Raw genomic sequence first — 62,183 nt, forward strand, 5'->3', positions numbered from 1 at the left:
GTGTGTGTGTGTGTGTGTGGAGGGGAACTTTGTATGCAAGTGTAGCAGTCTTGAAATCAATTCTCTTAGAGATGGAAAGCCGATGCAGATCATTCATAAGGATGTAAACTTGGGCTTATTGTGCACTAATTTAGCAACATGATTTTGGAGAAGCTGTAAAGATAGGAGATTTTGTGATGTACACACCTGTAGTGCCATAAAAGAAACAATTAGAGTGATCTATAGTCTGGAGAGTACAAATGCTTTCACTGTGTCGAGTGCAGAAGACTCATCGAGACATTTTCTAATACAACCGAGGTTCCTCAAATGACATCTGATATTGCACGACATATTAGTGACGTGGTCATCGGTACAACACCCAGTATGCGAACTGATGGCGAGGTCTTTAGTACTACATTGTCCAGTGAAATCGTACATTTTGCAGATGTTTTTGGTGTGATCTAGAAGATAGGACACAGAACTGCGTCTTGTCTTGGTTTAATTTCAACTAATTCGCCAGCATCTACTTCCTAATTTCAGACATAACAGTTGACATCTTCCTTGATGTCTGGTTTACATTGTCCCTCTCTCAGATGGGTCACAGGTCAGGTAGATTTGTATGTCATCTGCATACATAATGAACGTACGTTTTGCCTACGATCAAAGATATCAGGTACAGGTTTGAGATACAACGTAAACAGAAGAGGACCCATCACCGAGCCCTGAGGGACTCCACATTCAAATAGACATCTACTGATGATTCCCCATCATCAAACAAACATTTTGCTTGTTCTCGCAAGCCATTGCCTACGTTGTTTTTTTTTTTTCCAGGCTCTGTAACACTACGAGTTTGGGCTTTTGCTTAACTGGGGCATTTGTAAAAGTCCAAAGTTGTGCAGGAGTGGCATAGGCCCAAATCAACAAGACAGTTTTCCTAGGATGTATCGGAATTAAACTTATTTGTTTCAACAAGGGGAATGTCCAGAGGCTATCACACAAAATGAGATGAGAAACGGGTAAGAAAATCATCTGGGAGAACATGGCAACATCCACCGATGCCAGATCCAGACGATTAAACATCGGTCGTGGAAGTGATGTGAATCAGGCAGTATATGTGCTTGTGTGTGTGCTTGTGTGTGTGTGTGTGTGTGTGTGTGTGTGTGTGTGTGTGTGTGTTTGTGTGTGTGTGTATTTGTCATTGTTCTACTGCTATGTCAGGAAATGTTTTCGCATACTAAACTGAGTAGTACACATGCCCTTTCAAATATTTCGTACCACATCCACCAGTGTTCATGTGTACGCACAGGCGTGACATCCCTCTTGTCGAAATCGTAAGCACGTCAAGCTCGCCAAGCAAAAGATCATGTTCAAGTAATTGCTTGCCCTGCACAAGCAATTACTTGCGATTTCGACAAGAGGGATGTCACGCCTGTGCGTACACATGAACACTGGTGGATGTGGTACGAAATATTTGAAAGGGCATGTGTACTACTCAGTTTAGTATGCGAAAACATTTCCTGACATAGCAGTAGAACAATGACAAATACACACACACACAAACACACACACACACACACACACACACACACACACAAGCACACACACAAGCACATATACTGCCTGATTCACATCACTTCCACGACCGATGTTTAATCGTCTGGATCTGGCATCGGTGGATGTTGCCATGTTCTCCCAGATGATTTTCTTACCCGTTTCTCATCTCATTTTGTGTGATAGCCTCTGGACATTCCCCTTGTTGAAACAAATAAGTTTAATTCCGATACATCCTAGGAAAACTGTCTTGTTGATTTGGGCCTATGCCACTCCTGCACAACTTTGGACTTTTACAAATGCCCCAGTTAAGCAAAAGCCCAAACTCGTAGTGTTACAGAGCCTGGAAAAAAAAAAACAACGTAGGCAATGGCTTGCGAGAACAAGCAAAATGTTTGTTTGATGATGGGGAATCATCAGTAGATGTCTATTTGAATGTGGAGTCCCTCAGGGCTCGGTGATGGGTCCTCTTCTGTTTACGTTGTATCTCAAACCTGTACCTGATATCTTTGATCGTAGGCAAAACGTACGTTCATTATGTATGCAGATGACATACAAATCTACCTGACCTGTGACCCATCTGAGAGAGGGACAATGTAAACCAGACATCAAGGAAGATGTCAACTGTTATGTCTGAAATTAGGAAGTAGATGCTGGCGAATTAGTTGAAATTAAACCAAGACAAGACGCAGTTCTGTGTCCTATCTTCTAGATCACACCAAAAACATCTGCAAAATGTACGATTTCACTGGACAATGTAGTACTAAAGACCTCGCCATCAGTTCGCATACTGGGTGTTGTACCGATGACCACGTCACTAATATGTCGTGCAATATCAGATGTCATTTGAGGAACCTCGGTTGTATTAGAAAATGTCTCGATGAGTCTTCTGCACTCGACACAGTGAAAGCATTTGTACTCTCCAGACTATAGATCACTCTAATTGTTTCTTTTATGGCACTACAGGTGTGTACATCACAAAATCTCCTATCTTTACAGCTTCTCCAAAATCATGTTGCTAAATTAGTGCACAATAAGCCCAAGTTTACATCCTTATGAATGATCTGCATCGGCTTTCCATCTCTAAGAGAATTGATTTCAAGACTGCTACACTTGCATACAAAGTTCCCCTCCACACACACACACACACACACACACACACACACACACACACACACAATGAAGTACCAGTGTATCTTTCTGAGCTCCTCCACATCCGCCAGTCAACATAATTAACCTCAGGTCCACCACTCGTACTGTGCTTACCATCCCAAGAACCCGAACAACAGGCGAACATCGCGCATTCAGTATTGCAGCACCTCAATCCTGGAACAGTCTCCCCACAAATCAAATATCCAATCAGCAGTTAACACAGAAAAAAAAAAAACAACTATTGAAACCTATTTGTTCCAAAAGTAAAACCTCTTTATAGCTCTTACCTCATTCCATTGCTAAAGTGACCTGACAAGTTTCAAGTCATTATTCGTCTGCTTTGCTTTGTACTTTTTCTGTTTTGTTTTGTTCAGTAAATATTGTTGATTTTTTGTATTTTGTTTAAATTTTTGAAGCGCTTTGCGTCTGTTTAGAAAAAAAGCGCTATATAAATATTGGTTATTATTACGTACTAATTTTCAGTAAATCCTTGGTCTAGAGCACTTGCTCGAGTAAATCCTTGGTCTAGAGCACTTGCTCGAGGGCAGCAAGCCCTTGCTTGCATGTTCGTGGTAACAAAAGCTTTTGCTCGCAAGCAACTGCATATTTTTTATGCTTCTGCAAATTAAAGCAAAAGGCTAGCACTATATCAATTGCATTTACTTTTTATGCATAGGACCGTATGTTTGTATTTTCAGTTAGAGGCAACAGCGCACCGACTAAAGTTCCATATAGTTCACATCAAATCGCACACAAAACATGCAAAATGAGCGCATTATAGTGTACACTTACACTCACTCTCAGCGCAAACTTGGTGTACCTACGGAATGCTGTGATAACACTGCGAGAAGTTAATACCGTATCGTTTGTGCAAAACAATGTCAGATGTAAACAATATTGTTTCTTCAAACTGCCCACCAATGCTATCTCCTCTCTCTCTCTCTCTCTCTCCCTCTTTCTCTCATTAGCCTTTTTATTAAATCCTATCATGATTGTGATGTTAGTCTGCTCTGTTCTCTCTCCCTGTTCTCTCTTTTGTCTGTTTCTCTTCTCTTTAGTGCTCACAATCTTAGATTCAAGTAGACATGTAAGCAAAGACTGCATGAAATTTTCTCTCTCATTTGTGATTCTGTTTTTTTTTTTTTAATCACGAACCATTGCAAACAAATTGTGAACAACAACAACAACAAAAATCAACTGTGATACTTAATGCAGTTTCCAGTATCATTCTTTACTGGAGTGTGTTTTCATCTTGAACTCGTTCTCATCATTTCATTTCATCGTCAACTATGAACTGGTTCAACGCAATGCATCGTGTGTACAATTAGCTAAAAATAAATGGACTACAACCGCTGAATGGCACAAAGTACAGTGTTTTCTGACATGAAAATATCAAAGAATCGGTGAACAAGTAACTGTCTAACATCCAATGCATCGAAACACAAGCTTTGTGTGTTGTACAAATTTATCCATGGTGTCAAACTCCACCTACGTGATTGACATAACAGTCCACACAGCGATCTTAATGAAAATTCGAAGCTGTCACTATTAACATTGTATACAAATCTTGAGAGCTATATCATTATGACCTGAACACTGGGAGGAGATTATTCCTCATACCAAAACGCTCCAGAAATGAATTCAATATGAAAGTTTCTTGAGACATCAATCCTTTTGTTTAAACAATTTTCTCGTGTTCCAGTTCAATTCCCTTATTGTTGTGATATTCCCTGCCGTAACATGCTTTCATCATCCGTCTTAACCGTTGTCATCTATGCTACGGTACAAAGATGTAAAGTCACTGTACCGGATCTTCTCAACTTCGTAAGCTTACACTCGCGATATAAACAAGTAGATTTTGCGTTTGTACATCCTATAAGTACGCTTCGCAGGGGTTCCGAGGTACGGGACATGGTTTGACAAACTTCTAGTACAGTTCTCGTACAAATATTGTTGTATGCAAACTCCATCACACCCTTGAAGTTGTGCGCGAAGACTGTGTACACCTCGGTTTTCTTCGTTTGCCGAACAACCACTGACAAAATTCATTGCCAGTGTCTTCTAACTTGAATGCTTTTTTTGTTCTCTTTGGTTTGTTGCACAGTGTTTCAAGGAGCAACGAGCAACAATTTGGAACACGCTTTCTGAGCAACGCAGTAATTTAGGATATGCATTCCTCTCTCTTGCGTGCATACAAAGTCAAACTCAAATAGTACAAACTTCGAAGCGCCTTTCTTTTTGGCACAGCTTTTTCTATTTTCTTTGTGATTTTCGTTTTCTTTTCCTTCCTGTGCTGTATATGAGGCTGGTCCGTTTTATCACTCACAACTTCAACATCATCGACCTCATCTATGTATGCTCGGTTTTCTCCCCACCCCAAATACATCCTCGACGGACTGGATATTAGGAAACTTCTGTGTAGTATCAATGGGTTGCATATAACACATATGTCCCGGACATACAAACTTTTTACAAACCATACACAAAATCTACCCACACTCGTGAACCGTTTTGTATTTCCTCAGCAAACTGATACTACGTAATAATTCTGTTACAAAGTGGACATTCGTAATATTTCCAACAGACTCTCGTTTCTTCACAGGTGCGAAACAATGATCATTCTCTAAATTTCAGCTGCTCCTATCGCAATATCGCAATGTTGCGTCTTGCGATGGTGCGGAACGGTGTTTACCGAGGCAAAAGTTGCAGACATTCTCACATTAAATTGTGCTCCAACTTTACATCGTACCCCTTCAGACACTAATGCTCACAGTTCTGCTATAAAATGCGCTGAGGGAGGTATCCAAGTCGAATAATTGTTTGTTATGCCAATGAAGATTCATTTGGCATGGTTCCTGTCTACAACTCCAACATCATCGACCTCATATGTGTAATAACTATGTGCCGATTTCTCACCACCCAAACTCCTCGAACTTGATATTATGTAACTTCTGTGTAGTATCAACGGGTTGCATATTATAACACATATGCCCCGGATATACAAAATTTTTACAAACAATACACAAAATCTGCCGACACTCGTGAACCGTTTTGTATTTCCTCAGCAAACTGATATTACGTAATAATTCCATTACAAAGTGGACATTCGTAATATTTCCAACAGACTATCGTTTCTTCACAGGTGAGAAACAATGATCATTCTCTATTCAGCTGCTCCTATCGCAATGTCGCAATGTTGCGTCTTGTGATGGTGCGGAACGGTGTTTACCAAGGCAAAAGTTGCAGACATTCTCGCATTTGTGTTAAAACTTTACATCGTACCCCTTCAGACACTAATTCTCACAGATCTGCTATAAAATGCGCTGAGGGGAGGTATCCAAGTCGAATTGTTTGTTATGCCAATAAAGATCCATTTGGCACGATCTCGGTCTACAACGCCAACATCATTGACCTCATCTGTGTAATAACTATGTGCGGTTTTCTCCCCACCCAAACTCCTTGGACTTGACATTATCTTACTTACGTGTATTGTCAACGGGCTGCATTTATAACACCTATGCCTCGGATATATTACAAACTATACACAAAATCTGCCCACTTTCGTGAACCGTATTCGTCCTCAGCAATTGACATTGCGTCATTCTGTTACAAAGTGGACATTTTTGTAATATTTCCAACAGACGCGTTTCTTTGTTGGTGCGAAAACAATGATCGTTCATGAAATTTTAACTGCTCGTAGCCCAGTGTCGCTATGTTGCGTCTTGCGATGGTGCGGAACGGTGTTTACCGTGGCAAAGGTTGCAAGCATTATTTTTGTGCTCAAACTTTATACATCCTACTCATCAGGCACTTCTCACAGATCGGCGATAAAATACGCTGAGGAACGTAACCAAGTCGAAGTGTTTGTTATGCTAATAAAAGTATACCGGATATGGCAAGCTCTCGATCTTCAGGAATTGAACACCCTATTGCGTTCCAAAGTTTCTTTTGAAATGGCAATTTCTTGGCAGTTCCGCGTTTTTGGAGTATTATCATAAGACTGGATCTCTTCTGGACTGCATTTCCCATGTGGGACATTTACTTCACTCTGACAAATCTGTCGCGTAGTACACTTTTTGTTCATAACTTTCCCTTATGGAGTACCAGTCTGGGTCTTTTTTTTTTAAATAATTTTAATGCAAACGATTCCCTTCACTGATCGCTCTCGCGCAACACATCTCATCCACTACCCGATATTTGATTTGGATGATGCTACATATTTTCAGCAGGTTTTCGTTGAGGTTTAGAACCCTTTGATTTTATTCTTCCCCTCAGGCAGGGCAAAACGTGTGACATTAAACGTCCAAATTTCATCGAGTGACAGTTCCTTGTGTGATTAGAGCATTGACTGCAATTTGATGCTGAATGAATCGAGCTTCAACTGGTCCTTCAAAACGTAAGGCATACTGATCGGCTTCTCCAGTTTAGAAGTATTAAAGAAAACTGTTACGAATTTTTTGTCCCGAGCACCCTCAAACACGTCATCTATTGTTGAACCCAATCACAAGAGGCAGCATGCCAATCATGGGTCTCTTTCTCTAGACCAGATTAAAAAAACAAACAAACAAACAAAACACATGATGTATCAGTCATGGCGACATTATGTTTGCTACAATGTCTTTGACTGACCTTACCCAATTTTCTTACATTGTACATGAACGGTTGACTCTGTAGTTAGAGGAAAGTGTGTTCCTCTGCTTGCCGCTTCCTATCTGCGGTGGTTGACGTACTCCCTCTCTCTCTCTGGATGTTTGAGGCCCCTCAGCTCTACGTGTCGTTGCTGCTGGCATTGTAGTTGGATGTTCCTCCTCGCTTGGATGAGTTGAACCGGCACCCATTGATCACGCTCCTGCGATATGACTCGTACTCGGACCAGGTTGGGGACTCTTCCTCCAGCTGTAGTCATCTATGAAATGAAATATATCGAAGAGCGTATTAGCATCAACGCTAAGAAATACTTATAAAGAGAAAAGTCGCATCTAGCATACACACCATTTGCGTATTGCAACCTTGTACTCTCGCTGTGAACCTCTTTAACGTATAGTCCTACATGCGAAATCACGTTCAACGGCGTATTTTACATGTACCAGATACAAATTGAAACAAACGACAGAACATATTAAAAAAAAAAAAGAAGAAAGAAATGATGTAACATACCTGTACTCGGGTGAATGCGGAAATTCTGCGGGGGTATCTCCTTGACATTGTCCTCGTGTAGATCAATCAGTGGAGTTCCGGTTCACACTTGCATTCTGCCCATGTGTGGAACATACAGTGCAAGCGTGTGCTTGGATATATACTAGCACACTAATAAGATTGCTGATCGCATACCCGCTGTGCATTTCCATTTATCATGGCTGAAAACATCGTGTAAGTGACCGCTGACCGCTATGCTGCATTCCCTGTCAAACAAAACTGTATCAATCAGTGGAGTTCTGGGTCCAACTCTTCGAAGAGTTCATCTCTCAGAGCCAACGCGTCATGCAGCGAGGCATTTACAATTGATCATGTGATCATGGTAACTCAGCGAATCATGGTAACTCGGCGACACCCTTTTCATGCCTTTCCATCGATGTAACATTGACGCAATGAAGAATGGAGTTCATTGATTACTGAGAACGCCTAGAAGTTTCAGTCTGTTTGTAGCTTCCTCTTGTCACGTGTATTACGCACTCTTCTCCACAAGTTTGTGTTGCCCGCCTTACATTTTACTCACATTCACTAATCAGAACTAACCGAGATCCCAGAGGCCTGACCACTAGGTCATCTTCCTTGACCAATCACATCGTGGCATTTTGTAACGACTACAATGTTGGAGTAGACCTTTCTTCACTCCCATTGGTCAGCTCTTGGTGATACTTCCTACCAATCAGGTAACATCCTCATTTTCACACACCCCTCTCCCCACTGGTCATTGGAATTGACCATAACCCTTTGTCCCCTTTACCCACTTCTTCATTGTCTCCCTCTCTTTAACCAGTCTTCCTGCCAACCTGCCCATCTATGCACCCTGCTTTTGTCTCCCATTCATCCAGTAAACTTGGCCACGTCCTCTTTGTACAGCATATAGTTCTACCATACTCCCATTGTTTTCCCATCTCCCCCCTGCATCCTCAGTCTCTACAGTTGCTTAAATCATGCGTCCCTTGGCCCTGTATACCTACATTGTATTCCCCTGGTCTTGATTATACCTACCTTCCTGTCTTGGACTCTTTGTTTTAAACTCTCACAAAGAACTTCTCCCACCGTGGCTACTGGAGTATTGTTTCTTGGTTTTCTGTCTTGAACCGGGCTTGTTCTCCCTATACATTGTGCACAGCGAGGTAAAGTGAAACTCTGATCGCCTCACCATTCTCATGTAGGCTATCGCTGTGTGAACTTGTTCTCTCCTTTATGCCATGATCTACTGTATGTACATGATGTACACTCACATTCTGCATACCCTTGTATGGAATATACACCGAGAATGAGAGCTTTGTGCCTGTGGATACACTCTTGATCGCTGTTTGGATACTCACCCTGTGCATTACCATTTATCGTGACAGCTGGACACAATGTGTAAGTGACCATGGACCGTTATAGTACTCATGCAATCCTCATCCAGCAAAACTGCACTGCACAACTACAGTGCAGCAATATTCACCAACACACTACCGATGCATATATTCATAAGTTCATTTCATAAACATTCATATACGCATCCCTTCATAAAGATGGAGGGAAGTTCGCTAATTAGGGGAGTGACGAAAGAGGATGACTAATTAATTAGTTCATCCTTAAAACACTAGACTTCCGGAAGCAACGGAAGGAGGACGTTAATTAGTTAATTAGCGCTAATTAGGAGGTGTGACCAATTAACACCTCTTTCTATATAGACTAGCATATCTTCTTATATATATATATATATATGTGTGTACGTGTGTGTGTGTGTGTATGTGTATATTGTGTAACATATGCATGGTCTAATCTTGAGCCCCCTCCAATGTTTGCCCCCCCCCCCCCAATCCAAAACTGCTTCCGGCGCGCCTGGAGGGGTGCGTACGCCCCCTCCCCCTTTAATTTTGTAAACGCGCCCCCTCTTTACGGAATTCCTGGATCCGCCCCTGCAATAACGTCAGTCTTACACTACATACGGACAAAATGCAGTATCACCAACATTGTGCAAACTAATATCAAACTTACATTGTAATTCTCTAAACCAAGGAAACGAAATCCGCCGGGTTTTTTTTTAACACATATTCTCGCAAAAGCCCGCTAAACGGGAACATAATAGTTAATTTGCTTGTTAAAAACACAAAACGGGGCATATTTCACTGTTTCTCTAAGAAAAACCAAACAAAACAAACGAGGCCATTTGCGAGACAACATACACACATGCACACACACACATCCCCACACAACGCCAAACATGCACCCCTCCCCCTCCCCCCCCCCCCCCGTGCCTTCAGCCCTCAGGTTTCAGGTTTTATTCACACTTGAATAACTCTGCAATGTGAATTGCCATTTTGTTTCTCATACAATCAAATACTTCCTAGTCATAATGTGAAAGTGATGTGGAAATGGTAGAAGCAATAGAGACGAAGAAAAAAAAAAACCCCGACAACGATATGACAATAACTCGCAGATACATGTACGGCAAATTCAAAACAGAAAAAGATAATCACATTGGATTATCATCCTCGGTGTACCTCATAATATTCCTTCTTTGACAAATGCATTCCAACTGTTCCTCTTTCACTAGCTATCTTATTTTCTTAAAATACTTCATAACTTCATTAAAATTTGGTACCTCCCTTTCTGATCTCGCTAAACATAAAATATGTTTAATCATCAATATAATTATATTCCATCCTTTCATTTTTAACGAGTTTCCGGAGATACCTTTTTTAACACACACACACACACACACACACACACACACACACACACACACACACACACACACACACACACACACAGGCACTAAAAATCTCTCCTAAGGAAATTGTCGAAAGTGTCCGAGGGGTGTCTGTCTTTCAGATAGGGGGTTGGAATGAAAACTCACCTAAGATAGGGGTGCATTGAGCAGTGTTCCATATTGAGGGGGTCCCCAAGACAGGAGAAGCCTGAAGAAAGCTCGCAAGATGGGGGTTCAGAAATTTTGGCAATCCCGAGGAAGAGGGGAGGGGACTAGCATACGCGTAATACGGGGAGGGTTTGAGGAATCAGTCCTGATATTGTTTTGTATTAAAAGCAAAGAAAAAATCAGAGAAGTAGATCAGACAAATTTTGGGATAAAATCAGACGCGCGCGCGCACACACACACACACACACACACACACACACATATAACTTATGACCTGTTAAAGTAAGAAAAAATGGTAACTGTGTGATGTATAGGTGTTAAGAAGCTCTCAATTCGGTTTTGTACGAAAACGTAAAAAAAAAAATCATTATTCTTCCGAGGAAAAAAGTTTATTCAAATCTGTTTGCTGGTTTTCGTATAGTTATAAGACTAATAAATTTTCGGATGTCCTCCTCGAAGGAAATGTTCTGTTTGTCTGTCTGTAACCAAATACAAATTGAGAAAAATGAAAATACGTCATGTTTTGTATGAAAAAAACAGACGTATCTGAATCATATCAGGTTCCAAATTTTCCAAATTTCGTCGGTGTGTGGTTGACCTTTTAAGAGATTAATACCTAATTTGAAATTCCAGTCTGCATTGTGGCAATGTTTTAATCATTAGTTACTTGGTTTGTGGGTTTTTTTTTCATGGTGATTCCAAGTAGTAATATTAAATCCTTTCACTGGTTCTTGGTGTTAAGGTGTGGAAGTGCAAGTCCGACTCTTCGGTGGTAACTCCGACTATGAGGGTGGATTGATGATGTTTTACATGGGTTTTTGGGGGCTTGTGTGTGACGACCAATGGGGCATCAATGACGCCAAGGTGGCCTGCAGAATGCTGGGCTTCCTCGGGGCAGAGTCGGCCATCGCCAGGTCGGCTTTCGGCGACGAACCATCCGGCGTTATATTGCACAGAAGTCGGTACCTCCTCGACGATGTATCGTGCAGTGGAAATGAGGACAGCCTGCTGGTCTGCACTCACAGGCAATTCTGGACCCATAACTGCCTTCGGACTTCCAAGACGGCAGGTGTTGTCTGTACAAATAACACAGGTATTTTCCTTTTTTGTTTGTGTGCGCTAATATATTGTTGCATGAACTGTTTCAAGAAAGTATCAGCCCATATACTTTTGATTCTTTATTCCATCAAATAACAATCCACAGTAGCTCCCTCGGTGATACCCCTGGTCAATCAAGAGTCTTTTAAAAAGTAGATTTCGCAAAAACACACCTTGATCGAGAGAAGTCGGATATAGTCACGTGACAGTGGGTTGAAACATCCGGTCAAAAGGACGTTATCACAAAGACAGATATACAGTTTTTGATTTTAATTCAACTTAATCTTGTTCATTTTTATGTCCATAAAAAGCGCTATGTTTTACTGAATATACATTTGTTCACTCATATTTTTGAGCAATAAAAAAAATATACCAGAAGATACAACGCATGAAATATAATGCGAAATGCATATAATGATAGTAATGATAATAATAATGATAACAGGCCCGTAGCCAGGATTTTTCAAGGGGGGGTGCGGTCACTAAAAAAACGGACCTTCGGTACCAATACCAATGATGACACACACACACACACACACACACACACACACACACACAATTATATATATATATATATATATATATATATATGTATATATTCTTTGGACGACCGAACTACAAAAGTTGTATAAGAATTTGCGCGCGAAGCGCGCCGCAAATTGTGAATTTTGACTGTTTTAATGACGTTTTAAAGTCTCGAGGAAATTTGTATTTTTGTCTGTTGCATGCAATCGCGTTACGGTATTTCATCTAGGAAATAGTAAAAACTCATTTTGCCAGGAAGTTGCAAAGTTTAATTGTGTTCGAGACTCTGCGCGCGTAGCGCGCCGCAAAATTGAGAATAGTGATTTTCCTGGTGTTGTTTTAACTTTTATTTTTTCTATTGTATACCCGCGTTAGCAGGCCTGAAGCCAGGATTTTTAAAGGAAGGGGGGATTGCGTTAATTAACAAAACGGTCCTTTGATACTGTCCCGGGAGGGGTAGTGACAATTAAAAGGTGGACACCATGCTCATACATGGACTTTCAAAATGGCCCCTAAACGAGTAATGATCATATGATTTTTTCGGGCCTTAAAAACAAAAGTATTCCTTAAATGTTTCCTGCACCCTAAAGAAGTACTTCATCATGATTGAACGATATACCATTTTCCCAAATTTCGGCCTTTTTGATACCCTTTGATTATATACGCTCGTACATCACACTTTCCATCTAATCCGTGAGAAAAAACGACCCCTATTACGCGTTTTCTTTAGCGAGTATGGTCACGGTGTCCACCTTTCAGTTGGAGTTTTCCATCCCATTGGATGCTGTTTGGAAGATGAAACATTCACTTTACTATACAGTATATCAGCCGTTGGTATGCGAGTTTGTCTAAAACGAAAATAAATAAGAAAATGTTTAAAACAAAATAAATTGTAAATGTGAACCATTTATATTTTGCCTCCTTGTGGTAGGATATTTCCAGCATTTCCGAACTTTCAAATAATCATTTTAGATTTAATAATATTAAAGGTAGTAGATCCGATTCGCAAACATCTCCAATATCAGTCAAATGTCATATTAACCATCATGCTAAGAAGGTTTTCTTTGTGAAATTTGGAGGTCAGTGAAATTCAAAAATTAAACATCCGTTAGCCATTGGAAGAAGTTGAGTGCAAATTCAGACCTCAGGCTTAGTGCTCAGATGTTTTCCTATTTGATTTGATCTGTCTTATACTGTGCACACTAAGATACATACTGGAATGGTTATTTCTTATTTATCAAATTATAGTAGCATATTTGGTTACTAGCTGTCTCTAGGCATTTTCGAATTTGGGCTGCAAAGAGATCCACTACCTTTAAGTTAGAAGAGAGATAAGTAAATAATGATAAAATAAACAAACAAAAAAGAATGAGTTTCTTTTGTAATACTATCTGACAAACTTTTTACTTTACCATTTTACTTCATAGCTCAGCACTTTCCATTCTCTCTCATACCCTCTTACCCATTACATTTAAATGAAATACAACTAAAATGAGTTTGCGTGCCTGCATAATACTCTTTGGAAATTATAAGTGAAAATGTTCTTAGGTTTTGGCTCACTTTAAAATGAGAACCAATAGAACTGTCACAACATGAGAAAATGTATAAGTAATAATCAACACTACATTTCCGAATTTGGCCTGCAAAGAAATCCGCTACCTGTAAGTTAGAAAAGAGATTAGTAAATAATGATAAAATAAACAACAAAAAAGAATGAGTTTCTACCGCCGTATCCAGAACAGAGCCTGAAACGGTGCAGGCTCAAGAAATCGTTTGTACTATAATACGTCTTGAAGTACTGTGTGATACTGTTGACTCAGACTTCTACAAAGCTGTAAGTGAGAATTGTAATGCAATCCGACTCATTACCTGAGATATTTATGAAAATATATCAATAAAGAATGTAAATTAAATAACGATGCGTCACAATGCAGTCTAACGCTCTCACAATGCTATCATACATAGGGTTTTTCACTGACTGTTTTTACTCCGGAGCTCTTGCAATATTCAGGCTTTTGTAATACTATCTGACAAACTTTTTACTTTACCATTTTACTTCATAGCTCAGCACTTTCCATTCTCTCTCATACCCTCTTACCCATTACATTTAAATGAAATACAACTAAAATGAGTTTGCGTGCCTGCATAATACTCTTTGGAAATTATAAGTGAGAATGTTCTTAGGTTTTGGCTCACTTTAAAATGAGAACCAATAGAACTGTCACAACATGAGAAAATGTATAAGTAATAATCAACAGTACATTTCCGAATTTGGCCTGCAAAGAAATCCGCTACATGTAAGTTAGAAAAGAGATTAGTAAATAATGATAAAATAAACAACAAAAAAGAATGAGTTTCTACCGCCGTATCCAGAACAGAGCCTGAAACGGTGCAGGCTCAAGAAATCGTTTGTACTAATACGTCTTGAAGTACTGTGTGATACTGTTGACTCAGACTTCTACAAAGATGTAAGTGAGAATTTTAACCCAATCCGGCTCATTACCTGTGTTTTTTATGAAAAATATGAATAAAGAATGTAAATTAGATAACGACGCGTCACAATGCAGTCTAACGCTCTCACAATGTTATCATACATAGGGTTTTTCACTGACTGTTTTTACTCCGGAGCTCTTGCAATATTCAGGCTTTTGTAATACTATCTGACAAACTTTTTACTTCACCATTTTACTTCATAGCTCAGCATTCTCTCTCATACCCTCTTACCCATTACATTTAAATGAAATACAACTAAATTGAGTTTGCGTGCCTGCATAATACTCTTTGGAAATTATAAGTGAAAATGTTCTTAGGTTTTGGCTCACTTCAAAATGAGAACCAATCGAACTGTCACAACATGAGAAAATGTATAACTAATAGAGAACTGGAGTAAGACAGGCCTTTCATTTTGTTTTGTCTCTCCTGATCGTTCGTAAGAAATGCTAATTCATGACCACCTTTTCACAATTTGATTGGAGCATGCATTCATAATGGAAAATAGTTGACATAATAATCTATCCCCAGGCATTATCATGCCAACATGTACTTATATATACATGTACTATATCTTTGTGAGACGTAGATATAGAATGTCTCAGGTTTTCGATTATAGTAATTTCGAGGAAATTTCTTTAATTTTTATCATATATGTAAACTTGACGCTATTAGATTTTCATCGACTTACCTCTGTTCCTGTGAAAAAAATGCAAGTGTCAACCTCAATGTCATCCACGAATCGCACGTACTCGGGCGGCCAGTGGAAAAAAAAAAAAAAAACACCGGTCACACGCGCCACAGTAAGGGCCATGGCAATGATGGCATGCAGTGCCAATATGATAATAGCTCGCACAAATTGATACATAACATTTGTGTTTGTGTGCATGGGGACGATCCGATGGTTCATACAACAAAAGGGTTTCGTACAATTATTTTTAACATTGTTAAACGTACTCTTCCACATTTACGTAGCATATAATGTGTCTTTATATTTATTTGGATCGTTATTTTGAGAATTGCTAAAAACCGTTATTATGAAAAAGTGGACCTTTCAGAATTTTGGGGGGTGCGTACGCACCCGACGCACCCCCCCCCCCCCCCCCCTGGCTACGGGCCTGTGATAATAATAATAATGATAATAATAATAAGGTATTATTTACCCAGGGTAGTCTCTTCAGTTTTGCCACTGCTTTACCAGAGGGCCCTGTCATTATTATTAATCTAGCGTTGCCAGGTACCCATTTATACACCTGGGTCGACAGGGACTTGGTGAGTAAAATATCCAGTTGTCCAAGGACGAAAGCACTGGGCGGGATTCGAACTCGGGTCCTCCGATCGGGAGTTGGGAGTCTTATCCACTTCGCCACAGCGCCCTCATTTTTTATCATATAACTTTGTGTACTTTGCAATAGAAATAAAGAATCAATAAAGCGATGAAAAAAGAGTGATCTACTGAGAAGCGAAGCTTGTAAAACCTAAATCACGCAGAAGCACAACGTATACCAATGACATAACATATACTGAACTTGAACTTGAACTGAATGGAATAAAATCATTTTGAATTTGAATTTTATATCCAAAATTGATGTAAACATGTACCTTTAAAGCATTTGAGATTGACATGATTATGATGCTAGTGATGAAAAGCATATTTATAGTACAACAGACATATTATTTTCCCCCCCCCCCCCCCCCCATGGCAGGCTAGTTAACGACACACCGCGCTAATTCTTGAAAATTCAATACTTGAAAGCAAGAGATTATTAAACACAAGGGTACATAACGCATTTTCTTCACTTTGTCTCTGACCAAATTAAATTTGTAAGATCGCAACTGCTAACGTTCATGTTAACAAGCATGTCGGAAAAGAGGAACTACCTTGAATCGAACTTGTTATCTACCGCTTTCTGGGCAGCGACACTACCACTAGGATATCCCTTGTTTCCGGCAGTAACAAGATGAATTTGGAACAATCACATAAGCTCCGAAATTCCGACATTGTTGTCCAAGGCAGACAAGGTGTATTAACTGAAAGCACAAAGAGGTAATGCAAGAGGAAATCCAAACAAAAACAAATCCCCCCTCCCCCTCCCCCCCCCCAAAAAAAAAGCGAGAAAAAAAAAATCCCTTTTATACAGAAGGTTCGAAATGGCAAAGGTGGGATAAGAAATAAAAAAGACAATGTTATGACATTTTGATTTTTTTGGAGGAACACATTTCTTGATCAGTCCTTATGAATATTCAAATGAGCTAGCTGATGATGTCATGTCCTCACAATTTCTCATAAATGTTATATATGACATATTATATATTACTTCAGCTAATGCAGGTAGAAATATTCCTTTACCAACCTATATCAGTATAACACGTTCTTTTTCATTTCTGATGGCTTTAAAGCAAGATTGTACTCATAGAGATGAAATAAGAGATTTTTTTGTTATTTCTTTATATGAAATGAATAAGAAATTGTGAGAGCATGGCACCATCAACTTACTGACTTGAATATTCATAAAGACTGGTCAAGAAGTGTTTTCCTGAAATTGTTACAATTTCAGAATGTCATAATTTTATTATGACTTTATCATTATTTCTTAAAGGCTTTTGATCATTTTTGCACTTCTCTACAGGAATATTTTCCTCTTTCTTATGAAATTGATAAAATTCCGCAGTGGATTTCTTCTTTAAGGAGAGGGGTGAAAATATAAGGTTTGAGTTTTCTTCAATTTGTCTGGCCCCAGTACAAATGTTCACATGACCCGAATCTCCCCTTTCTCAAAATAACCCTGTTCTGTGTCACCCCTTCTTTTCCTGCTTCAATGTTATATCTTTCCTGTTAACAAGCAGACGCGTGATAATCGGATTTGATGCCACAGTGGCAGCGTTTATGTGTTATAAAGAAAATGTCATCTCCACCTGTCTATGGAATCGCATTATTAGCATTATCATCATCACTTCGCCAATATTAATGGCACTCTTATTTCTTTCATCAATATAATTTGTCATGAAGGTGCATTTATGAGATACGGTGGCTTAGATGTGTGCATGTTCACGTATGTGGATTGATCAGAATAGTGAGGGTATAATGGAGAAGTTTCCGTTAGTTGGGATCCCTTGGACATAGATATGGTTCTGCATAATAGAGTGAGTATAAACCTCCCGAACATGAAATTATTTCTTTTTGTGCAATCAACTTTTTTTTTAATGAATGTGGTTAATGGTAATATGTCATTTATGGTGAGATCATCGATTAATAAAAATTATTATTGTCTTGCTTTTCATAGTAAGTCTCTTCAGCACCCAGTCCCAGTGGGCCCGTCAACGAGGCATGGTCCACGTCTATGCGTCAGACGCCTGGCGCAGCGTCTGTAGTGACACTTGGAACATGGACTATGGGCAGGCACTTTGCCGGGAACTGTTGTATCCAGGTCTGCTTCAAAATTTGTATAGGGACAGTTCTGGCAGCGAAGAACCAGCGAGCATCGGAAACTTGACATGCAAGAATAATGCTGAACCGACCTTATCAGAGTGCAGCGCAAGTGTGAGTCCAACTGGATGTCCAACTGGCTACGCATGGGTAGAATGTCAACCAGCAGGTATTTCCTTAATCCATTTTCTTTCCCTTGTTTTGCCTTCGTTTGTCTTGTGCTGTTTTGGTTTCATTTCATTTCATTTCTGTATTTTATTAATTACACTTATTTGAGCAGACTTTTTTTTTTAATTGGTTCCCCCAGTTAGGATATGGTCTGAAGAAAAATATTTGTATTTCATACTTCCCCTAATCTAATTTATCACGGGACCTTTTACGCAGACCCCATCATATTTTTCGCATCATGACTACAGTTCAACTCGCATTTATACAGACCTTGTGTTTATACAAAAACATACTTTTGTACATTCAGGCGAAGTTTCATCTAATTTATGTTTTGTTTGATCGTCGTAATTATAAACTTTTTGTGATATATTTCAGAAATGTGAAAATAAATTGAAATGAAATGAAATGAGATTTCGTTTTAATAAAAATTCGATTTTTTTTTTCAGACAAACCTTTGAGTAGAAAGAAACACCAATCTATTGTAATCAAGTCTAATACTCACAAATTTTTATTTATCTTTCATCTGTGGCATGTTGTTTGTCTGGATGCTTCACAACATGAGGGAGTTGTTGAGTACTGCTGGCACGGTGTGAAGATAGTTTACATGATTATAGAAAACTCAAGTCTAACGATAACTATGAGACAAAGTAGCAGATTGCACCAATTTCACGACTGACATTACACTCCTTAACTGTCATATGACCAGAACAAGGGATTATTGTAATTTTCAGTGAACTGTTAACTTCAGTAGTAGTCCATGGGCCAAGACCCGAAAAATGGGTCATTGGTACCACCTGAGGTGGCAAAACCTTTTTGGTGTCATTTTGTTTGTCGGACATAGATATGCTTATCAAGCTATGATAGCATTTCCAAATGAGTAGCTTAGTCATGATAAATGAATTTTTTATCCAATTTGGTCTCGTTTTTATAACCCTATACTTCTGAATCGAAACTAACCGCTATACAAAGAAGAGCACTGTCTTCTGTATGTCCACAGGTGTTCTGTTGCCTGGCCCATGGACGATAGCATTTATTTGAGTGAAATTATTTGGTATTGTGTGAGAATACACTGTAAGAACTATTTATTAATAGCTGTCTAAGCACTTTAGCGATACAATAACTTACATCACAATCAGGTAACAATGTATACCTACATCACTATTGAGGTCCCGAGAACGAGCTATTTGGCCTTTAAGCCGTACAGTGTAGTAATATCTTTCCCTTATTATCTAGCTTTAATTATGCTACTATGTGTGTGTGTGTGTGCACTTCTTCTCCCCTACCTCTTTTTGAAGCCCGATTCGCAAGCTCTACCAACGTATCGGGCGCGGTCGAGGTTTATCACGATGGACAGTGGCGATTCATGTGCTACGGGAGTGGTGACAGCGCTATCAGGGATGCCAACGCCAAGCTTGCATGCAGAATGATGGGACATCCCGACTCTCAAGTCCTGGGACCAGGGTCCTTGAACATCACGGACGGATTCTTAGGCATGTCCTACACCTGCTCTTCTCCGTCTTCATCTAGCAGAGATGAGCGAGATCTCCGATTCTGCAAGAGCGACCGACATGATAACTGCACGATGGTACTTAGAATAGCATGTGGTACGTAAGTTGTAATAATTATGCACGTATATGCATGAATATTTTACAAGGTGTCCGTGCATATATGTGTGGGTGCGTGTGTATGTCTGTGTGTGTTGTGTCTGTCTGTCTGTGTGTGTGTGTGTTTGTGCATTGAATTTGATGATACATACTGTACATAGTAAATTCTTGCTTGAATCCTGGCTTTATTGATGTATGTACGTATAGAATACATGTACATACATAATTTTGTACTTATGAATTGCCTATCATATCGAATTATATCGCAGTTGTGACTCAGACTGCCACCAGAAAGAGCATGACTGAAAGAAATAAAAGAAATTATTTTTGAAAAGATGCGTATAAACTAAAGAACATCTTTATCTTATTTAAGCCACTAACTTGGAATTCTATACAGAAGATGGAAAAAATAGGCATCAATGAACTTTGACTACCTTGTTTGAAAGTCTGCAAGGTGATGTAAATGAAGAAGTGTCATGTCTAACAAATGGAGGGGAACTCTCGATAGATGAACATATTTTACCTCAATAATCGTTGAAAAAAAATCATCCGACGTTATCAAGTATGATAATCAATGATCATGAAATGTATGGATATCTAAACCGACATTTTTTAGTTAACATTGATCTGTATCTTCAAGTCATTTACAAGAATTATTTTTCAGACCTCTAGCTAATCAGACCTGCAACATTAAACCTGTGTATTCAAAGAATTTGTTCATAAATGTACATTACTACGTTTGAGTTTGAAATATTGAATCACATTCCAAACAAAATTACAGAGAGGGTATTTTCATGGGTTATTTTTAAGGCTTTTGGACATAAATAAGTTTGAAAAGTATAATGACCAGAAAAATCAAAATAAAAGTATTAATTTTGGTGGAAAGCGCACGAAGCTGTGTCCATGCTGATCTTAATTAAAGATAAGAAATAATCTTTAATAAATCTAATAAAGTCTTCAAATTGCATTGTGCTACTTCGTACCATAGCTACTTATGTCATGTCAGGTAAGTTCAGTTGAGCGGGATTCAGGGGAAATTATGCCTAGAATTTACTGAATAATATCGATCACATTCTTCTCCTTTTCTGTTCCAGCCAGTCCCAGTGATCCATTTTATCCTAGTAGCGACATTTCAGGTATGCTATTTACCTTCTCGACAACTTTTCGTGTGAATTGTAAATTGAAAATATTTTTTTCCGATGTATGTATGATCATCAAGAACCACTATTGTCTTTAGTCTTAGTCTTTACACTGTTAAAATGATGCAATGCGAATCATGAATTATTGTATTGCCAAACTTCTTCATGTCTTATAAGTTTCAACGGCATTTTGTGAAAAACTACCAGCGAATGATATCACTGCATCATAGAAAACATGTAATTTGGTATGACGCCTAAAATTTCTTGTTTATCAGATTTTACTGTTTAGTTGTTATGGCGTTTTGAATGAGCTTTGTAAATTCCACTTGAGAGTTGAGCGTACGGTGTAAAGTTTCTCTTCAAGCTGTCACTATGGAAAAGGAGGAATTCAAAGATTTCTTCCGTTCACTTAATTATACATGAGACGAAGACTAATAGGTCAAATTTGTTAATTATTATGATACGAACTTCTTAAAAAAAACAACACCAATAAAGACTATACAAGTCAGCCTATGCCCAAACTCTGTAAGTTTCCAGTCTTGCACGTCGCTTTAATTAATGCAGTCTTCAGAAAACCGAACAATCGACGTTTCGATTGGTATATATTCTGCTTAATAATAATGATAGTGATAATAATAATAATAATAATAATAATAATAATAATAATAATGATAATTGTTATAATGATAATAAATATTATAATTATTATCACTATTATTATTATTATCATTATTTATTATAACAATATGTAGTCTTTTCTATAGCGCATTTCCAGTAAGCTGGTCAATGCGCCTAACATCCAAATTCAAAGTCAAATGAAAAATAACAGAAATATTCACATTGTTTTGAAATATTGATACAGAGGGTGAGAGACGAAGTTCCTTTGGCAAGATATTCCATGCCTTTGGCCAATAAAATGAGAAACTACGCACACCAGCCTTAGTTTTTACATGTGGTATCTGGAGTACTGTATTATCCATGGCAGAGCGCAATTTATAAGCTAAACGGTGTGGGGAGAGTGCAAAAGCTGTGATAAGTGTTTAGGAGCAGAATTGCGGAGGATATGAAAAAAAAAACACCAAGCATATCTTATATGTGATTCTTCTGTCAACAGGCAACCAATGTTATGTAATTGTTTGATTGGTGGTGATGCACAATCACGCCTATACATGCTCCAAGCACAAACACGAGCTGCGGGGTTTTGGATGGCGTTTAGAGGTCTTGCTATCCCCTTGTTCACACAGTAATCTAACCCACTGAAAAACATTGAAAACAATACCTGTTTACATACATCCAATGTCAAAAATTTAGCATCTCTTGAGATGAGGTTTGATTTTTCTTCAGTTTGTCTCTCTCTAACAAATGAAATTTGTAAGATCATATAAAATATCAATATGATGGTCAAGTTGTCGACCGAGTATAGGTCCTCACTCATTCGAGAATGAATCTTATACGTGGTGCACAGGAAAGCAACACAGAGCTACGTCTCCTCATCGTGCCAATTTTCAGAAAATGTTCAAACCTATATGGATTTTCCTTTTCAAACATCCCGTTAGATTACCGGGCCTGGAGTGACTGGAGTGACTGGAGTGACGTTGATGCAACGACGACCCCTTCGACGTCGACTGTCTTTCTTCACGATTCTACTCCCAGAGACGTCCGAATAAGTAATCGACACTCCTTCCAGTGGTCGTAGTTTTCATGGTGTGTGCGTGTGTATGTGTGTGTGTGTGTGTGTGTGTGTGTAGTGTGTGTGTGTGAGACACAGAAGGGGGACCAATAAAGGGGTCCCTCTCGCGATGGTGGCCATTGGCTATGGCGGAAGTAACCCTCCTCTTTATTGGGTTTGTATTTCCATTCTGACTTGGACAGTGTGTCTCTTTTAGCTTTGCAAAAAGGCTAGGAATCGATTTCAAAACTTTCAGACAGGTTCGCATAGAAGCTGATCCTGTGATCACTTATGAAGTATCATATGCATACATTACTGTATTTATACATACACACACACACACACACATATGTATATATATATATATGTATATATATATATATATATATATATATATATATATATATATATACATACATAATATGCATTACATTCCTCTCTGAAGACCTATCGGGCTGATCTGCCGTGATATTTTGTATTGTTTGTGATAAGTAGCGACAATCGTATAACAGCTCAACAGCGCCGCGTTAACATTAATTTTTTCTTCAGCAATCGATAGTGTCTTAAATTCGAAAATTTGGGGGATATTTAAGTGTGGTGCCACTGTGCTTTGAATCAACCTATTATGCTGCAAATACCTAATCTGCTGCACACGTTTGAAAGTTAATTGGGATTAGTATCATCACTGTTACACAGGGTGTATTATCATCATAATTAACATATTGACTGCATGAATGTGGTATAATATGTTTGGGAGAATGCACCCTACAAGCATTGCTTCTTCAGGATTCCTCCCCATCTCCTGCATTTTCTAAACTTTAGAATGTTTTGTGTTTTTTCCACCCTATCATTTGTTTATCCATGAATATCATTTATCAAATTTTGTTTGTTGACACATTTTATGTACTCATGTTTTATGTTTGAAAAAAATATATTTACAAGTTGTGTTGGAGATGAAAAAATGAATGAATGAATGAATGAATGAATGAATGAATGAATGAATATACAATGTATCATGCTTAATGCCGTATGAAGCTATCAGTGTCAGGACTATAATTCTTGCAAGCAAAGCCACCATCCTCATAACTCAAGTTAAAGCAACACAAAGCCAAACAGCAAATTATTGAATACAGCTGTACATGGTGTCTTAGATGTCACGTCATGAAATTGAAGGGGCGATGAATTGAGTGGATTGGCAGTTATGTAGCATGAAACCTCCATAGCATTTCATACCCCAAAAACATTGGGGCAGCATAACACATGAGGACGGCTTAAACTGTGCGGAAACATAGTATCAAATCATTCTAGCAACCGAAACCAGATCTAGACCGGCGAAGGGTGACAATTTCCTTGTTTTCTTGTTCTTGTTGTTTTTGTTGTTGTTGCTGCTGCTGTTGTGTTCGTTGTTTTCAATACATAAAGTATCGATAGATTTTATGGGTAAAAGACTGTTGAAAGAGTATACAAGGAGATTATATGCTCGTGTAATGGCAAATTTTAGAAACAACACTTAATAGGCGCGCACGTACTGTGAATTCCGTTGTCCTGCTGGATAAACGATAAAAGAAAGCAAAATGAGTGTTACTTATCTACCGATCTCATGCGACGTGCCAATAATGTATCCTTCATCCCTACTATTACTGACATCGCAGCACAGAAACCAGTGAATATGACCGAATTACAATGCACAAGGTTTTTTTTTTTTTTTTTTTTCAGGCTGAAGACTTTACTATTGACTGTAACTCACTAACCAAACCAAACAAAATGACTCACAAATAAAAAGAATCGGCCCGTCTTGTACATGACGGTATTCGGGAACCACTCTGCGCCGTGTTCGGTGTCGTGAATTAATCAAGTCTGTCACGCACCACGGAGGAATTTTCATTCACAATTTTAGATTTTAGAAGACGTCCGTCAGTCTTCATAGATGACTGCTTGAGGGAAGAAAATTCCAGAAGAGTATTGAAATAAAATCTTCGCCAAATTTCATTCTAATTTCTCCACAAGCACCACTCTCTTTACGTGACTCTCCACCATCTACGACGCCAGCTGCTGGGACTACCTTACTGGGGGAAAGTACGCGCTTTACCAGTCATTCGTCTACCGTGACAACACGTACACAAACGACAGGTGATTCAGGTTTTCTTCCCCATCTTTCTTATATTGTATCTTATACTACCCAGGCCTATCTCTCTTTCTTGAAGCAAGTTTGTTTTTTTCACACCAAAATTGAAGAATTTACTGTATGAAGGCCGCAGTCATCCAAATCTACCCCTTCAATTGACAATGCCCTTGCCGACGCTGGAATTCCACGATTTAAAGAACTAAAATGCGCGCGCACACACACAGACACACAAGAAAAACAGCTTTGACTAGCCCCTTTAAAGAAGAATTCCAGTCCAGCTATCAGTAGCAGTAGTCATTTAAAAAAAAACAAAAAAAAACTCACGAGTGCAACAATGAAAATCTGATCAAAATCGGACAAATCTTTAGAGAAGTAATGAAATTGAAAAGTTTGGATAATATCTGCAGGTAACAAGAACTTTTTTTTTCTCAGGCAGAAGCATTTACTATAACTCACAAACCAAACCAAACAAAGTGACTCACAAATTAAAAGAAGCGTAGATTTGCCTGCCATACATGTCGGTATTCGGGAACCACTCTACATCGTGTTCGGTGTCGTGAATTAATCAAGTCTATAGGATTATGCCATGAAGGACTTTTCATTCACACTATAAAAATTAATTTTAGATTTTAGAAGACGTCCCTCAGTCTTCATAGAGGACTGCTTGAGGGAAGAAAATTCCAGTAGAGTATTGAAATAAAATCTTCGCCAAATTTCATTCTAATTTCTCCACAAGCCCCACTCCCTTTACGTGACTCTCCACCATCTACGACGCCAGCTGCTGGGACTACCTTACTGGGGGAAAGTACGCGCTTTACCAGTCATTCGTCTACCGTGACAACACGTACACAAACGACAGGTGATTCAGGTTTTCTTCCCCATCTCTCTTATATTGTATTTTAGGCCTATCTCTCTTTCATGAAGCAAGTTTGTTTTTTTCACACCAAAATTGAAGAATTTACTGTACGAAGGCCGCAGTCATCCAAATCTACCCCTTCAATTGACAATGCCCTTGCCGACGCTGGAATTCCATGATTTAAAGAACTGAAATGCGCGCGCGCACACACAGACACACAAGAAAAACAGCTTTGACTAGCCCCTTTAAAGAAGAATTCCAGTTCAGCTATCAGTAGCAGTAGTCATTAAAAAAAAAAAAAAACCTCACGAGTGCAACAGTGAAAATCTGATCAAAATCGGACAAATCTTTAGAGAAGTAATGAAATTGAAAAGTTTGTAATATCTGCAGATAACAAGAACTTTTTTTTTCTCAGGCAGAAGCATTTACTATAACCCACAAACCAAACCAAACAAAGTGACTCACAAATTAAAAGAAGCGTAGATTTGCCTGCCATTTATGCACGTCGGTATTCGGGAACCACTCTACATCGTGTTCGGTGTCGTGAATTAATCAAGTCTATAGGATTATGCCATGAAGGACTTTTCATTCACACTATAGAAATTAATTTTAGATTTTAGAAGACGTCCGTCAGTCTTCATAGATGACTGCTTGAGGGAAGAAAATTCCAGAAGAGTATTGAAATAAAATCTTCGCCAAATTTCATTCTAATTTCTCCACAAGCACCACTCTCTTTACGTGACTCTCCACCATCTACGACGCCAGCTGCTGGGACTACCTTACTGGGGGAAAGTACGCGCTTTACCAGTCATTCGTCTACCGTGACAACACGTACACAAACGACAGGTGATTCAGGTTTTCTTCCCCATCTTTCTTATATTGTATCTTATACTACCCAGGCCTATCTCTCTTTCTTGAAGCAAGTTTGTTTTTTTCACACCAAAATTGAAGGATTTACTGTATGAAGGCCGCAGTCATCCAAATCTACCCCTTCAATTGACAATGGCCTTGCCGACGCTGGAATTCCACGATTTAAAGAACTGAAATGCGCGCACACACACACAGACACACAAGAAAACCAACTTTGACTAGCCCCTATAAAGAAAAATTCCAGTCCAGCTATCAGTGACAGTAGTCATTTAAAAAAAAAAAACTTACGAGTGCAACAGTGAGAATCTGATCAAAATCGGACAAATCTTTAGAGAAGTAATGAATTTGAAAAGTTTTGATAATATCTGCAGATGACAAGAACTTTTTTTTTTCAGGCAGAAGTATTTACTATAACTCACTAAACAAACCAAACCAAACAAAGTGACTCACAAATTAAAAGAAACGTAGATTTGCCTGCCATACATGTCGGTATTCGGGAACCACTCTACATCGTGTTCGGTGTCGTAAGTTAATCAAGTCTATAGGATTATGCCAGGAAGGACTTTTCATTCACACTATAAAAGCAATTTTAGATTTTAGAAGACGTCCCTCAGTCTTCATAGAGGACCTCTTGAGGGAAGTTCCAGTAGAGTATTGAAATAAAATCTTCGCCAAATTTCATTCTAATTTCTCCACAAGCCCCACTCCCTTTACGTGACTCTCCACCATCTACGACGCCAGCTGCTGGGACTACCTTACTGGGGGAAAGTACGCGCTTTACCAGTCATTCGTCTACCGTGACAACACGTACACAAACGACAGGTGATTCAGGTTTTCTTTCCCATCTTTCTTATATTGTATCTTATACTACCCAGGCCTATCTCTCTTTCTTGAAGCAAGTTTGCTTTTTTCACACCAAAATTGAAGAATTTACTGTATGAAGGCCGCAGTCATCCAAATCTACCCCTTCAATTGACAATGCCCTTGCCGACGCTGGAATTCCACGATTTAAAGAACTGAAATGCGCGTGCGCACACACAGACACACAAAAAAACAGCTTTGACTAGCCCCTTTAAAGAAGAATTCCAGTGCAGCTATCAGTAGCAGTAGTCATTAAAAAAAAAACTCACGAGTGCAACAGTGAATATCTGATCAAAATCGGACAAATCTTTAGAGAAGTAATGAAATTGAAAAGTTTGGATAATATCTGCAGATAACAAGAACTTTTTTTTTCTCAGGCAGAAGCATTTACTATAACTCACAAACCAAACCAAACAAAGTGACTCACAAATTAAAAGAAGCGTAGATTTGCCTGCCATTTATGCACGTCGGTATTCGGGAACCACTCTACATCGTGTTCGGTGTCGTGAATTAATCAAGTCTATAGGATTATGCCATGAAGGACTTTTCATTCACACTATAAAAATTAATTTTAGATTTTAGAAGACGTCCCTTAGTCTTCATAGAGGACTGCTTGAGGGAAGAAAATTCCAGTAGAGAATTGAAATAAAATCTTCGCCAAATTTCATTCTAAATTCTCCACAAGCCCCACTCCCTTTACGTGACTCTCCACCATCTACGACGCCAGCTGCTGGGACTACCTTACTGGGGGAAAGTACGCGCTTTACCAGTCATTCGTCTACCGTGACAACACGTACACAAACGACAGGTGATTCAGGTTTTCTTCCCCATCTTTCTTATATTGTATCTTATACTACCCAGGCCTATCTCTCTTTCTTGAAGCAAGTTTGTTTTTTTTCACAACAAAATTGAAGAATTTACTGTATGAAGGCCGCAGTCATCCAAATCTACCCCTTCAATTGACAATGCCCTTGCCGACGCTGGAATTCCATGATTTAAAGAACTGAAATGCGCGCGCGCACACACAGACACACAAGAAAAACAGCTTTGACTAGCCCCTTTAAAGAAGAATTCCAGTTCAGCTATCAGTAGCAGTAGTCATTAAAAAAAAAAAACCTCACGAGTGCAACAGTGAAAATCTGATCAAAATCGGACAAATCTTTAGAGAAGTAATGAAATTGAAAAGTTTGTAATATCTGCAGATAACAAGAACTTTTTTTTTCTCAGGCAGAAGCATTTACTATAACCCACAAACCAAACCAAACAAAGTGACTCACAAATTAAAAGAAGCGTAGATTTGCCTGCCATTTATGCACGTCGGTATTCGGGAACCACTCTACATCGTGTTCGGTGTCGTGAATTAATCAAGTCTATAGGATTATGCCATGAAGGACTTTTCATTCACACTATAGAAATTAATTTTAGATTTTAGAAGACGTCCCTCAGTCTTCATAGAGGACTGCTTGAGGGAAGAAAATTCCAGTAGAGTATTGAAATAAAATCTTCGCCAAATTTCATTCTAATTTCTCCACAAGCCCCATTCCCTTTACGTGACTCTCCACCATCTACGACGCCAGCTGCTGGGACTACCTTACTGGGGGAAAGTACGCGCTTTACCAGTCATTCGTCTACCGTGACAACACGTACACAAACGACAGGTGATTCAGGTTTTCTTCCCCATCTTTCTTATATCGTATCTTATACTACCAAGGCCTATCTCTCTTTCTTGAAGCAAGTTTGTTTTTTTCACACCAAAATTGAAGGATTTACTGTATGAAGGCCGCAGTCATCCAAATCTACCCCTTCAATTGACAATGGCCTTGCCGACGCTGGAATTCCACGATTTAAAGAACTGAAATGCGCGCACACACACACAGACACACAAGAAAACCAACTTTGACTAGCCCCTTTAAAGAAAAATTCCAGTCCAGCTATCAGTGGCAGTAGTCATTTAAAAAAAAAAAACTTACGAGTGCAACAGTGAGAATCTGATCAAAATCGGACAAATCTTTAGAGAAGTAATGAATTTGAAAAGTTTTGATAATATCTGCAGAAAGTACGATTTTTACCAGTCGTTTGTCTGCCGTGACAACACATACACAAACGACAGGTGATTCAGTTTTTTTCCATCTTTCTTAATTGTATCTAATAGGCCTATCCATCTTTCTTGAAGCAAGTTTGTTTGTTTTTCACACCAAAATTGAAGAATTTACTGAATGAATTAAGGTCGTAGTCATCCAAATCTACCCCCTTCAATTGTCAATGCGTGCACACACACAGACACACAAGAAAAATAGTTTTGACTAGCCCCTTTAGAGAAGAATTCCAGTCCAGTTATTAGCCAGTAAAAAAAAAATACGAGAGCAACAGTGAAAATTTGATCAAAATCGGACAAATCTTAGAGAAGTTATTAAATTGTAAAGTTGCGATAATATCTGCAGAACAGTTCTCGTACAGTTAACATAAATTAGCAGAGGAGTGAGCTGATGATGTCATCACCTCACAATTTTCCATCGACTGTGCATTTGCAAAAAAAAAATAATAATATTGAGGAAAATTCAGTGTCTGTTATCAAAATATTTAACATGATGTTTTCCTTATTGAATAACTTCAATTAATATTATTATTCATACATTAATCGAATTTCCTTTCAGTAATATCACAGGTAATATTGATATCATGCGGAATACAATAATTCGAAGAAAGAAAAATAAATATGTACATGAAATCCATTAACTAAATTTGCATTGTATTACAAAATTTCAAATAGAAATTATGCACTAGGATTAAACGACTGCATGCCACTATAAACAGTTGCTTGAACACGTTGCAGCGCAGAAAACGTATACCTACGGGAGAGTGAGGGGAAAACTCAACCTATCCCTCTTCACACACCCTTAAAAGTACGAGTAGCAAACTGTTACCACATAATAAATATGTATGTAGGCCCTACTTTAAACACTTATTATCAAAACACATAACAATTTTGTATAGACCGTTTAGGGTGAAAATAGATCTTCAGGTCAGCAGCTCTTCTGTGGACTAGCCGAAAAAATAACACATTTCAGCGAGGATTTTCTTAACCTTTTTCGCCTACTTTCATTGTCATATCTTCAGGCGACTCTCTCACAACGCCTCCACTGGCGACAATACTGGCTTCTTCGACTACCTTACGAGGTGAAAGTGTGATAGCTACCAGTCGTTCGTTTATCATGACAACTCCTACTCAAGCACCGGGTAATTCTGTCTTTTGGAGCCTACTCATCCAGACCCGGCATAAAGTCTATATAATTATCTCTAGGATTTAGAAATAAGAAAAAAAAAAAACTGGGGAAAGGGAGTACTCTGGGAGAGCTGTGCTTACACTGAAAAGTCCACTCCTAGACAAATGAGCCTACAGTATTTTCATCATAAATACTAATAAATGTTATCATTATCATTAATGGTGATAATATTACTGGTATAGTTATCTTCAACGCAGCTGTAAGAGCTATGTAGTCATATAGTTTGATAATCGTCATTATTATTCTCGCTATCGTTGTTTGTAACGCAGGAGCAATGTATTACACAGGTATAAAAACGGATGTCTAGTTGTCATGATACTCTTCCACATTTTGATAACAGTGGCGACGTCGTGTCCACGAAGCTCCTTCGTCCTCCCTTCCGGTGACCTCGTGACCTTTGGTGAAACGGCCATCGGCTCAACGGCCAACAGTTCTTTCACGTGTGTTCTGAACTCTACCACAAGTAAGCACAAACTGTTTTTTTTTTATAAGACATATATATATATATATATATATATATATACATATACATATATATTCTTTCATTTTAAAACATATCTTGCTGGGCTACCATAACTGACAATAAGCGCAGCGCATTAATATAATCTTCTCTCTCTTTTTTTTCTTTTGTTGGAAAGAGAAAGAGAGAGAGAGAGAGAGTGTGTGTGTGTGTGTGTATGTGTGTGTGTGTGTTGTGCGTAAATGCTAATCCTGAATTACTTCTGTCTGTCTTTTAAAAAGATAAAGCCATTCTGTTCCTTGATGATTTGTTTTCATTGTTTTGTGAAAGAGCATTTAAACAGTGTGATAGCAGATTGTCCGTTTTTGCACCTTAACAGAGAGACAACTGTGTTCATATTACATTCATGTATGAAAAATCTGAAAATGAGCAAGTGTTTACTTTCTCTTTGTGCTGAGTGTATATTATATATATATATATATATATATATATGTGTGTGTGTGTGTGTGTGTGTGTGTGTGTGTGTGTATAAACATGTATATAATAGGCATGTTATATTTATCATTGTATAATTATATATGTATATAAGCTAACTCGTATATGATTATCGATGCAATCGTAATTCTTCGATGAATGCAAAAAAAGAGAAAAAAACATAAACACCAACAAAGCGCCGATACCCCAGTGCACTGCTTCAAAGAAACTCCAAGCCATCTCTGTAAGAAGAAGAAGAAGAAAACGTTTACATATCTAATCTATGTTTCTAAACCCTGTATCCTCGTGTCAAGGAAATTGAATTGCATGTCAAAATTAGTATGCCCTGTACACACTGTAAGTGATCGTAAATCATAACATGCCATCAGCTTCACACCTTCATGGTCCAAACCCTACTCCCTATATAATGACACAAGTTTTAACCATGGCATTAGGTGACACAGATGATTGGGTAAGCGACCGCTCTGAAAAATATACATGCGATCAGCTTCACACCTTCATGGTAACCCTACTCCCTGTATAATGACACAAGTTTTAATCATGGCATTGGGTGACACAGATGATTGGGTAAGCGACCGCTCTGAAAAATATGAAAGCTGGCTTCGATTAAAGTTACCAATAAGGTAGCAGCATTTTTGTCTAAACAGAGAAATCTAGAGGGAGAGAGAAAACAAAAAGCTGAATATATGTACATATACAGAATGTCCCCCCCCCAAAAAAAAAAAAAAAAATAAATAAATAAATAAAAATAAATAAATAAATAAATAAACTGGATATCCGAATTGATAACCTTCAATATCATTAAATTGCCTGAATGCTATTTCAGGGTCAAAAATATAACACCTTACCTGTATATTGCAGAAAACCCCATTCAATTCACACACAAAAATGTGGATCGCTATAAATCATGTCATCGGTCATGGGTCTGTTTCTTCCGCGTTACGCACTTGGATGCTCTTGGAACTGGATATCAATGTCTGAACACAATGGGCAAAACTTGGAGGGAAGGGGTTCCTGACATGCTAGACAAAAACCCTCATTTCTCTTTGACCACTGAAGCGAATCGGACGGGATTTTTTGTTGTTGTTGTTTTTTGCAAGATGTCGGTAATAAGTTATAGTTTCATACCTTAAAACTGTATTTGGATTGATTCACTATTTATAAAGTTATTGTTGCGGAGGGTCCCGTTGTAATTTCTTGTTGTTGTTGTTGTTGTGGTTTTTTTTTTTTGGGGGGGGGGACATACGGTATATTATAATTTTAGGTCAGTTTATGTTTGATTCAAAAAGCAACACTTCATCTGCCTTATGTACTAATACGTTTCATAAAAATCTGTGTAGTCATGAATATCCTACCAGGCGATCTGGAGAAGATAATTTACCGTCACTGGTAAAGATAATTTACCGTCACTGTCACAAAAATAGCACAAAAAACACGCTTATATTGTGACGGCCCGATATTTTGGAACGCACTGAGTAATGATAACAAAAAAGCTAAGTCAATTGCTGTACTTCAGGAAAACATTAAAGTGGATTTTGTTTCCATTCGATTATTCATAGTCTAAACACATTTCATTTCATCTCATTTTATTTCATTTTCCATTCTTCTCCCATTCTTCCTTTCCTCTTTTCTCAACACCCGTCCCGATCTTCTTTCTATTGCCTCGTTTATAAGTCTCGTTTCTGTTGGATGGAACTATTTAATTAGTTTTATCAACCTCCTATAAATAATATATCTAGGATTATATATTTAATTTCGTCAACTGATAAAACAAATATGTATTGTACTTGGTGACCAAAAATTTATCTTTTTTATGTATATTGCAACTGATGGGACCCACAATCTACAATTTCCCCCTTGAAGAGGTCCCTCATTCCTCCCCCTCCCAATTACTCATTACTCAAATGTTTCACTTCTTTGATTCTCATCAGAAGTATTGTACCATGCTTTAAGATTATTTTTGGCATCTATTTCTTTTCTTTTATTTACATTCTACATGGATGTGATATTGATCATGTTGGAAATAGAGGGAAAATAAACTCGAACTTGAACTTGAAATGTTTGGAGATTGCTTAAAGAAAGACATGCAACTTAAAAGATAAAAAAAAAGTCGTATTCCTCCAAATCGTCGAAACAGTTATAAATGACTACACGCGTATTTTTCTTTGATATTAGTCTTATCGGTATTAGCTTAATTAACCAGTTTCGTTATTTCCAATTTTATTTGTATTATCATCATTGTCATTGCAATAACTACATGTCAAGTTTAAAATGTCAACAAACCCAAATACATGTTGAAAGCCAGTGTTTTTCAATATCACCACCAATTATCATGATTATTTTCAACTTTTTGGCAGTTTTCAAACTAAAGTAAGTCAATCGGTTGAACTTATTCCTTGCAACAAACGTTTCACAGTTTCACAAACAGAATAAACAGGCAACAGTTTTCTGGAATGTGCATTGCAATTAAGTTACTCCCTTACAACCAAAACAGTACATTACAAACAAGTATTATCCTGAAAATACATCTTGTAAGAAAATTATCGTGTTGAATCTGTATTACACAGTTGCAAATTCCCAAAGGCTACACGTTGTATTATACACAAGGCTCACATTTTAATTGCATATTTTTCTTCTTATTGTTTTTTTCAGAATGTATATAATTAGCTATGCACACATATTATTCATATAAACAGCTACACACCGTAATTTGTGTATTGTGAGTGTGTTTATGTATATTGTAAGGATGCATGTGTGTGTGTGTGTGTGTGTGTGTGTGTGTGTGTGTGTGCGTATGTATGAACAGGAATATCTGACATGTCTGACTACTTTGCGTGAACATGTGGAAAAGATGAAGGGCATGAAAATATTGAAGTGGCATCAATGACACGGTAAAGTACCAGCAAAAAAGAGGACATATCTTATGAATAATAATTTTCTTTGCCATATGTGTCTCTATCACTTCCTTGATCAAATAGCGGAAGAACACTTGATATCCAGACTGTGCACCCGGACCGTTAATGGCGAGGCGTTATGGCTACAGCCCGTGTACGCTTCCTGTGAACAGCTACCCAACACACAAGATGCTATAAATCGTTTGGCCAAAGTAAGGACTATACATGAGAGACGATTTTTTTTCTTTCCTGTTTTTTTTTTATTTTTACAAAAAATCACCCTTTTTTATGCTAGCAACATAATGGACTCACTGGTACCTAAGCCACCTCAACTTACACTTCTACCAATTGCCAAGTGTACGTCTCACACCGTTACATTAAAAGCGGACCAGCTGCATTAGCCCCATCGATTTCTCGTACTAAAGATATTAAAAGAATACTGGAGAAGAAATTTAGAAAAGAATAAGCCATAACAGACTGTTAAAAGATTATTAGGTGTGGCTGATGAATCATAAAAAAGCTGGACACTCTTTCTTTTAAAGTTATGTTCGTTTCGAAATACATATTAAAATTCAGAAAACTCGTGCAGTTTTGGTGTCAAAAAACTGTAGTCTTTCTCTCAGGAGCTCTGAACGGAGTTTGAGCAGAAACCTACCCCCTCCCCCCTCTGTAATTTTTAGGAGTAGAGTGAATTATGTTGGTTTATTTGGGTAAACATGAAAAACACTGCATCCTTCTTGTGCTTTATACAGTGTATAGTTTTCTGATTCTTTTTAACAATGTTAAACCCAATCGAGTGTCTGCGTAGAATTATTCACAAGTGTGGGACCTGTGCATGATAGTCTTGTCTAACTTGTCCAAAGTACATTATTAACATTTCACTAATGATCCCAACAAGAAAGAATTTAACCTGGCAAGGTAAATTTTAGGATAATGAATGATGACTGATTATTAAAACGTTTTACAAAGCTTCTTTTATGATTAGTTCTTTTTTCTTATACTTTTTACGAAAGGGTGAACAACGGAGATTTTTTTTTTTTTTTTTTTGGGGGGGGGGCAGTGGACCTGTACAATTGTTAATACAGACTCCATGGCCTCTTGCTACACTTACATCGTAGATATGTGTATTTCTTAGTGATCTCTACGACTTACATGCAAAGGCACCTATACCTGTGTGCACGCACTGTGGCGGAAGTAGATTAGGGTCAATAGGGTCAAACTGACAAAGCTGTTTTGTGTCTGTTGAAAATGCCAGACAAATATTACAAACAAAACAATAACAATAACATTGATATTGACAGTTTTATAACGATGAGGATGATTGTAATAAAATCCATGATACTACTATATACGACTTTACTATTGACAATAGTATCATGGAAACAAGGATAGTTAAGAAAAGATATAATGATCAATATAATTATCAGTGATAATGATGATATCAGCATTACTGTTCCTATTATGATTATTTTTCATTTTTATCGTTATTATTATTATTGTCATTATTATTATTCATTATTGTTATCATTATTATTATCATCATCATCATTATCATTGAGTAATTGACACTTCAGTGCTTTATCCACTGAACCAGTGCTTCAGAAATGCCGCTCTACGCTCTCAATCTTTATCTCATTTGCCGATTATCTTTCTCAGGAGAATATCACTCGTGAAAACGCCGAAGACGTGTCGGAGGGGCTGGTGCAACTGACAACCAACTTGACGGATTTGAACGTTGAAGAATTATCCGATGTAACATCCGTATTATTCAACGTCACGTATCTTGCGGCGGAGAAATCTGAGGTAAACAGCATTAGCAATCAATGTGAATCAACCAATCCAGACCCCCACCCCCCCCCCCCACCCAAAAAAAAAAATGTAGATGCGTCCTTTTCGAATTTATTTCAAGAAATGAAAACATTAGTGACATTGATTCAAATCATATTATAGATTATGCGGATCTACAGTTTGAACATGTCATAAAAGTTAGTAGGGGTGAGTGAATGGCGGGGGGGGGGGGATCCCAGGGGTGGTGATCACCTGGTAAATGTACCTTTCTAGCCTGGTATCAACGTGTAAAAATAATTAGATAGGCCTAACAGACAAAACAACGATTTGTCAGGAAAGATAGTTACTCGTTTTCTCGTACCCATAAAGGTGTCGCAAAATGTCCTTGAGGTGGTGGACAACATACTTGATGTTGCAACGAGCAAGGGGAGGGTCGACCCCGAGTCAAGCACCGTCAGGAGTGGCGTACTGTCCACAACAAATGCCCTAATTTCCGCCATCCAGCGAGGGACGAGCGACAACATTACGTACAGCGGAGACAACATCGATGTGGCTGCCGTGAAAGTGGTTAGAATCAACTTCCCTCTGACGGCTGAAATTCAACGCGATAGCTCGTCGGAGAATGATGCCATCATGTTTAAGGCTAATGAGGCCGAGGAGCATGACCCGGAAGACATAGCTTCCGTGGTCCTTCCTGATGCCATCTTGGACTTCCTTCCTGGCAAGTTCCTTGAGTCATTAACAATTTTGCTCTTCTAAAGTGCAGGGATTAAGTTTGTCATTGTTTTGTCCTATTTTTTGTTGAATAAACAGATCGTAATATATTTCCATTCCCAACCCCAAATACTAGTAGAGTTCAAATTAACAAACAAACAACAACAGCAACAGCAACAAAATGCCTTTCGATTGGAGTTATGCTTGATAAAGAACTTATTTTTCATATGTGTAATATTCTTATTGTATGGTTATGGTTAAGTTATGAAAAAAAAAGAGATAGATAGAATGCGCTTACATGATCTATAATTACTGCTTAAATCATTTCATATTAGACATGCATCTAAAAAGTTTCGGACATGCTATCATGAAGATGCTCGATTTTCCTTTGTCCGTCAAAAGTGACCTAGCAGTGCGAGGTCGTTCCTGCACTTCTCACAAAAATACAAATAATACCATCATGTACTCCGTGCTCTACGCCTTCTTTCACAGATAATGACACCACTCTGTCCGTGAGCATCTTCGTACTACATTCTTCGAGTTTATTCCGAGAAACTCCTCAAAATTCTTCTTCATCTCAGCAGCAAGGGCTGGAGAGGGAAGTGGTATCTCCTATTCTCTCGGTCACAATAGAGGGCGCAACAATCTTTAATCTCTCCGAGCCGATTGTTTTGCGTTTCCATACACTCAGAGAGGTAGGAAGTCTGTCTTATTTGTGATGTACATAGATAAATATTTTTGCGCTTTAGCCACAAATTTTCAGTGGTGGTTGATTTTCGGATTGTTTAGATTTGGGAGAGAAAGAACACCAGCTGGAGTCAATTGCTTCGGGACAGTTTGCTCTTTCCATATGTCCATCAAGTAACAACCGGCACTTAACAAGCCTGTGTAACCCATCTTTAGCTAACTATTTATCTGGAGGGAAGTAATAGTAGACTGGATAATGAAGATAATAGTATTACCAGTTATATAATTTCAATTTGCGTCGAATCTATACAAGCTAAGAATCAGTAGAAATATTGGTTCAGTGCGACGCGTAAACTTGTTCGACCTGATGTTTTTAGGGGTTATGGTATTGTATTTCTGTTGAGATCCCGTTAAATTGCTGAGCACCCTACATTGTAGTCGGCTGGGTTTTCACATTTAAAACATTATAAACCACAATGTCATTCATTCTCCAACAAACCATGGTCTAGGACACTTTGTCGTGAATCAGATAAAATCGTCAGATTCAGACCTCTCTCTAAACTTGTAAATGATTAATCCTCACTCTTGACTCTCAGTCGATTGATGTCACTTCATATCCGTATATGCATTTCAGGCGTCTCCTGTACATACGCGGACCCAAATCCGAAATGATCTATTTCCATGTTTTACTTTCCCGCCAACAGAAATTATCCAATGCCACGCCCTACTGCGCCTTCTGGGATGTCGAGGCGCTGGGAGGGATGTGGTCCAGAGAGGGGTGCGAGACCCAATACCTGTCCAGGAATAAACAAGTGGTATGCACCTGTTCTCACCTCACAAGTTTCGCTGTCCTACTGGTGAGTAGCCCTAAGCCATATTTTGTTTATTTTTTGGGTATGTGTTTTATGGATTTCTGATAGAGTAAAGAATTATCTATAGAGTACGCAAGTGAGCATGTTTCAAAAACATCTGCTCTTGTTGTCGTTACTTCTTGTTTCCGTTTTACGGATAAACGTTTATTCTCTCCTAATGTTTCACCTTATAAGACTCTTCCTTCCTCATTCATTTTTTTTCTGGAACAAATTATTTATGATAATAATTTATGATCTGTCTGCCCATAAAACTTTATATTATTCGAGCTATCGTCTATTTATCGATCGATCTATCATTCATTTATCTATAATCTATCCATGTAATATAATCAGACAGGGGGGGGGGTGATGGAGACAGAGACAGAGAAACGGAGGATGTTGGAGTGTAAATAATATGCACTGATAGATAAATTGAAACTTTATGATGCAGGACAAACACGGGGACGTGACGTCGAAACCTGCTCACATCATCGGCCAGATTGGCATGTATATCTCAATCGTCTGTCTCGTGATGACCCTCTGCATATTACTTGGCTTCAGGTAAGATCATAATCACCAGTAGTAAACTATACATTTTATCAATATTCAGAGCTCAACGTCACTAACAGTTTTCTCTGGTGACCCGTTCGTTGCCCGATCAGGCCACCAAATGGTTTTTTTTTTCTAAGTTTGTGGCATTACATCAATTTTAGTGGCCCCGGACCACCGGGCGTGTTTTTGCTTATGTATTTATAATCTTTAACCTTTTTCTGGCTGATGGCCGCTGCATTTGTTTTGTTATTTTATAGTTTAGATTTTTTGGACAGTAAAGTGATAACGATAATGACGATGTTTTGGTTTTCTCGTGTACTAAACGAATTATAGAAATGGGTAACCATGACACGGCAAAGTGTACTCAGGTGCATGTGTTTTTATGCCTCCGCCACGAAGTGTCGCCGGAGGCATTATGTTTTCGAGTTGTCCGTCCGTCCGTCCGTCCGTCCGTCCTTCCGTCCGTAATCAATTTTGTGGACTGCGTATCTAAAAAATTGTAAGAGGTATCCTAATGAAACTTGGCATGTATGTGCATGAGTGGGCGAAGTTGTGCCTATCAACTTATAGGCGCACATGCTCAAGGTCAAAGGTCAAAAGGTGAAGGTCAAATGCTCAAAATTTCACTATTTCCCCTATATCTATCCAATGCCAGGAGGTATTTTCTTGAAACTTGGTGTATACATGAACTTCCAAATAAAGATTCCCCAGAGAGAGCTTTGGATCATGAGGTCAAGGGTCAAAGGTCATGTGAAAACGTTGAAATTTCACTTTTTTTTCCATATCTCACAAATATTTTAAGGTATCTTCATGGAACTTAGTATGATATATGGATGTACTGACTGGCAGTGATCATGTAGGGAATTAAGGGGATATGGATCAAAGGTCAGGGAGTGAAAGGTCAAGGTCAACTCATTAAAATGTCATTATTTCTCTCTTATCTAATATGCAATGCCTGCAGGATTTTTTCTTGAAACTTAGTGTATGCATATATTACCCAATACAGATTCTCTTGGAAGTTTCTTTCCTAAAGGTCAAGGTGAAAAGGTCAAAGGTCAAGTGAAAGTGCTAAAGTTTACTTCTTCTTAAAACTTATAAAAGGGTCAAAGTTGGGTACAAATTCTCAAATCCCCAAATACCTTCACTCTTAGACAGTATAGCCATTCATCCAAATAAACGTAGTTCAAGGATAATGAACACTCGATGCATTTGTGACAAACCTGTCATTTTGATATTTTGCCAGTTATGTGAAGCTGTCATCACACATTGTCAAGACATAGTGCTATAGACCTATTCGGAGAACCATGCATTATGGCGGAGGCACACCAGTCGCCATAGCGACATTTCTAGATTTTATTTGTTCATTTGTCTTGTCGTTGCTTGAGATGCGTGAGTATGTAGATGTGAATACAGGCGTGTGCAAGGCGATTCGTGTTACGTGTAGAGTGGGTTGTGTACTTGAGGGAGGGACGAGTTGGTGGCTATAGGGTAGTTGCAGGCGAGAGAGATATATTTTGGAGAGTATATCCCTATCAAATATTTAATGGATGGGGTGGGGGAGGAGGTAGGGGAAAGAGGTATCAAGGGGGTATAGCTAGTTCGGCTGGTAAACGTAGCAAGCATACACGTGTTATATTGTTATTCTTTTCCTTGCACTAATGAAATAATCAAGACAAAAATTAGTTTTTACTCTGTGCATTTAACCAGCATTAATTAGTCTGATCAATTCATCAAAGTGAATGATTGATTGTACGACTTTTAGTACCATGCATACACAGTTGTAGGTCTTGAATTCTGTGTTTGTTTTGTTTTGTTTTGTTTTTTTGCATGAATCAACAAATTCTTAGACGAAATCGTCTCATTTCCTTGGTAGGAGCTACGAAGCGTGCTTTAATTGTAGCGATCTAAGTATATTATTGTAGTCCTTTCTATCAAACCGTTTGGTGCAATTAACGATAAGATGATTGGGGTTTTGATATGATTGATGTGACACAAAAGTCATAAGTATGTCACATTGTGCGCGTTTGGTAATTTGTTTCCACTGCGTGTCATTAATGTGTGTAAAAAAGGAAAATACGACAGAAGCAGCCGCATCAAATCCAAGCCAACCTGAGCTTGGCTCTTCTTTGCCTCTTCGTGGTCTTTGCAGTGGGAGTAGATCGAGTGGAGTGGGGTGTGGGGTGCATCGTGGTCGCCGCTCTCTTACATTTCTTCTGTCTCTCCTCCGTCCTGTGGATGGGCGTGGAGGCTTTCCACATGTACCTTCTCTTCGTCAGGGTTTTGAGAAATTACGTCCCGCGTCTCCTCCTCAAATGCTCACTTGTCGCGTGGGGTGAGTTTCGATTCATTCGATGTCTGCATTCAAAGGGATATGAACATCTACACGCATTAATAAATAGTATACTGAATATAAAACCTACATATTGCAAGAAAGACTAAAAGTTGATATATATCAGAACGAGCATATAATATTGTCCGATATTCTAAATAACCAATGTAGAAGATCATGATGATGGCCTTGAAAACAGAATGATGATGATTATTATCATTATGATTATGATATAATAATATGATAAACATGCTACACGAGATTTACAGAAAAAAAAGCACACGAATAGTCCAACTCCCAAAATATGATTATAACAAAGATTCGCGATAGATACATGTAGCTCACATTTAGGCCTAATTTCATCTATTCTTTTTTTCGAATTTCAGTCGTGTTTTTTTTTTTTTCATGCAGTTCTTTTGTACTTTTGTCTTTCAGAGCTAAGTCGTACGTGTACCCTATATAGCTTCTCTCGTTATGAACATGCCTGGAATGGAATAATTGAATGTCAGAATAAACAATAAAAGTTCAGCAATAATCAAGTGCTATGATTTGGTTTAAGACCAGAGTATCATTTCTCCTTCTTTTCTTTGTCTCCCTTCGCCATTTCGGCACAGGTCTACCCCTGATAATCACCGTGGCATCAGTATCGTCAAAATGGACGGCCTATGACAACAAAAAATTAGTAAGTAGTTCCAATTATGTAAACAACCACATTAATGTTGTAAAAGGAAAGTCCATCCTGGTATATGTTGTGTTGCATATCAATTTTTAATTTTGGGATTAACGATAGCTGGAAATAACGAAGCTTATTTCTTATTAGGATTACCAAACCTTCGGACCAATGAACAGTAGGCCCAAACGTTTAAAGTAGCAGTTAAGTATTTGAAATAGATATTATACCTGCGCCCATAATCGTGTGTAAACTATGTTTCTTTTTTGTTTCCCTTGAAGCTGTTACATGATGCCAAGTCCATCTCTGTGGTATGGTCTACTTCTGCCTGTGGCCCTCACTCTTGCATTCAACTTCGTCGTGTTCGTCCTGGTTATCTACAGGCTGTCGTGTGGAAGGAAGATGCTAGCCACTTCCATGACTGGGGGCAGCTCTGCAGGCGAGCCAGCTGAAATCCTCCGCCGGGCTAGGAATGCCATCGCCATCGGTACTCTCGTTGGAGTGACGTGGGTGTTTGGCTTTCTGACGATTGGCGGGGCCCGCGAGTTTTTCCACCTGCTTTTCAACATATTCAATTCCTTCCAGGGTGCTTTTATCTTCCTCCTCTTTGGTATTAGACAGCCCCGAAGTCCAGGAGATGTGGCGTTCGGCTCGGCTGAGATGGAAGTCTGAAGGGCGACGGAAGAGTAGCGGATTCGAAAGCTCTTTGATGCCGCGTATGTCACCCCGCCCTTCCGAGGTCACCGAGTTACACTCTACCCTGCCCAGACCGTCCGTTTGCTCCTCTGCTTCTGCCAATAGTAATTCTGGTCAGAAGCACCTGGCAGTACCCAGGCCTTATTGAGGAAAGCTAACTGCCTTTGAGATAATTCACGACGGCTTAGAAGTTTCTTTCTGCATAAAATTGTCTACTCTTTATCATGATCATTGTCCTAATTTCAGTACTCTCAGGCAATTCTGTGTCAGATGGCTCATCATTTTCACATTTCGCTTTCACAATTATTTAGCTGTCATTTAATCTGTGTACGTACATGGACTGGTGCTTCACATTACGTGACATGTATTCTCACTGCCATTTTTGGTAAAGGTAAAAGAATTCGTTAACATCTTTACTTCTACTTTACTACTTTACTTCTTAACAACTGTCCATAATTAGTCATAACAGCCCATACAGAAATAAAGCACCGACGAGGGGAAATTCATATAAATTTTATGGTGGGACTGTTCATTTTGCATTGTTAAGATAGTCTTTGTACCACTATTCATTGACTTATCCGTCATACGCATTGTTCAAGACAAAGTCTTGGCATTCGGTGATTTCTTTTTATTCAATATCCCCCGAGTTTTTACTTGAAAGCCGAAAATCTGTGTAATCGATAAAGAGTTATGAGGCTTTTGTTATTGTGTCGAAACAGCTCCATTCTCTTTTGCTTTTGAAGCAGTACCCAATGGAAAACGAGAAATATTTAGCACGGTCAAGTCTATATAGAAATTACATCATTTTCCGTAGTGTACACGGCTTATATCTATTAGATGTGATATAGATGAATAGTAAGTAAAAAAATCAATGATATGCTTTATCATACGCGAATAGTGTATAAATCACAAGTATTGCAACACAACAAATGTTGTAAATGTGAAATAGCTATTTCTCCGGAGGAAGAGAAACTCATGCAAACAAGTGCTACCCCCTATCAGGAGTTCCACTATCGTTGTCTTCCCTTAAAGGGTTGTATAGTTTTGGTTCAGATGGGGATTCAGGTTTTAACTTTTTGCTAGAGTATCTGAGAGCGTACAATTCCGAGAGGAATTAAAAGTTTACAAACCGAAAATCGGTTTTGAAGTGGCTGAGATATTAAAAAAAAAAAAAAAAAAAGTCCCAATAAAAGGTGGGACCCAACTTTTATTAGGAGCACTCACTTTGTTTTTGTATATCTCGGCCATTTGAAAACTAACTTGTATCATTCTCAACCTTTCATCCAAAGTTTCATCCAAATCCGTTAACTATACTTTTTGAGTTATTTTGCACACGGACAAACTAACTAACAAGCAAACAAAAAACCAACGGTAACGATAACATAACCTCTTCCCTTGACGGAGGTATCTAACAAACAAACCAACGGTAACGAAAGCATAACCTCCTCCCTTGGCGGAGGTAAGTAGAATTAATCTTTTTGTTGGAAAACACCATGACGACGAGGCCCAATCCCAGTAAATCGCGCCAATTGCGTTAAAAAATGTCGGTTAAAAAGAAAAGCAAAACAATATTGAGGTGACATGAAGATGTTTTATACTTATAGTCCATTCATATATGAGTATATATATATATATATATATATATATATATATATATATAATAAACAGTTAGTCACAAACATGTGGGGGTTTTTTTCAGTGGCGATATTTAAAAAGGTTCGTTTGATGAATGTAGCCTGTCGCTAGATCGGCATTTTCTACGTAGCGACTTGCCGCGTCATTGTTATTCCTCATAATTTGTCGATTCAACTTTTAAAGTGAGAGGAAATATATATCAAAGCAGAAAACAAAAAGAAATCCTGTATACACTTTATCTTCACTGAAATTTTCCCATTCACATCTTGTCGCCAAATGAGTGAAACTTACGTTACCGTAATAATTCTACATGGGGCCCAATTCTTAATTATGTTAAATACAACGGAAATAAGCCAGTCTGCAGATCAGTACCATTCAAGAAGTTTTTTACCCACCCACTTTTCATTCACCCCATAAATTAATGGGGTTTTTTCCGAATCATTAGTACAATCAGCAGTGAGTACATTCCGTTTTTTAAGGTGTGAAACTTACGTTGCTAAATTTTATACCTGAACGGATAAATGTGTAGCCATAGTGACTTTTGACTTAAAGGTCCTCAACTGCAATTCAGTTTACGAGAAAAAATGAGAAAATTCCTACTATCAGTTCTGCAGCAGACGATGTTAGAGCGCGGTGCGAAACTTACGTTACGAAACTTACGCTACCATCATATTTTACTTGCCTTACATTTCACAAATTTCACTCACCCTAAACAAAAGGAAAATGTGCCATATACGTTAAAAACCCCTAAAAGACTACTGTATAGCAACCTCGTTTTCTGACTTGTCATGGTTGCCTGTGTGTGCTTCATGCTGATTTAGATTCAACACATACTGTTTCTGGTAAGTTCTTGCTTCATTTTTAGTACTATTAATTCATTATTACTATCAGTTTCTCATTACTTACAATTGAAACATGCCTAATTACCCTAATGATAGTAAATAAATTTGTCTATCTTAAGTTACATGTTAGCTTGCAACATTCCAACTGATGTAATATGTAACGTAAGTTATATCCATTTCACTTTCACGTTGATGTGTATTTTTCTATTTTTAATGCTACTTACATAGATAGAATCATATAGTACAGTGGCGTATTGTATTTAGTAAAATATGCATCTTTGTGGTTTAATTGTGCCATGCTTATATAATATTTGATTTGATTTTATTGGTTCCTGCATTATATCATTGTTCATGCAGATACATAAACATATATCATATACATTAATGGTACCATACATATAAATGGATATACATGAACATTATTTGCTAACAAAATGAGTTTTTTCATTACCTTTAGAATATACAGCAATACATTTCTTCATGGTCTGTACAATGTCCAACAGAACAGTGATGCAATGAATAACGCAGAAGGGCTACAGCTTAAGCATTGCTTGATTTGCATGCAGCCCTCGTACATAATACATAACATATAGGAAAATAGGGGGGGGGGGATGACTTGCATAGAGATAGGATAGGAGAAAGGAGAGAGGAGGGGTCTGTCTGCTTTCACTAATACACAAAGTTAGATCACCTGGATCACTGAATATTAGAGCATGGCAAAGTATTTTCTCACCGAGGTACAAGTGAACAGTTACAGGTCATGGTCGGTTTCATAACATTACGCAATAGATTCAGAACAACGATAATTCCACGAGGGAATTTCATATACAATACAATTGCAATTACATTATAAGATCACCGATATCCAGAGAGCAGCATTGTCTTTACAGCTTTCTTAAAAGAATACATATGAACATAATTAAGTTCGAAAATATGATTAATTACGTCTTAGATATGCTTGATTTCGAGCTATCGTAAGTTTCATTTTTGTCGTGTGATTTTTATCATCTCGTGTCATACTTTAATTACTATCATTGAATTGTGACAAAAATATATAGAAATGAGCTGATAGATATAAAGCACAATTCTTCTTCTTTTCAAGATTGTACAGGCAATTATAAAGTATTTAACTTTCTGCCACCTATATCATTGGTAACGTAAGTTTCATTATTTTTATGCCTCCGCCACGAAGTGGTGCCGGAGGCATTATGTTTTCGGGTTGTCCGTACGTCCGTCCGCTTTCGTTTACTCGATAACTTGAGTAATATTGACTTGAATTCTACCAAACTTGGTCCAAGTATAAAGTATGATGGGGCAATTAGTTGATTAGATTTTGGGTGAAATCCGCCTAAGGTCAAAGGTCAAAGGTCAAGGTCAAATCATGAAATTGTATCCGTTTACGCGATAACTCAAGACTGGATCGAGCAAATTTCACCAAACTTTGTCGGAGGATGATGTATGATAGGACAATTACTTGATTGGTTTTTTAGTGAAATCGAACTGAGGTCAAAGGTCAAAGATCAAGGTCAAATCCTGAAATTAATCTGTTTACGTGATAACTCAAAACTGGATGAAGCAGCTTTCACCAAACTTGGTCCAAGAATGATGTATGATGGGACAATTAGTTGAGTAGATGTTAGTGACATTGGCAAGAGGTCAAAAGTCAAAAGGTCAAGGTCAAATGCTAAAAATGTTGCTATTTCCCCAATATCTATGCAATGCCCTAAGGTATTTTCTTCAAACTTGGTGTAGACATGTACTACTGCATAAAGATTCTCCAGAGAGTTTCATGTCATAAGGTCAAAGGTCAAAAGGTCAAAGGTTAGGTGAAAATGTTGTAATATCACTTTTCTCACAAATGGTTTAATGTATCTTCATGGAACTTGGTACATTAGCATGTACTGACTGGCAGAGATTATCTAGGGAATTTACGGGTCATAGGTCAATAGTCATGGGGTCAAAGGTCAAGGTCAACTCCTCAATATTTTATCATTTCCCTCATACACTAGCATATGAAATGCTTGCATTATTAGTTTTCAAACTTAATATATACATGCATTACCTAATGGAGATTCTCCAGGAAATGTCCAGCCAGAATGTCAAAGGTCAAAGGTTAAGGGTCAAAGGCCAGGTTTCAATCCCCCCCCCCCAAAAAAAAAATCTATTTTGTACTGTAATTACACTCTTTCTTCATACCTTGGAAATTACTCAATGCATAAACTTATAAATGGGTCCGTCAGAATTCAAGTAAAAATTCTCAATTCCCCAAATATGTGTACCTGCACTCTTCGACAATTATAGCAAACCCAGTTCAAGGAAAGTGAACATTCAAGTCATTTCTGACAAACCTGTCATATCAATATTTTGCCAGTTATGTGAAACTGTCATGGATCACACATTGTGAAGACATTGTACTATACGCCTATTGGGAGAATCATGCATTATGGCGGAGGCATCAGTCGCCATAGCGACATTTCTGGTTTTGAATGTTTTGTCTTTGTATGTTCAATCAAAGACCTGCCAATTTGCACCAAATACGGGTCAATGTGACCTGTTACCCCTTTTTACCATATAACCATGGTCCAATTACACACGGACATTCATCGCTTCGGGGGGAAGGGGGCAGCAATTATTTTTCCCGTTTCTTTTTTTTTTTTTTTTTTTTTTTTGCCGTTTGCCGTTTGCCATCCCGTTTGTGGGCGGTCTGGGGTGCACAACATTTAATGTCAAACATAAAAGGCACATGATTATAAAAGTTTTTAGATCTTACGTATTGCTGAATTCAAATAACACAATTTATTTCTCAATATGAACAAATTTTTAAGTGTTATATCATTTCGCACACCCTTTGCCATAGATTAATGTCTGTACTAGATAACTGATTTTTGCTCATTTCTATTTCTAAACGAATTTTCAATAATGATGCTAAATATCTTTTGGTGACATTTTCTATCACTTTGCTGTTTGTAGGGTGAACAACTTTGACCTTATAAGTAGACAATAGTGCATCAGTTTTATATCTTCTGTAATATTCACTTTTGTCCCTAAGTTGTATACTGCATAGCGAGGTGTAAACACAAAATCCTTACAAAAGATATTGTGTATATAAGCATTTCTAAAGTTTTCCAGAATGAGTTTACTGAATGGCACATGAAAAATACATGTATTATATTTCCCTTTTGGTCACAATAATGACATACATCTGTTTCATTTAGTTTCCATTTAAAACATTATAGCTGGTATTGGCAAGATGAACATAAACTTAAAGTTAAAGGGATGGTACAGCATTAGTGGAGATGAGAATTGGGTTTTTATGTTTTTGCGAGATACCAAAAAAAACAACTTATAAAATAGTACAGAGCATACTATTTCATGAGGAATTCAAAGTTTATTTAATGAAAATCGAGTGTGGAATGATTGAATCATCCAAAAACAAAGTAAAACAAAGTGGTCGTAATAAAAGGTGGGTCCAACGCTTATTAGAATCACTCTATTTTGGATATCTCATCCAATTCAAAACCAATTTTCATCAAATAAACTTTGAATTCCTCATGGAATAATTAATATTTTATGAGAGGTTTCTCATCTCACAAAAAAAAAAATGTTAGAAGCCTGAAATTAGGTCTCAACCAAAACTATACGATCCCTTTAAATTGTATTGATGAACTATCTGGAACATATTTGAATTTGTACAGTTTGTACAGTAGCTGAATCACGCGAAATCATATTGTTAGATATCAGTATACGACTCTAATTGATTTATGATGTTTGAAATAAGAAAATGAAACATGCGTGATTTGACAAAAAAAAATGTTGGCTTTCCGCTTTTACAGAAACACGTCACAGAAATATGCTGCTGTACAGTATGCCAACGTGTCTTGCAGTTGCAACGTATTTACGATAATATTGAAATTGCCCTTACTGGATATATACAGTAAAAAAGTCGCACTGTGTATACTGTAGATGCTGTTTAACAAGGTTGTTTACATCTCAATTGTACATTTGAAACTTAAGTTACTGAGGTTACGATTTACCATCAAATGCGCTTTATTTGATGACGAATTTTAACATTTATGTTAATGAAATATATCAATGTTATTGCTTAATGACTTCAAACTATAAAAGGGTGGCAAGATAACATAGTAACTTAAGACAAAAAAGTTTGTGTTTGTGTTCCTGGATATGTTCCTGGATATCAGAATGTATTATGATGTGTTTATGCATGTTGATAAAATGTATTTTTACAGTGTAAATTGTTCTATTCAAAAACTGTAAACCCAGGTGAAGCCATAAGCCTGTTGTTATATACATACCCAAAAGAAAATATATATTCTTAATGTTAAGTGTTTGTTGCTGAAGTTGTTTTACCAATTCTTTAGAGTTAGAAACTTACGTTACCACTATTCTCTAGTGGTTTTTCATGTTTTGTAATACGTTTGAACTAACTTTAAGTTAGCCAAGATCGTCATTTAATTAGCTAGATAAAATATTTCCCTACCATTTAGCACGTGGTCATTGATTTGGATTTTTAAATGTTTGTATTTCGGTACTGAGTAGTTTGCTCTGTGCTTTAACATGATATAGTCATACACTTGTAATTCAGGGTATGAAATATGAAATATGACCGTCGTACCAGAAACACATCACTAAAAATATAGTGTTAAGCAGTTTGCTGTTGAAGTTGTTTTTATAATAATAATAATAATAATACATACAATTTCTATAGCGCCGTTCTCCACTTTGATTAAATGCTCAAGGCGCTTTACAATTGTACATCAAAGCAAACAGATTGAAAATACAAGTACATCACAGTAATATCACACCTTGGGAATTGGAAACTTACGTTACCTCAAATCAAAACTTACGTTACCACTATTCTACAGTGGTTTTTCGGGGTCATCCCACTAGACCGACACCCACGAGTCATACAGCCCACGAGTTCGACATTGAAAAGAGGTCCATGAGTCATACAGCCCACGAGTTCGACACTATGTAAGAACAGCCCACGAGTTCGACAGATACAACACGGGGCTTAATGTGTCGGTCTCGTGGGCCTTGTTAGCTTAGTGTCGAACTAATGGGCTGTATGACTCGTGAGCTGTATAACTCATGGGCTGTATGACTTGTGAGCTGTATGACTCGTGGGTGTCGGTCTCGTGACGTGCTCCCGGTTTTCCATGCATTACGTAATGTAAAGTTCATCAACATTTTTTTGTCAAATAATTTGTAATTAGGAAGGTAATATTTTGTCATTTAAATGAAAATATGACCATTGTCTAGATATTAATGTGAACCTACAATTTTACCATAAACAGATTGTTTGTCGCATTATCTTAAAAGATAACCCTTCCCTTGTATTTCACAATTTCAAGAATTAGCCTGACATTTATACAATAATGTGCAGGTGACTTAAGGGGTGCTTTAATAAGTAGTTAACACTTCATATGCGAAAATTGCAAGACTGACTCTTTATATGCAAGTAAATTTAAAGCCAACGAGATAACGTAAGTTTCACACTGAATTATGGTACACTCTCTTCACACCTCTGAATTGTCAGTATGCATGGTAGATAATGACCCTGCTTCAGAAGTATCTTCGAAAAGTTGTCCAGTTTGTTTGGACTCAAAAATAAAGGTCTTTTACAGAAGTTCATTTTTCGTTTTTTCTCCATTTTTTAATTGTCTCGATTTATTGGGATTGGGCCACGAGTTCTTGGAAAATGTTCAATGTTTAATGAATGTAAATGGTTGATTGTGTTTACACAATAGGAGTAGACTGTGTCCTCTGATTTTACACCATGGTTTGTACAAGTAGGCCTACAATTCCAGTTCATTCGCCAAGTCGGGTTGTAAATGTCGTTACTCACATACTTACTTATCAAATCTGCCCTAGCTCAGAAACCGCCGTCACACATAGTGTTTGTCTCGGATGACGGTTCATTCCATTTCATTTCCAAGAGCATGCTCAGAGCATCTGCATGCACAAATAACACAAAATCAGGACAATGTTACCACAACAGCAACAAAAACACAAAAATCCTGTGAACTGACAATGAATACTATTATGATATAGCCTCTCTGATTACACCGAATTCCCTTCCAGCAAAGATAGCCAAAGAAAGGGGGAAAATGTCATTAAATCCTGACACAAGTATTTCAAATAGAAGAGGCATAATCCGTGCGAAATTTGATTTGGTATTGTGTTTGTGCGAATGTACGGATTTGTGTTTGGAGGTCTATACTTTTGATGTCATGTGACACATGTGTATGTATGTATGTATGTATGTATGCATATAGCTATATGTATTTGGGGTTTTCTGACAATAGCCGGCATATATTGTGTGAGTATTACCTGTGTATCCATATTGCGCAAACAATATGTAAGTTTTTGTGGGTTTTTTTTTTTTGTGTAGGACCTATCTATATCTGTGTGTCTTTTGTCTTGATTCTCTGGCCCAGGTTTTCGCTTTGTAAGCGCCCACGCGATGTAAATTGTGAAAAACGCACGTTAAAGTGTAATTTCTTTGTGTGTGTCTGTACGTGCGTGTTTGTTTGTTTATATCCTGAAATGTATGTTGACAAATCTACGATCGTAGAGAACAAAGAAAGTACCCGCATCGCTAGCTTCTGTTTTGTCCCGAAAGCAATCCTCCCTCACTAATGGTTTAGCAGCATACACAATGAAACGCTGGTTAGATCAAGGAAGTACAAAAGTGTAGGTGTGCTTCAATGTAAGGGGTACTTGACTAGGAGTGTGCAGTGTGTTAGCCTGTCTGTCCATCACTTGAAGATCATAAAGACCTGAGATGGAATGCCATCGCCGGCTTTTAGACTTACCATGCAACACTATGAATCCTAGCCCAACTAAGACTGAAGAATCCCTGCCAGAAAGATGTTATCGCCAAGTCATGTGGAAGCAGCGTGGAGCGGTTTGTGATAAATAATTGTCATGAATACTACCATGCTGACTGCATACTGATGTCTACTCCAGTGTATGAAGGCCTGGGTAGCTCGAATGTGTCCTGGCGTTGCACTCTTACCTGCAACATGCTTCGTATATCTTCGTTGTTCACCTCCTTTCAGGATAACACAAGCAACTACAATGTAGTATGATGTCATAGCTTATTATATTAATTCAGATGTAGAAGCCAACCAAACTTTCTCGCTCCATAAATAATCCTGGTAATCCTATTGCATCTCCATACCCTATTACTATATACTAGTACCCAGCGGAAGGTGGAAGCATAGCAAATTCCACTCAAAGTATCAAACAGAAATTTTCAAAGTTCCAGAAATAAGAAAACATGAGGAAGGGAAGTTTTTTCTTTCTTTCTTTTTCAAACAAAGCAGATATCGTACTACGAACCGAACCATGGTGTAAAGAACACATCAAAAATATTGAGCTCTTTCCTTATGGTTATAAAGTTGTCCGGAAAGATGACTCACCTAGATGGCTATGGTGGAATCCTGATAGCTCTGAGGGAAAACATCATTTTGAGCAGCTTTCAGTTGAAGAACCAGTTGAAACAGTACTTGTAAAATAACCCGTCATCGGAAATAAGCATCTGCTTGGAAGGACCCTCTACCGCCCTCTTTCATCTAGTAATCAATACATGGATATGGCCCACAAGGAGGTAGAAAGCATTCATGCTCAACACTTCAATGCTGTCCTCTGGTAAGGAGGTAATATTCAATGAACCAGACATCAACTGGAACACTTAAACAATGAGAGAAACAAGTCCCCATCCGCAATCAGCCACCGTTTTCTTAAAATGATCCAGAATTGCTGCCTACACCAAGCAGTAGATTTTGAAACAAGATTTTGCAACTGTTTGACTTTTTTCCCCTCACTATTAAACCGACCATCATTAGTAAGCAAGTATGCAGTCATACCAGGAATTGAGACCAAAGGTAGATAGCATGTCCTCATGAAGCTCTATGTCCAAACATGGGAAACATCTCGCAGACTCCCAATGCTAGTGTTACAAACTCCTATCTGAACTCAGTCGTCATAAAGCCATTGAACCTGATAAAATTCCTACCAGACGCCTAAAGGAATGAGTCCGGGAACTAACACCAATCCTTATCGTATTCTTTCAAGCATCGGTTGACCAAGGTGAGATTCCTCCTGACTAGATGAAGCAATTGTATCCCAAATCTTTGAGTTAGGTGACCGATATGATCCTTCAATCACACTGACATCAGTAATCTGAAAGATGTTTAAAAATAATATAGAACCTTGACGTGTTGCTCAGCATGGTTTCTCGCAGAAAGGTCTTGCACTCAGCTTATCCCAGGAATTCAAGACCTTGAAAAGAAAGTGAACTGATGATACAGAAGAGATTGATGTCATATTGCTTGACTTTCCAAAGCATTTGACAAGGTTTCCCATGCCAGATTTCTCTGAACAAGCTGGAGTACAGTGGCATTAGGGGAGGGCTCCATGACTGACTCACCGACTTCTTCCACAGCAAAACTCAAAAGACTTCACTTATTTGTACCGACAATGTTGCTTCAGGTGTACCTCTGGGAAATGTCTTATTGTTCTATATCGTTTTTTATCCACCAACTGCTCTGTGAGGTTGTTTGGGGATGCTGCATGTTTTCGTAAAACAATCAAGTCGGAAGCAGATGTCCACATCTTAAGTAAGTCCTTGATACCCAGTTTGAAGCCTGACTGACTGATGCATTTTAACCCAAACAAGTGCCAAGTGCTCGAAACCGACGTACAAAAGGAAACCGTTTCTGAGTTAATGACATTGGGCCGGATGCATAAACGCTAGCAATTGCTTGTGCTAGCCTTTTACTCGAATCCGTATGCATAAAAAAAGCAATTGCTTACGAGTGGAAGCTTTTGCTAGCAAGCACAAGCAATAATTATTATTGCTGGCTGCCCGCGAGCAATTGCTTAGAGACCAAGCGTTTGCTTAAAAACGTATGCATAAAACATACCTTTTGCTTGTTCTTGCCAGCAATTGCTTACGATTTTCCAAGCTCTGTAAAATGAGCTTGAGCTTTTGCTTAACTGGGACGTACAGTACAGTACTGGTTGAGGTAAGGGATTCATGTTTTGAACATTTCTAAGTGAGATAATGAGAAACCTCTTATGAAATATGAAAGAGCAAGTAATTTTAAGAAGGATTTAATGTTTATTTGATGAAAATCGGTTTTTAAATGGCTGAGATATCCAAAAAAGTGATAATGATAAAAGGCGACATGCCACAACTTTATTATGATCTCCTTGTTTCGCCTTGTTTTTTGATATCTCAGCCATTTCAAAAGCGATTTTCATCAAATAAACTTTTGATACCCTTTAGAATTGCATGCTCTTTGACATCTCATAGAGTGGTTTCTGAATATCTCACAAAATGTTAAAAGCTAAATCCTCACCTAGACCAGAACTGTACACACCCTTTAAGTATCATTTTCACATTCATACAAGAAAGACCACACTTGTGCAGGAGTGGTATAAATCTACAAGAAATTACTCTTCAGCAGTGTAAGAAACATTTTCGTTTCAACAACGGGAATGTTCAGTGGTCAGCACGCAAAACGTGATGAAAAACAGGTAGGATGTCTGACTTCGGTGGAGAGCAAGGAGACCTCTCTCCACGTGAGATCTGGCAGATCCGGGCTATCTCTATATAGTCCAGTCAAAATACAACAAAAAGGGGGTTAACCCACAACTAATTGCAACAGAAACGATTCCACTTGCATTTGACCCGGAAGAGCTATTAAAATAGCATATTTAAAGTTCTTTAATATTCGAGTGGTGGATCAGTGTCTAATGTGCATAAATTCAAAATGGCCGCCTTACAACCTATTTATTCCTATATCTCGGGATATATAACCCACAGAAAGTAAGTTCCAGTGTCTAAACCTATGTTTTTTAGGTCAAGGAATACAAATATGTTATCTTTAGCAACTTTCAAGCATCCCTTTATATAGTTTTTGCATATATTTGCATATAATTACATACAAAATGGCCGCCATATTGCCTGTGAAAGCCCGTATCTTCGTATATCATTAATGTAGTACACTCCGAAATAAGTCGCTATATATCTGGACACAAAACCCCTGTAGAAAATAGATTCTGGTGTCTAAACCTATGTTTTTTAGATCAGGGAACACAATTATAATATAAGCAGTAACTTTCAAGCTTCCCTTTATACATTTTCTGCATATATTTGCATTTAATTAAATGCAAAATGGCCGCCATAATGCCTCTACAGGCTTATATCTCTATCTGTAAAAGGTACCCAGTGATGGTGTCTGTAGTCTTATTTTCACAGCTAAGAATCACTGATGTAGAATACGTTCCACTCAGGAATAGTTACCTATATTTCACTAAAAATTTGCATATATTTATACATAAATCTATTCAAATTAAGAGTAGCTTATATCCATAAGCTACTCTACAAAAATTTCATGAGTTTGGCCATTAGATGACGATCTTGTCATATCAGGGTACCATGTCACTCACTCACTTTCTGAATAAAAGACCCAGGGGTCCAACCCTCATCCGAGTATCTCAAGTTCCCCTTCCTTGCATGTTTACAAACTATTACTTGGGAGAAAGGAAATAAATGAAAGACTTTGGGAACCTGTAGGGCCATATCTGGAAGCCTTTTGGGACCTCTAGGGCCCAGGTAGGCATGATGTCCATATATGCATGATACTAGCGATAAATGCACCTACAGTTCTGTACTAAGTTTGTTGTAAATTTGACCATGTGTTTTCAAAAGGAGGATCAAAAATCAAAAGTGGCCTCCAATAATTTGGTCCCAGCCCAAAGGCGGCCGCACCTAGATCAGATTTGAGGTGCCTTTGGGCATCCTGTGGCCGGGGGGAAGGTTCCCAGTTTGATAACAAATTGAACAGGTTTTTTTTTTTTGAAGATGAAAGAGTGAAAATTGGTTCCTATTTGGCACTAGCCCAAAGGAGGTCACCCCTGCATTTGCCACAATAATCTTGAAAGTATGCTAATACACTCATTGCTGTATTTACTCAATGCTCTTCTGGTTTTATAAAAGCAGCAACTCTAGATAGAGAGGGGGACATTAGTGCCACACGTAACAAAAAGAAATATATATATATATAATGACGAAGTAGGCTGGTAATGCATTTCAGTCCAACAGTGCTATTCATTCAGACCAAATTTTCGACGAATACATTATTTTGTCTTCCTGAAGGTCGACAATGGCAATTCTGAAGAAAGAGGAATGTATTCGTCGAAAATTTGGTCTGACTAAATAGCACTGTTGGACTGAAATGTATTACTAGTTTACCGCCCTATACTTCGTCATCTTTTCTGTACTGGTACCAACACGCGGACTACAAGTATATATATATATATATATATATATATATATATATATATATATATGAAGAGTTTGTTTGCAAAAACCGATAAGTCCATATTTGCCAAATGGAGACATTTGCGATTAAAGGTCAAGAAAAATAAGAAGAATAATAAGAAAATTTTTGCTTCTTTTGACCATAAATTCAAAACTATACCTTTATACGTAGTGACCAATATATCATTTAAAAGGTATTATTTTGTACTTTATTACAGAGATCGTACTTCAAAATCTTCAAAAATGGACTTATCGGTTTTTGAGAACAAACTCTTCATATATATATATGTATAATGTGTAATATTTTGAAAAGAAGATAAAACTGCGAAACTTAAAACTATGCAGTCCCCAAAATATCCATCTTTGTACTTTTTACCTAGCTCTGTTACAACTGGTTCTACTGTTGTGTGTGTGTGTGTGTGTGTGTGTGTGTGTGTGTGTGTGATTTTTTTTTTAATGATAGATTCCTTAATTTGGGGGTTCTGGGACCTTTTGGACATGGTGTCTATTTGAATAACTTGATAGTCTGTCATCCTTTGAATGCTACTTGCCTAGCTTGTTGAAAATCTGTCATTACATGGGGTCTTAAAAGAGAATCTGAAAATGGTTTTTGAAAATGCATGCATGACTTGAGACGGACGCCAGAAGATAAATGATGGCTATTTGCAATATCAGCTTGAACCTTTTTTGCTGTCTCTAACGTTTGCCTAAGATGAATTTAAAATCTAATGAATCAAAGTCATTGGATTTCAAGAAAACTTTCTTCCGTTTCAAGTACACCATTTTCATTTTCTGGCTTGCGATAATACAGATACTTAAGGTATGTCACTGTGATCTCTGAAAATATAGATCAGTGATAAAAGTGTAAAACATGTAAACTCACTTACACTCAAAGTGTTCTATGCGTTTACCACAAACTCTGGACTAGGATAGTGTGAAATTGCAGTTGATTAATTTAAAGCAAACGGGATCCCGGCTTCATTTCATACTGACGAAAAGAAGAGTGGTAAGTCTCACATTTGTTGTAAACTCTGTTGATGTCTTTCAAGAATGCTATTTATTCCTAGTCACCAATTAGAACAGCATCATCTGACTCCTCACATAGTTTAGAAATACAACATTACAAGTGTCTGATCTATAATGGCCCGCATCTGCCACAGATATGGGTTGTGTGCAGTCAAATCTGTTTGCCCTGCAATTACACACTACCAGTTGATAACAGCCTGTCTTGCAGTTGCATCAGACTTCCTTCAGGAGTTCCTTATAGCTGCAGCTTTGTCTGTAGTGATCAGAACATATTTTTGATTAAACATCTTCCTCAAATCGTCCCAATTGATTGTATGATTGTATAATTTCCCTTCCATTGCTTAACTCGAAGAAAAGCTGCTGCTGAAGTGGAGGGAAGGGGCCTTTTGGAAGTGTTAGGAATAGAAAATAATGTGATTTTTTTTATCTGACTTCTGACTGCTTCTTCGCCTGCAAAATTGAATTCAGCCTTCATCCTGCTCGCATTTCCGAAAAAAAAATTGTGTGTTGATGAAAATGTTATTAGTGCGAAGCCTCAATGCAATAGGAAACATTTTTTTTTTGAAGAAATGTGCAGATACAACACGAAAAATTAACACTTATCAGAATTTATAAGCGTTTTATGGGCTTGAAGTCAATGAGAAGGATGCTATTTGTATTGATCGACTGATGAATCCACAGTACTAGGAATAGAAATGTTAAGGCATTTCCTTTTTCTTTTCTTTTTTTTTTGTATCTAGCTGTTTTCTCTAAGTCATTGGGTGAAACCGCGCAAACAATATGACAAAATCCACTTCCATACAAATTATCACGGTCATATGTTGCTCATTGATAAACATGCCTTTGCCAAAAGTTTTGCACAAAAGACACAAACATCGACTAAACATGGATGTAAATCATCGCAGGTAAGGAAAAAGATGTTTAAAAAAATCTGTTGAATGATTTAAGACCAATTTTTGTGTACCGTAAGCGCACTTTGAAAGCTATATGAGATAATATGGCAAGAAAATCCTCTAAACAATGTCCAAACTCATGAAACTTTTGTAGTGTAGCTTATGGATAATCATGATCTTGATGACCCCCCCCCCCTTGGCAAAAAACAAGAAAAGAAAAGAAAGAAAAGTATTGCAACATAGACACAAGTATAAGCAGTAAACATGAGGGCAAATTACTTGAAATAATACATTATATATCATGCAATCATAAAATCTTTTTAACGATTCCTGCTAAATAATTTGAGACTTTGCTGTTGTGTACCTATTGAGCACACTTTCGAAGCTAAGTTGAGATTACAGTTAAATAAAGATAGTATGCTCTATTCGATGCTACTTACAGTTGTTTCTGTTCTGAGGCTTTATCTCAAGGAAATGTGAGCCATTAATGTAATACAATACTTTTAATCAATGCAAGAATATAAAACTGGGTGTAAGGATAATCATTAAGGTTGTGAATGGAATTCTAACAATTTGCCCTTGAAATATTGGATGTCGAAATTACAGTACAATTAACGTTCTGTAGCTCGTATTCGTGTATCTGAAATTATATTCACGAAAAATTTAGATTTAGATTTATGCATAGATATGGCTATGCAAATTTTTAGTGAAATAAAGGTACTTATTCCCGAGTGGAACGTATTCTACATCAGTGATTCTCAGCAGTAAAATTAAGACCACAGACACCATCACTGGGTACCTTTTACAGATAGAGATATAAGCCTGTAGAGGCATTATGGCGGCCAATTTGCATTTAATTAAATGCAAATATATTCAGAAAATGTATCAAGGCAAGCTTGAAAGTTACTGCTTATATCATAATTGTATTCCCTGATCTGAAAACATAGGTTTAGACACCAGAATCTATTTTCTACAGGGGTTTTATGTCCAGATATATAGCGACTTATTCCTGAGTGTACTACATTAAAGATATACAAAGATACGGGCTTGCACAGACAATATGGCGGCCATTTTGTATGTAATCATATGCAAATATATGCAAAAACTATATAAAGGAATGCTTGAAAGTTGCTAGAGATAACATATCTGTATTCCTTGACCTAAAAACCATAGGTTTAGACACCGGAATTTACTTTCTGTGGGTTATATATCCCGAGATATAGGCATAAGTAGGCTGTATGGCGGCCATTTTGAATTTATGCAAATTAGACACTGATCCACCACTCGAATTTTAGGGAACTTTTAATATGTTATTTTAATAGCTCTTCCGGGTCAAGTGCAAGTGGAATCGTTTCTGTTGCAATTAGTTGTGGGTCATTTCATATTTTCACTGGACTAATAAGCAGTGATGAGAATCAGCCAATACGTGTGTGTGTGTATAGATGTGTGTGCGTCTGTGTGCGCATTTATGAGTGCCATTTCATAGCTCTATTGCTATGTCAGGAAATGTTTCGCACACACACGCCCTTTCAAATATATGCTATCACACTCGCCTTTGTTCTTGTGTTCGCACAGGCGTGACGTCCCTTTTGTAGGAACACGCAAGCAATTGCTTGTGGGGAACAAGCAAAAGGTATGGGCAGAAGAATGCTTCAAGCAAAAGCACAAGCTCGTCTAGCAAAAGGTCTAGCTCAAGCAATTGCTTAAATCCATATGCATAACCTTTTGCTTGCGCTTATACCTTTTGCTTGTCCCCACACAAGCAATTGCTTGCGTTTTCAACAAAAGGGACGTCACGCCTGTGCGAACACAAGAACAAAGGCGAATGTGGCAGCATATCTTTGAAAGTGCATGTGTGTGCGGAAACATTTCCTGACATAGCACAAGAGCTATGAAATGACACTCGTACACACAGACGCACACACACATCTACACACACACACACACGTACTGGCTGATTCCCAGATCCCAGTGCCAGATCGCACGTGGAGAGAGGTCTCCTTGCTCTCCACCGAAGTCGTGTATCCTACCTGTTTTTCATCACATTTTGCGTGCTAACCACTAGACATTTCCGTTGTTGAAACGAAAAAGTTTCTTTCACTACTTAGGAGTAATTTCTTGTAGATTTATACCACTCCTGCACAAGTGTGGTCTTTCTTTTATGAATATGAAAATGATACTTAAAAGGAAAAGCTCAAACTCATTTTACAGAGCTTGGGAAATCGTTAGCAATTGCTAGCAAGAACAAGCAAAGGTATGTTTTATGCATATGTTTTTAAGCAAATGCTTGGTCTCTAAACAATTGCTTACGGGCAGCCAGCAATTGCTTGTGCTTGCTAGCAAAAGCTTCTACTCGCAAGCCATTGCTTGTTTTTTATGCATACGAATTCAAGTAAAAGGCTAGCACAAGCAATTGCTAGCGTTTATGCATCCGGCCCGATGTGTTGTATCATGAATTGCCTTGTAGATATCACGTCCAACGCCCTACCTTCCCATACCGTCCACTCCCTTAGATGCTGAATGTTCCGCACGCACCATAACATATCACAGAAGATTTGGTTGTTTTTGTTTTGTTTTTGTCTTTTTTTAATCAGACACTGCAATGCTGTGGAACAGCCTACCTGGCCGTGACCATCCCATCAATTATTGCACCTCTCCTCTGACGTTTAGGATTAAGGTTAAAGGTATATACAACATTTTCACCTCCTTTAGATGATTATCATGGGCATCTAAACAAGTAAGCTCTACACTTTTTAATCAGCACTAAAGTACATAATATGCCATCGCATTAAATGTTATAACGTATACTGTACATGCCTGCACCTCATAATCATCCCTGTACGATGATACACACCATGGTGACCTGTAATTTACTGACAGGAGAAATACGTGTGAAATTGTGGGTGTACGTTGTGCGTAATTGTTTGGTTCACTTGTCAACTGGAAAGCATGAACACATCAACCTTGTCTCCTTCCCTCTAAGGATGAATAAACAAAATCTACAAACAAAACACGTTGTGTATTATAACAGTGACAGGTAAAAATAAACGATCCGTTGGCACTGGATGTGAACAATATCTCGTTTGTATTACTCAGTTTCACGCACATACATACATACATACATACATATATATATATAGAACATGAGAAAGAGAATGATTCTCACGAATGTACATGGAGCGGAAATCTGTTTCTTTGCCACCAGATCTTCCCGAATATGAGTGCATTGTTTAAAACCAGTGCGCTGTGAATTATTGCGCTTGGTTATATTGCGCTTGATTGGCTTACTGGCTTTCCCTAGTGACAGTGCAATAGCGACAGTGGACATATTACATTATGGGCACTAACTGTTGCATAAAAGTTGAGATCAAACATAAAGAAAATCAAACATAAACCTTCGAATACTCAGTTCAGATTGGCTGATACTTGAGT

The 62,183-nt window shown here is 38.0% G+C and overlaps 2 protein-coding genes across 2 annotated transcripts; both read left to right on the plus strand.

Annotated features, from left to right (window-relative positions):
- Positions 1-18,188: 18,188 nt before the first annotated feature.
- Positions 18,189-27,544, plus strand: LOC139730861 (uncharacterized). The gene is made up of 8 exons (XM_071641736.1): positions 18,189-18,456; positions 19,751-20,059; positions 21,154-21,195; positions 22,755-22,890; positions 24,917-24,997; positions 25,771-25,851; positions 26,614-26,694; positions 27,460-27,544. Exons 1-8 carry the CDS (start codon positions 18,189-18,191, stop codon positions 27,542-27,544), a joined length of 1,083 nt encoding a protein of 360 aa, XP_071497837.1.
- A 3,631-nt stretch (positions 27,545-31,175) lies between these two features.
- LOC139730863 (adhesion G-protein coupled receptor G6-like) lies at positions 31,176-42,975 on the plus strand. The gene is made up of 9 exons (XM_071641737.1): positions 31,176-31,326; positions 34,797-34,924; positions 36,369-36,515; positions 36,870-37,221; positions 37,707-37,819; positions 38,606-38,758; positions 39,204-39,313; positions 41,374-41,562; positions 42,585-42,975. Exons 1-9 carry the CDS (start codon positions 31,176-31,178, stop codon positions 42,973-42,975), a joined length of 1,734 nt encoding a protein of 577 aa, XP_071497838.1.
- Positions 42,976-62,183: the final 19,208 nt, after the last annotated feature.

This window comes from Diadema antillarum, unplaced genomic scaffold (assembly GCF_040938485.1).
Source record: "Diadema antillarum isolate AM-2024a unplaced genomic scaffold, OU_Dant_1.0 seq00000340_RagTag, whole genome shotgun sequence".
Taxonomy (NCBI): Eukaryota; Metazoa; Echinodermata; class Echinoidea; order Diadematoida; family Diadematidae; genus Diadema; species Diadema antillarum.

Coding starts and splice junctions, on each gene's coding strand:
- LOC139730861 (XM_071641736.1), top strand. CDS start 18,189: ATGGTCCACGTCTATGCGTCAGACGCCTGGCGCAGCGTCTGTAGTGAC. Junction 18,457..19,750: donor GGTAGAATGTCAACCAGCAG/GTATTTCCTTAA, acceptor CTCTTTTTGAAG/CCCGATTCGCAAGCTCTACC. Junction 24,998..25,770: donor AACACGTACACAAACGACAG/GTGATTCAGGTT, acceptor CTACGACGCCAG/CTGCTGGGACTACCTTACTG.
- LOC139730863 (XM_071641737.1), top strand. CDS start 31,176: ATGATACTCTTCCACATTTTGATAACAGTGGCGACGTCGTGTCCACGA. Junction 36,516..36,869: donor TTGCGGCGGAGAAATCTGAG/GTAAACAGCATT, acceptor GTACCCATAAAG/GTGTCGCAAAATGTCCTTGA. Junction 37,820..38,605: donor AAGGGCTGGAGAGGGAAGTG/GTATCTCCTATT, acceptor TCCCGCCAACAG/AAATTATCCAATGCCACGCC.